The sequence below is a fragment of the Bubalus kerabau genome, chromosome 19 (genome assembly GCF_029407905.1).
Source record: "Bubalus kerabau isolate K-KA32 ecotype Philippines breed swamp buffalo chromosome 19, PCC_UOA_SB_1v2, whole genome shotgun sequence".
Taxonomy (NCBI): domain Eukaryota; kingdom Metazoa; phylum Chordata; class Mammalia; order Artiodactyla; family Bovidae; genus Bubalus; species Bubalus kerabau.
Genome location: NC_073642.1, coordinates 67,113,099 through 67,174,046, shown reverse-complemented (window position 1 = coordinate 67,174,046; position 60,948 = coordinate 67,113,099). Strand labels below are relative to the sequence as shown.

At 42.9% G+C, this 60,948-nt stretch overlaps 1 protein-coding gene, 1 long non-coding RNA gene and 1 other non-coding gene across 3 annotated transcripts; 1 reads left to right on the top strand and 2 right to left on the bottom strand.

Moving 5' to 3' along the window:
- Positions 1-22,112: 22,112 nt before the first annotated feature.
- On the bottom strand, positions 22,113-22,543 carry LOC129634064 (60S ribosomal protein L10-like). Its single transcript, XM_055556024.1, has one exon. It carries the CDS (start codon positions 22,526-22,528, stop codon positions 22,184-22,186), a length of 345 nt encoding a protein of 114 aa, XP_055411999.1. The 5' UTR covers positions 22,529-22,543; the 3' UTR covers positions 22,113-22,183.
- Positions 22,544-22,545: 2 nt separating this feature from the next.
- LOC129634588 (small nucleolar RNA SNORA70) lies at positions 22,546-22,679 on the bottom strand. Its single transcript, XR_008705771.1, has one exon. It is a non-coding gene; the product is annotated as a small nucleolar RNA SNORA70 (small nucleolar RNA).
- A 20,768-nt stretch (positions 22,680-43,447) lies between these two features.
- Positions 43,448-57,652, top strand: LOC129633793 (uncharacterized). The gene is made up of 2 exons (XR_008705294.1): positions 43,448-43,523; positions 57,161-57,652. It is a non-coding gene; the product is annotated as an uncharacterized LOC129633793 (long non-coding RNA).
- Positions 57,653-60,948: the final 3,296 nt, after the last annotated feature.

The following is a 60,948-nucleotide window of genomic DNA, read 5'->3' as shown; positions in this document are numbered from 1 at the left end:
GTGGCTTGTGGGCGTGGCAGTCACAGTTTGTGGTGGGCGTGGTCTGGCGGCTCAGTCACCGTATAAAAGGCCCCACATTTTCCCCACCTTCTGGGTCTCGTGCTGGTAGGTGGAAGGGTTTCCAGCGCTGGCCTGGGTTAGAGGCAGGCCCTAGGTGGCTGGGTCGATCCGGCTGTGGGAACTGGGGCAGTGCATCCTTTCTCTCCCACTCAGCCCTCTGCAGCAGCCTCAGGTGCTTGAGCAAGGGTAGCGGAGACTGTCAGTGGGGGCGCATGTCAGATCACAGGGTGGGGGAGACCCCACTTCAATAAAGGCAGGACCCAAGGCTGGGCTGTTGCGTGAGTGATACTGCTTGTATTTCAATCCCCAAGTCCCTTTCTCCTCCAGGACTGTGGTCTGTGGCCTCTAAGATCTGGGGTTTTGGGAGTCTAAGTGTAGATGGCAGGAGATTGACCTTCCCCAGTTAAGTCCCTTCTGTTTGGTCTCCAGCCAGGGGATCGAGCTGGAGTTTATTTTCCGGGGAGGGGAGGCTTCTGCCCCCACCAGAGTCCCCAGCGCATGCTTTTGGCTTCCTCTCCCCATTCTTGGTCCCTGTCTTTATCTACACTCACCCCTTGGAGGTCTCATCCATCTGCTGAGATCGCGTGGATTGACACCTCCCGCCCACCCCCAGCTGTTGCTCAGTGTGGCAGGGGACGTGGCAGACTTCTCAGCCCCAAACTCAGCTCTTCTCTGCTGCCCCTGCCTCCGAGATTCTCCTTTGGTTCCCTCTCTGTCAGTGAGGAGCAATGGGTGGCGACCCCCCACCCCCTTCCACATGCTCAGGCCCAAACCCCAGAGTCAACCCTGTCTCTATTCTCACGTCCCATGTGGAAGCCACCAGGAAACCCACTGGACCCTCTTTCAAGATAGATCCAGACTCTGACCACAACTCCCCGCCTGTGCAGCCATCGTCCGGGCCAGGATCCCAGCAGCAGCCCCCTCCCTGGGGTCCCAGCCTCTGCCTTCGCCCCTCCACCTCACTCTACAGTGGTGGTGGGTGTTCAGTGACCAGGTAAGGGGAGAGACAGCTTTGACCCTTCATCTTCGTGTTGAGCTGAAACTGAGGACCATCTCAGGAGACAAGAAGGGAGTTAACAAGGTCTAGAGTTGGAACCCATGGGCTCTGGATCAGGTGCATCAGGAGGCGGGTGGGGAGGGGCACAAGGCAAGAGAGGACAGGCCTCGGAAGGCAGTCATCTAGGTTCTGGGAGCAGGACATCAGCCTTGGAGAACCTGGCCTAAGTTTAGAAACAGGAGTCGGCCCTGCAGGCAAAACAGGGATGGGGACAGAAGGACGAGATCTTGCTCGCTCCAACCTTTGTTTGTCCACCCTGCAGGCAGGGGTAGAAGGAGACTTGGCGAGCAGTGGACCTCAGGGCCCTGGGAACAGAGCAGGAGGAACATCAGGGAAGCCCAGGGCTGCAGGAAGAAAGAGGGGGTGGGAGGGGGCCCGGTTTCCCCTGGGAGATTCAAGAGAAAGTCAGGAGCTGAGGACCAGCCAGGTTGTGGGGAGTTGCCAGTACATTGAGGGTCACTTTCCCAACTGTGATGAGCTTGGGGAGCTGGGAGAACACTGCCTTGGAGCAGCCTCATCCATGAAGGAATATTCTGGAAGAAGAGATGGCAACAGCTTCAGGCCCAGGGCAGAGCAGGGGCATAGCAGGCTATTGGCTCAGGGACCATGAGGTCTAGACCTTTCCTTGGATACTTTCCTGTTGTGTGTGTATATGTGTGTGGCACTGTGTGCATAGGGCAAAGGGTGTCTGTCTTGCTGATCGCTGAACCCCGGGTAGGCAAGGCAGGTGCGGGGAAGCTGGAAGAAAATGCACGGAGCCAGAGGACCTGCAGACATGCTTTGTTTGCTAACGGCTGATGCCGCAGCAAGGCAGACGTGCTTTATGCTCCCGTGACTGACACAGTCACAAGGGCTGTTCAGGTGATGCTTGCACAGGTATACAGAACGAAGGTGGCACGTGGCCAGGAGAGTGCATCATGGTGCGTGTGCACGTTGCTGTAAGTGATCTCAGCCATTACAAGGCCATGCAAAGTCATCGTTTACAGAACTGGGGCAGGGGCAAGAGCGAGAGAGCCTGACCATTGGATCTTGGCTAATTGCTATTTCTCTACAGTGTCAAATGGAAAATAAAAACAAAGAATTCTTAAATGCCCAGGACTCTAAAGGAAGAAGACTTCATTAGTTGTATGAGGTTCAGAAAATCTGACTCAGCCTTGCTTAAGTGAAAAGGAAATCAATCTGTCGGTTCACAAAAGCTGGAAGAGTCTAGACTGGCTTCAGGTGCAACATGACTGGGCTCCAGCGAGCTTGGCCAGATTCTCAGCTGGCTGTCTTCAGGCCACTTGAGTGTGTCCTGTAGCTTCAGGCTCTTACACACTGAAGCCCAGGGCCCGGTGCCTCTTCTTTTCACAAGCTGACAGAATGTTCTGGATCGTTGTCCCCGGTCATTACCATCTTGTAGTCTTGGGAGGTGGGGTGGCGTTCACCATAGGCATGGCCAAGAGGGAGGTTCCTCCAGGGAAAGTGGGGTCCAATTGCTGGGAGAATGGATACCACGGCACAAAAGCAGCAGACACCCCCATCAGAGGATTTAAGGTAAGTCTAGGCACCAGGGACCACCCCATCATGGTGAGGAGGAGTGTATGAATCCTCTTTTCCCAGAGAAGCAGCCGTATGAAGGAGGCTCCCCTGAGAATGTGTGAAGCAGAGAGAGGCCCACAGCTTTCTTCCTGAGTTTTAAGCGTCAGGTGCGAACTAAGAACAACTGGCATCTTAGTGCATGCAAGCGCAGGGGCTCCTTCCTCCTGGTTCCGTTTCCACCCAGCTGCACCCAGCTCCTCCCCTACTGTGGAGGTGGGCACAGGGGTGACTGTCTTTCCCTGGGCTGACATGGGGTGTGGGGGCCTGTCTGGACCATCCTGGCCACTCTGGGGACCTGTGTTAATCTTGAGGCTGGATTAACTCCTCCTGTGGAAGTGATGGGGCTTCCCTGGTAGCTCAGCTGGGGGTCCGCCTGGTTAGTGAAGGATAACCCAGGCCAGCCCCCACTAGCCCCACTACTCAGAGCCTGACAGATGTCTGCCAGACTGGGGTGGGGGTCTGGGGGGCTTTGAGACTTCACTTTCTTTGGGAGATGTTATGCTTTCTAACTTCTTTATGGTAACTGAGTAAGGAGAGGGGCTTCATAGGGGTTCACCTTGCATTGTTTTGGCCCTGGGACCGTCTGGGCTGGGCTGGGCTGTCCCTGGGCCCCTCCTGTGAGCTTGTCTGGCCCCAGACTGAGGATCATTCTGATGGGGGGAGGGGTAAGATTGGGAACTGGTTTTTGGTGTGAGTTAGAGGGAAGACAACAGACTCAGTCTTCTCTCTGGTTCCAGAAGAATACCAAGGAATTTGGGTAAATGTAGGGGGAGGTACAGATAAGAAGGTGGGAAGGGGTCCTTCCTCTTGGAGAGGGCCGACCACATTCTAAGCTGACTCCATGCTCTTCACATAAACACAGAAGGCAGTCAGAATACATTTAAAAAATTGAGAAAATGATTCTGGTTTGGTATGTAAGACGCATGAAGTTGCGGCTCTGTCTTAATAACAAGTAAAAAAACTGCAAAAGCAATGATTCTTCAATCTCTAAGAGCAGTGGGGTCACAGGGCAAGCCACTGACAGGTAAATACAGAGGATCACAACTTCCCAGAGCAGAAACCCATGAGCAGACACCGCTGAGGGAACCAGTGCTGGGTAGGGAAACCCAGACGGGAGTTGATGAATTGCTGGAGGCTCAATGTGGACATATCTGAGCACTAAAGATTCCAGATACCCCAGTCCTAGAAGGACCTCATGCTTTATGAGTTTTACCTCCAGGAGCTTGACCAGGTTCCCACAGTGAATACTGGGGAACAATCCCCTCACGATACTGGCAGGAGGAGAGGGAGGTGAACCATCCTGAAATATACCAGACACTGGGTTCTTCGGGGGGTCTGCCCTCAGCAGAAATGGTTAACCACAGCCTAACCTGCTGGGGTTTGATCAGAGTCTGAGTGACCTGGGGGAAGGAAAACACCCAGTTCCAGCCCACTCTAGCTATCCTGTCCCACTTAAGAGGGGAGAGAGGGGAAAACTGAGAAACACTCCTGAAGTTCACAGTCCAGAGCACAGGCTCACTGAAACCTCCTGGGCTGTAGAACTCTTCCCCTCCCTGTACCTCACTACTGCGTTATTAGAGTGCCTGAGAAAGTTTACAACTTTACAGAAATTCCTTTTACCCAGGACATTATGTCCTGCTCTCAGACACATGGGACTTCCCAGGTGGCTCAGTGGTAAAGAATCTGCCTGCCAAGCAGGAGGCGTGGGTTCAATCCCTGGGTCGAAGATCCCCTGGAGAAGGAAATGGCAACCAATTCCAGTATTCTTGCCTTGGAAGTCCCATGGACAGAGGAGCCTGGCAGGCTATAGTCCCTGGCATCACAAAAGAGTCGGACATGACTTAGCGACTAAACAACAGTAACAGTCAGACACACTAAAGGCAAAAAACAGTTGGAAGAGACAGAAGAGGCATCAGAATCTGATTTAGCTATGGCTGCTGCTGCTGCTGCTGCTAAGTCGCTTCAGTCATGTCCGACTCTGTGCGACCCCATAGACGGCAGCCCACCAGGCTCCGCCGTCCCTGGGATTCTCCAGGAAAGAACACTGGAGTGGGTTGCCATTTCCTTTTCCAATGCATGAAAGTGAAAAGTGAAGGTGAAGGTGCTCGGTCGTGTCCGACTCTTAGGGACCCCACGGACTGCAGCCCAGCAGGCTCCTCCATCCATGGATTTTCCAGGCAAGAGTACTGGAGTGGGGTGCCATTGCCTTCTCCGTTAGCTATGGCAGAGAGGAAATGATCAGATCAGGAATTTAAGACAAGCATGATTAATGTGCCAGGGCTCTCATGGATAAAGCTGACAGCATGCCAGGACAGGGGCGCAGTGCAGCAGGAAGATGGAAATGACAGAGAAAGGGGACCAAAGAGAAATGCTGTAGATCAAACACACTCTCAGACATGCAGACTGTCTTTAAAGGGTTTATTAGTAGACTAGACATGGCCGAGGAAAGAATCTCTGAACAGCAGCATGCCAGGCCCCTCTGTCCTCCTCTCTCTCCTGGAGTTTGCCCAAGTTCATGTCTATTGACTCCGTGATGCCATCCAATCATCTCATCCTCTGTCGCCTCCTTCTCCTTCTGCCTTCAATCTTTCCCATCATCAGGGTCTTTTCCAATGAGTCAGCTCTGTGCATCAAGTGACCAAAGTATTGGAGCTTCAGCTTCAGCATCAGTCCTTCCAGTGAATATTCAGGGTTGATTTCCTTTAGGATTGACTGGTTTGATTTTCTTGCAGTCCAAGGGACTTTCAAGAGTCTTTTCCAGCACCACTGTTTGAAAGCATCAGTTCTTTGGCGCTCAGCCTTCTTTATGGTCCAACTCTCACATCCATACATGACTACTGGAAAAACCATAGCTTTAACTAGATGGGCCTTTGTAGGCAAAGTGATGTCTCTGCTTTTTAATACACTGTCTAGGTTTGCAATGGCACCCCACTCCAGTACTCTTGCCTGGAAAATCCCATGGACGGAGGAGCCTGGTGGGCTGCAGTCCGTGGGGTCGCTGAGGGTTGGACACGACTGAGCGACTTCACTTTCACTTTTCACTTTCGTGCATTGGAGAAGGAAATGGCAGCCCACTCCAGTGTCCTTGCCTGGAGAATCCCAGCGACGGGGGAGCCTGGTGGGCTGCCGTCTCTGGGGTCGCACGGAGTCGGACACGACTGAAGCGACGCAGCAGCAGCAGGTCTGTCAGAGCTTTTCTTCCAAGAAGAAAGCGTCTTTTAATTTCATGGCTGCAGTCACTGTCCACAGTGGTTTTGGAGTCCAAGAAAATGAAATCTGTAACTATTTCCACTTTTTTTCCCATCTATTTGCCATGAAGTGATGGGGCTGGATGCCATGATCTTTGTTTTTTGAATGCTGAGTTTTAAGTCACCTTTTCCACTCTTTTCTTACACCTTCATCAAGAGGCTCTTTAGTTCCTCTTCACTTTCTGCCATTAGAGGGGTATCATCTGCACATCTGAGGTTGTTGATATTTCTCCTGTCAATCTTGATTTCAGCTTGTGATTCATCTAGTGTGGCATTTTCGCATGGTATACTTTGCATAGAAGTTAAATAAGCAGGGTGACAATATACAGCCTTGACGTACTCCTTCCCCAATTTGGAACCAGTCTGTTGTTCTGTGTCTGGTTCTGACTGTTGCTTCTTGACCTGCATACAGGTTTCTCAGGAGGCAGGTAAGGTGGTCTGGTATTCCCATCTCTTTAAGAATTTTCCACAGTTTGTTGTGATCTACACAGTCAAAGGCTTACCCCAATGTTCACAGCAGCATTCTTTACAGTAGCTAGATTTGAAGCTACCCAAGTACCTATCGGCAGAGAAATGGATAAAGAAGATGTTTCATATATATACATAAATGTGAATATATAATGTATGTATATATAATATTTGCACACACAATGGAATGTTACTCATCCATAAAAAGAAAGAAATGTTGCCATTTTCAGCAATGTAGATGGATCTAGGAAGTATTATATTTAGTAAAAATGTCAGACAAAGATAGGCAAATACTGTATGGTATCACTTATATGTGGAATCAAAAAAACAATACAAATGAAGTACATGCAAAACAGAAACAGACCCACAGAGACAGAAAACAAACCAGTGGGTATTCGTGGGGAGAGGGGAAATTCCAGGTATAGATTAAGAGACACAAACTATGTATAAAATAGACGAGCAACGAGGATGTATTGTATAGCATAGGGAATTATAGCCATTATTTTGTGATAACTTTTAATGGAATATAATCTGTAAAAATACTGAATCACAATGCTAGATACCTGAAACTAATATAATATTGCAAATCAACTACACTTCAAAAAAAAAAAAAAAAAAGACATTTTCAAGAGAATGAAAAGACAAGCCACAGATTTGGAGAAAACATTTACAAAATATGCATATAATATAGGATGATTATCCAAAATATACAAAGAACTCTTAAAAGTCAAAAGAAGGCAAACAATCCAATTAAAAATGGGCCAAGGATCTTAGCAGACACCTTGTCAGAGAAGATATACAGATGGCAAATAAGCTTATGAAAAGTTGCTTTATGTCATCTGTCATTAGGGAAAGGCAAATTTGACCAGCAGTGAACTACACCACTACAAATCTATTAGAATGGCCAAAACCCCAGACTCTGACAACAACCGATGCTGGTGAGGATGGAGAGCAGCAGTAACTCCCGCTCATTGCTGGTGAGAATGCAAAATGCTACCATTGCTTTGGAAGACTCTGGTAGCTTCTTACAAAACATACTCTCATCATATTATCCAGCATTTGTGATCCCTGGTATTTACCCCCAAAGAACTGAAAACTTCGGTCCACACAAAAACCTACACGCAGATATTTACAATAGCTGTATTCATAATTGCCAAAACTTGGAAGAAGCCAAGGTTTCCTGCAGGAGGTAAATGGACAAATAAATTGGGTACATCCAGACAATGGAATATCATTCAGTGCTAAAAAGAAATGAGCTATGAGGCCGTGAAAAGACGTGGAGGAAACTTACATTTATCTTACTAAGTGAAAGTGCTAAGTGAAAGAAATCAATCTGAAAAAGCTACATCCTGTATGATTCCAACTATAGGACATCCCAGAGAAGGCAAAACGATAGAGAAAGTAAAAACATCAGTGGTTGCCGCGAATCGGGATGGGGGGAGAGGGATACAGAGGCGAGCACAGAGGATCTTCAGGGCAGTGAAAATACTCTGGATCATATTATAATGGTGGGTAAATATCACATAAGTTTCCCAAACCCACAGAATGCACACTGCCAAGATGTAAATTACAGATTTGAGGTGATTTTAATGTGTTGGTGAAGGTCCATTAAGTCATGAATGTGCCACTCTGGTGGGGGACGTTGGTAACGGGGTGCTGTGTGTGTGTGGGAAGTGGGGTGCAGGAACAGGGTGCAGAGGGCAATGCTGTGCCCCTTCTGCTCAGTTTTGCTGTGAACCGAAAACTGCTGTAAAAAATAATCTGTTTTTTTAAAAAGAAGGGCAAATGTCAGGCAGTGCCACTGTGTTCATATCTCTGCTCTCCCTTTGAAGGGTCATGTCCAGCCCTGTGTGTTTCTGCCGGTCTCCACCCGCCAGTGGATGGGGGGACTCAGCGGCTGCCCCGATGGCCTGCCTGCACCCCAGAAGTGCCCCAGAGTGTCCCAGCCAGTCCCTCAGCTCCGCATGGATGACCATCTGCAGATTTCAGGCCAGTGGTGCTCCCCAGCTCAGCTGTCCCGCAGGTCCTGCTGGACACCAGCCACCCAGGGACCAAGGGCTCTGCGTCCTGTTTGTCCACTATTCCCAAGGGCACCTCCCAGGAAGGCCAAGGGTGACTGAAGGAGCAGGACCCAGGCATTACGGGGTCCCCCAGCCAGACACCTCCAAATGCTACCCAGTACATCCCCAATATCTCCAGTACATTGTCTGGCAAGAAGGGAGGAAAAAAAACAACCCTTGAAAACCACATCTTTCCATTTTACAGGGTAGGAAGCTGAGGCTAGGAGAGGAGTCACACCACAGTCAAGAGGCCTGGGGTCCTGCCTCCCCACAGTGTGGGTGGGGGTGGGGGGTTGGAGGTGGGGCGGGGGAGGGCTCCTGCTCTGGTTACCCGGGCCCAGGGGGATGTGGACTCAGGTCTCCCCGGGTCTGGGGTGGCCAGGTGGCCGGTGTCCTTGTGCAGCAGAAGCCTTGACTTCCGCTGGGAACTGCTGACCAGCACAGCTGTCCGCATCTGGGCAGCGGAAGGAAGCCGTCACGGCCCTCGGTGCCCTGTCCCCGGGCCTTAGCGCCGCTGCTTGCAGAGCCCTGGGCGCCCTCCCCGGCCGCATCTGAAGCAGGTAGATCACCGAGCAGGTGGATCCGGCCATGGGGAGGTTCCTTCCAGGGTTGTGCGTGTTTAAAACTCAAACCGATTGTTAGAGCTACCTCCTTGGCACCAGCCAGAGGACCCAGTTTGGAGAGGCTTAGTCTCCTGTGTCCAGAAGTCAGCCAGCGGAGGCCATAAAGCCCTAGGGACTTTAAGCGTGTCCGGGTCCCGCTTGCTAAGCTCAGCATCCTTTGGCTCCTGTGCTCCCTGTTTGCACGTTGGCCCCTGTTCCTCTGCCCTCACGATCTTTGCCAAGGGTGGCTCTTACCCCATATGCCCTTCCCTCCAGGCAGGGGCGTGCTGTGTGTGAGTGTGCAACAGCTGACTCTGGGTAACAGGCCTAGATCGTAGTGTTGGCCATTTTCCCCACCGTGGCCAATGCCAGTTTCTCCTTTCTTTCTTTTAAAAAAACACTTACGTATTTGGCTGTGCTGGGTCTTACTTGCTACATGCAGGGTTTCCACCTTCCTTGTGGCAGGCAGGATCTTTACTTGCAGCAGGTGGAACCTAGTTCCCTGACCCGGGAGGGAACGCCGGCTCCCTGCTTGGGGAGCCTGGAGATTTAGCCACTGGACCCCCAGGGAAGTCACCGACCATGGCCAATTTCAAACCACTGACTTGAAGTCACTGCACTGGGGTGTGGAAGAGATCTCTCTCTCTCTTTAGTTGCTGAGTCATGTCTGACTCTTTTCGACCCCATAGACTGTAGGCCGCCAGGCTTCTCTGTCCATAGGATTTTCCAGGCAAGAATACTGGAGTGGGTTGCCATTTCTTCCTCCAGAGGAAGAGATATACAGTAGTAAACTGTTATATGGTGTCTTCACTCTACAAATAAACGGTTGGAAGAGCAAAGACGATAGTGAAGTTTAGTAAAATAATAACTAGGTGATGTCTTGAATATTTATTACCTTTGTTTATCCTTATTTATTTAGTTGTGTCGGGGCTTAGTAGTGGCACGCAGGATCTTCCTTGCTCATGAGGGCTTCTCTCTAGTTGCTGCAAGGGGGCCGAGTTGCCCTGTGCCATGTGGGATCTCCATGTGGGGTCTTATTTCCCTGACCAGGGATCAAACCCCCATCACCAGGACCGGAAGGTGGACTCTTAACCACTGGACCACCAGGGAAGTCCCATTACCTTTGTTTTCAATAGAATTTAATTGCAAGAATATATGATTTATTTTTTAATCAATGTATGAGAAGGAAATGGCAACCCACTCCAGTGTTCTTGCCTAGAGAATCCCAGGGATGGGAGAGCCTGGTGGGCTGCCGTCTATGGGGTCGCACAGAGTCGGACACGACTGAAGCAACTTAGCAGCAGCAGCATGTATAACAACTGGTTTAGAAATTCCTGAAAATGCAATAGTCAGCTCTTGTCAAGAGCTGGGACAAGCACCCCACTGCTGCAGGGAAAACCCCAAACTTCATACATGAGAAATCAAACAGGGCAAATGGGAGACAGTATAGTGGGTGCAGAGTGCAGACCCTGAAAACAAGGCCTGGGTTTGATCCCACCTCTGTGGGTTGCTGTGTGACCTTAGGTAGGTTATTCGAGCTCTCTGGGTCTTGGATGTGTCGGCTGTCAACGGCAGTAACACTACATAGGGCGACTGTGAAGCCTGGGTTAACGAAGAAACGCACGTGCATAGTGTCCTGCATGTTCTGAATGATCAGGAAGTGTCAGCCTTTCTTGTTTTCTCTTTTATGTGTGAGTTTTTGGTTGCTTAGCTGTGTCCAGCACTTACCATGAACTGTAGCCCGCCAGGCTACCCTGTCCATGGGATTCTCCAGGCAAGAATATTGGAGTGGGTTGCCATTCGCTTCGAAAAGGGATCTTCCCAACCCAGGGATCGATCCTGGGTCTCCTGCATTGCAGGCAGTTCTTTACACTTGAGTGCGGCTGTTTTAAATTGGTAGCGGTAGTTTTCTGTGACTAAAAGCAAAGATGATCATTGTCCGCCATCTGGTGGTCAGAGTCTATCATTACACCCTAGATTATGCCCAGGTGGGTCATTTTTCACTCACGGCCTATGGACCACCCTCAGCTGCTCGTCAACGACCCTCCCTCACCCATTTCGACCCCTTGGCCCTTTGCAGGAGTAGCGGCAGCCTCCTCAAGAAAGGGGATTCGATGGGACAGGCCCAGTCCTGGACTCTGCAGAACTAGCTTGCATCCCTGAGTAAGGTCCTTGCTGCTGGGCTAGGAGTGCAGGTGCCTAAGGGGCCTTAGAGACAGGGCCCCCACTCCTCTGCGTGTGTGCGCGTGCGCGCGTGTGTGCGTGTGTGTGTGTGAAATCCAGTCCTCGTGTCTCCAGGATGGCCCTCATTCTGGACTTTTCTAAACCCAGGTCTTTGTATCCCTGTGGTCCTGCTGTGTCCTGGGCAACAGCCCTACTGTGGGCCAGGCGTCACGCTGGGTCCTGGGGACACACCCAGGGCGTAGGTTCTGGCAGGGAGATAGACGGTGCCTGCAGGGTGGGGCTGCCGGAGCCCGGATCCGCGTGTCCCTCAGGCTGGTGACGTCCTGAGTCTCCGTGCTGCGCTGGGCCTTGCATGGGGGCTGGAGCGCCAGGCAGAGGCGCCAGAGCCCTCCGTGGGGGCCCCAGCAGTGGGTGCAGGGTCCCACTCCCTCCCAGCAGCCTTTCCTCTCCCACCAGGCTGGTGACAAGACCTGGACCTTTGTGCCACGTTCACTGCGGCTCATGGCAACAGCCACATTTCCCGGCTTTTATCCGAGTGTCTTGCATCACAGGTGCTTCCTCCAGTCTCACGACGGACTTGGGGCCTCAGACCTACCGACCTCAGACCTACCGACAGACAGGCAGACCTACCGACAGACAGCACTGTCGAGGCAGTCTGAGCACCGGTTGGAGAAGAATTTCCAGACACAGAGAATTTCAGAAAGGAGTGAGTTTATTAAGAACAAATAGCCAAGATAATGAGGACACTGCAAACGCAGTGGGCTGGCCTCCTGACAGGCTGTGGAGAGCCCACGGGACGCTGTAGGAACAGTGATCCAGCTCAGGGGGAGCCGGCGTCTTTCATGGGTTAGCAAGCAATTTTCAAAGCCTCAAAACAAAGAAAATTCCTGCTGGAAGAGTGGCATTAGGTGATTGGGGAGGGTGCTAAAGGGCGAGTACTGGGCTGGGCATTTTTGCCTAATTTGGGGTCAGGAACTTGGCTGGTAAGGATCAAGGGGCTTTTGGCAATGGTTACAAATGTTTACAAATGTGGAAGATTCTTAAAGAGATAGGAATATCAGACCACGTGACCTGCCTCCTGAGAAATCTGTATGTAGGTCAAGAAGCAACAGTTAGAACCAGACATGGAACAACAGACTGGACCCAAATTGGGAAAGGAGTACCTCAAGGCTGTATATTGTCACCTTGCTTATTTAACGTATATGCAGAGTACACATCTGAAATGCCAGGCTGGATGAAGCACAAGCTGGAATCAAGGTTGCCAGGAGAAATATCAATAACCTCAGATACGCAGATGACACCACCCTTATAGCAGAAAGCAAAGAAGAACTAAAGAGCCTCTTGATGCAAGTGAAAGAGGAGAGTGAAAAAGATGGCTTAAAGCTCAACATTCAGAAAACTAAGATCATGGCATCCTGTCCCATCACTTCATGGGAAGTAGATGGGGAAACAATGGAAACAGTGAGACACTTTATTTTGGGGGGCTCCAAAATAGCTAAAAATGGTAACTGCAGCCATGAAATTAATTAATTAATTTTTTCCCTTGGAAGAAAAGCTATGACCAAACTAGACAGCATATTAAGAAGCAGAGACATTACTTTGCCAACAAAGGTCCGTTGAGTCAAGGCTATGATTTTTCTGTAGTCATGTTTGGATGTGAGAGTTGGATTATAAAGAAAGCTGAGCACTGAAGGATTGATGCTTTTGAACTGTGGTATTGGAGAAGACACTTGAGAGTCCCTTGGACTGCAAGGAGACCCAACCAGTCAATCCTAAAGGAAATCAGTCCTGAATATTTATTGGAAGGACTGATGCTGAAGCGCCAATACTTTGGCCACCTGATGCGGAGAGCTGACTCATTTGAAAAAAGCCTGATGCTGGGAAAGATTGAAGGCAGGAGGAGAAGGGGACGACAGAGGATGAGATGGTTGGATGGCATCACCAACTCAATGGACATGAGTTTGAGCAAGCTCTAGGAGTTGGTGATGGACAGGGAAGCCTGGCGTGCTGCAGAGTCAGACATGACTAAGTGACTGACCTGAACAAAGGCGCTCAGTTAGTTCTGGAGATGACCTCCTTTCTGGGCTCCGTGTCCGTGGTCTTGGTAGGGGCTCCACAGGCACTGTCCCCTCGGTTCTATGGAGAGGGGGTTGGACAGAGAGGTCAGGTGCACCCAGGTCGTGTGCCTCCACTAGGCTCCACCACCCCCTGTGCTAGGGCCCCCTGAACTTGAACTGATTCATGATCTTGGAAGAATCCACACCTGAGTCTTGAGAGGGAAGTTTATGCGGAGAAGGAGGGGAGAATCCGTGCTGTCATGAAGTTCACTGAGGATGGAGATGATGTTTCTGCCCTGACTGTATCCGCCATCTGTAGTTTTCTTGTAGTGTCCTTGTCTGGCTTTGGTATCAGGGTAATGCTGGCTTCATACAATGAATTTGGTGGGGTTACTACTGCTTCAGCTTTTTAAGGAAGAGTTTAAGAAGGATTGCTGTTAGTTCTTTAAACATTTGTTAGAATTCAGCCATTCTGGTCCTGGGCTTTTCTGTATTGGGAGGTTTTTGATCACTGACTAATCTTATTTGTTATTGGTCTGCTAGATTTTTTTATTTCTTTGTGATTCAGTCTTGGTGGGTTACATGTTTTTAGGAATCTCTCTGTTTCTTTTAGGTTATCCACTTTGTTGATGCATCATTGTTCATGGTAACTGCCCGTGATCCTTCTCATTTCTGTAGAATCAGTTGTAACGTCTCCTCTTTCATTTCTGATTTTATTTGAGTCTTCTCTCTTTCTTCTTGGGCTTCTCTGGTGGCTCAGCTGATAAAGAATCTGCCTGCAATGCAAGAGACCCTGGTTTGACTCCTGGGTCAGGAAGATACCCTGGAGAAGGGATTGGCTACCCACTCCAGTATTCTGGGGCTTCCCTGGTGGCTCAGCGGGTAAAGAATCTGCCTGCAATGTGGGACACCTGGGCTCCATCTCTGGGTTGGGAAGATCCCTTGGAGAAGGGGAAGGCTGCGCACTCCAGTATTCTGGCCTGGAGAATTCCATGGACGGTATAGTCCATGGGGTCATAAAGAGTCAGACACGACTGAGCAACTTTTATTTTTTCTTTTGTCTTAGTCTAACGAAGAAGGTTGAGTGCCGAAGAATTGATGCTTTTGAACTGTGGTGTTGGAGAAGACTCTTGAGAGTCCCTTGGACTGCAAGGAGATCCAACCAGTCCATTCTGAAGGAGATCAGCCCTGGGATTTCTTTGGAAGGAATGATGCTAAAGCTGAAACTCCAGTACTCTGGCCACCTCATGTGAAGAGTTGACTCATTGGAAAAGACTCTGATGCTGGGGAGGCATTGGGGGCAGCAGGAGAAGTGGATGACAGAGGATGAGATGGCTGGATGGTATCACCGACTCAATGGACGTGAGTCTGAGTGAACTCCGGGAGTTGGTGATGGACAGGGAGGCCTGGCGTGCTGTGACTCATGGGGTCGCAAAGAGTCGAACACGACTGAGCGACTGAACTGAACTGAACTGAACTGAACGAAGGGTTTGTCATTTATCTTTAAAAACAACTCTTAGTCTCATTGATTTTCTTGTCTGTTGGTTTTCTAGTCTCTGTTTTATTTCTGCCCTAATCTTTATTATTACCTTCCCTCTGCTAACTTGGGCTTAGTTTGTTCTTTTTCTGGTGTCTTAAGTCATAAAGTTAGGTTGTTTATTTGAGATCTTTATTCTTTTCGAATGTAGACATTTATCACCATGAACTTCCCTCTTAGGACTGCTTTTGCTGCATTTCGTAAGTTTCAGTAGGTCATGTTTTCATTTATCTCAAGATATTTTTGAATTTCCTAGGCAACCACTGATCTGCTTTCTGTCACATTAGATGCATTTAGTTCCATATCAAGCGTCCTTAGACTGTGCACACACTCTCGTCTGCCTTCTTCTATTCTGTGTTCTGATTTTGAGATTCATCTGTGTTATGTTCCCTTTGTTCCTGTATTTATTGCTGGGTAGTATTCCACTCTGTGATGTGATGGTTCATTTTATGGGTTCATTTAACTGGCTCTGGGGTGCCCAGATTACACATCAATTCTGCATGTGTCTGTTAGTATTTGAGCTGATGGACTCAGGAAAGGTCAGCCTCCCCGACATGGGTGAGTGTCATCCAAGCCACTGAGGGCCTAAATGCAGCAGAGGTGAAGGAAGGAGGAAGTCACCCCCTTTCCTGCCTCACTGATGAGCTGGGACATCTCACCTCACCTCCTGCCCTGGAACTGGGATCTATACCATCGGCTCCCCTGGCACTCAGGCCTTCAAACTCAGAGTGGATTATTCTAGCTTTCCAGCCTCCACCGTACATACAGCAGACTGGGGGCCTTCACCTCTGTCTCTGCTCCGCGCAGCCTGGGTCTGGAGGCCCTGGATGCTCCCTGAACGGTTGCTGAGTGACCGAATGAGCACAGACCACAGAGCAAGGGGACGGGTGAGCTTGCCACACGGTTCTGTTTGGGGACTGGACAAAACATCCCGAAGCCATGGAGAAACGGAGTGTCCAGACGTCCTTCATAAGCCTCATAACCGAGCGTTTGCCCGTTGCACTGCATGTCTGCTGTCTTTGCTCTTTTTATACACACGTGTTTCCCACTGACCTTTGAAAGTAATTTGTGGACACTGAACTTCATCCCTGTAAATTTCCCTCTCACTGTGGATGGCCTAAAAAACACAATCAGGCCTCAAATAAGTAAGCTTCCCTTGGAGGAGGGCACCGCAGCCCACTCCAGTGTTCTTGCCTGGACAATCCCATGGACAGAGTCTGGTGGGCTACAGTCCATGGGGTCGCAAAGAGTCAGACATATCTGAGTGGCTAAGCACAGCACAACAAGCTTCTGCGTTAACCAGACACAGATGAGCAAGAGAAAGCCAAAGCAAGCAGAAAGAAGGAAATCATAAACGAAAATGTAGGAACTGATTATATGAAAAACAAAAGAAATAAAGAAACCAATTGAAAAAAAAAGCTTTACTATTTTACTTTTAACATTTGGATCTGCAATCTATCTGGACTTGATTGCTGGGCATACATGGAGTTGTGGGGGTAAAGATAATTTTTTTCCTTAATAAATATCTAGTTAACCCAGCACCATTTATTGATGAGAATCACCTTTCATTGGTAAGTGTTACCTTGCTGCTGTCCTTCTGTATCACCTTCTTGTGACTCTGCTTCTAGACTCTTCTTAGCTGGTATATTTTTCTTTGTACCAACATCATGCTGCTGCTGCTGCTGCTACTAAGTCGCTTCAGTTGTGTCCGACTCTGCGCGACCCCATAGATGGCAGCCCACAGGCTCTTCTGTACCTGGGATTCTCCAGGCAAGAATACTGGAGGGGTTGCCATTTCCTTCTCCAATGCATGCATGCATGCTAAATTGCTTCAGTCGTGTTTGACTCTGTGCGACCCCATGGACAGCAGCCCACCAGGCTCCTCTGTCCATGGTATTTTCCAGGCAAGAGTACTGGAGTGGGTTGCCATTTCCTTCTCCAACCAACATCATAGTATCTTTAAAAAAAAAAATTTTTTTTTAAAGACCAACATCATAGTATCTTTTAAAAAATTTTATTGTGTTTTTTTGTCCCAGTGCCTAAATTACCTTTCTCCTTCATGCCTTCTTCTTCCTTCTTCAACATCACTTTGGTTATTCTTGACGCTTTGTGTTTTCATATATGTTTTGAGAACGAGCTTATCATTTCCCACCAATAAGGGTTTCTCCTGGGATTTTGATGTGATTGTAATAAACCTTTAGATTGTTTTGCTGAGAACTGACATTAAAAAAACTGAAACTTCCAAATGATTAGCGTGTTGATCTTTAATGATTAACGATTGTATTTTTCAATTTATAGAGGTCCGTAATTTCTCTTGACGATGCTTTGTGGCCTTCAGTGTAGAGGTCTTGCATGCCTTTCAGTATTGTTTGTTCTTAGATGTTTTGTTTTCAAAAAATTTAAAAATGATATCATTTCTAACTTTTCACGTTCTGTTTGTTGCTGGAATATAGAAATACAGTTGACTTTTGCATATTGACTTAGTATCCAGCAACAACATTAAATTCTCTTAATACTTAAATTCAGTTGTCTGTAGGTTCGTTTGGCTTTTCTTTTTTTCTTTTTTTTCTTTTTGGCCACGCTGCATGGCCTGTGGGATCTTACCTTGTCAATCAGGGATTGGACCTAGGCCATGGCAGTGAAAGTGCGGGGTCCTAACCACTGGACCACCAGGGAACTCCCTCGTTTGGGTTTTCTAATCAGTTCAGTCACTCAGTCGTGTCTGACTCTTTGCGACCCCATGGACTGCAGCACACCAGGCCTCCCTGTCCATCACCAACTCCAGGAGTTCACTCAAACTCATGTCCATTGTGTTGGTGATGCCATCCAACCACCTCATCGTCTGTCATCCCCTTCTCCTCCTGCCTTCAATCTTTCCCAGCACCAGGCTCTTTGCAAATGAGTCAGTTCTTTACATCAGGTGGCCAAAGTACTGGAGCTTCAGCTTCAACATCAGTCCTTCCAATGAACATTCAGGACTGATTTCCTTTAGGATGGACTGGTTTGATCTCCTTGCAGTCCAAGGGACTCTCAAGAGTCTTCCCCAACACTACAGTTCAAAAGCATAATTCTTCAGTGCTCAGCTTTCTTTATAGTCCAACTCTCACATCCGTACATGACTACTGGAAAAATCATACCCTTGACTAGACGGACCTTTGTTGGCAAAGTAATGTCTCTGCTTTTTAATATGCTGTCTATGTTGGTCATAGCTTTTCTTCCAAGCAGTGAGTGTCTTTTAATTTCATGGCTGCAGTCACCATCTGCAGTGATTTTGGAGCCCCCAAAAATAAAGTCTGTCACTGTTTCCCCATCTATGGGTTTTCTAATACAGCTTTATCTTTTTCTTTTCAATCTGGATGGCTTTCATCTTTTCCTTGAGTTGCTGAGTGAGTAGGACCTTCAGTACAATTTGAATAGAAGTGGTGGAAGTGTCCTTATCTTGTCCTTGATTTAGGGGGCAAACTTTCAATATGTTACCAATTTGTGTGATGGTTTTTATAGATTTCTTTATCAAATTAAGGAAGTTTCATTCCATTCTTAGTTTGCTGAGAATTTTTATCATTAGTTTTGTTAGACAGTTTTTCTGTGTCTATTGAGGTGGTCATAGAATTCTCCCTCTCTCTCTCTTTGGCTATTAATGTGATATAGTGCGGTCCTCCAGATAAAGAGAAAGAATAGGTTGTATATATAGAAAGAGATTTATTATAAGGTACTGACTCTCATGATTATGGAGTTTCACAACCTGCCATCTGCAATCTGGGCACCAGGAGAAATGATGTTTACCTAGTTCTAGTCTAACCCTGCAGGCTTGAGGACCAGGAAAGCCAGTGATACATTTCAGTCTGAAAGTTGGGAGCCTTAAGACCCAAGAAGAGCTCATATTTCACTCGGAATCTGAAGGCTGGAAAAGACCAAAGTCATAGCTCAAACAGGTGGGAGGAGTTCTTTCTTACACAGACTTTTTGTTCTATTTGAGTCTTTGATGGCATGAGGGCTCCCCTGATAGGTCAGTTGGTAAAGAACCCGCCTGCAATGCAGGAGACCCTGCTTCGATCCCTGGGTTGGGAAGATCCCCTGGAGAAGGGGAAGGCTACCCACTCCAGTATTCTGGCCTGGAGAGTTCCATGGACTGTATAGTCCGTGGGGTCACAAAGAGTTGGGCATGACTGAGTGACTTTCACATTGCCTTTCCCCCACATTAGGGAGGGCAATCTGCTTTACTCAGCCTATAGATTCAAATGTTTTTCTCGCCCAGAAACACCCTCACTGACAAACCAGCAGCAGTGTCTCATCTAATATCTAGGCACCTTGCAGTCCAGTCAAATTGATGTGGGAAATTAACCATCATAAGCGGTAAATTACCCTGGCTTTGTTTTTCAATGTTGAAACACTTTTGTATTCTTGGAATAAACACTGATTGGTTGTTATAGATTATCTTTTACAGGTTGCTATATTTTACCCCTTTAAAATATATTGCTGTGTTTGATTTGTTAAAATCTTGCTTAAAATTTTTACATCTCTGTTCATGAAAATAATTGATCTATATATATTAAAATTCCTGTAATATCTTTATCAGAATTACCCTGGCCTCATAAAGAGATGGGAAGTGTTTCCTTCTTTTCTATTCCTTGGAATAAATTGGATAATATTAGGGTCAGGCTTTCTTTAAACAGTTAGAAGGATTCACAAATGAAAGCACATGGTTATGGATTTTCTTTGTTAGAGGACAGATTTCTTTTTTGGACTGATTTTTTATATTCTTTTTCTGTCAGTTTTATTCAGTTCAGTTCAGTCGCTCAATCGTGTCCGACTCTTTGTGACCCCATGAATCACAGCATGCCAGGCCTCCCTGTCCATCACCAACTCCCGGAGTTCACCCAGACTCACGTCCATTGAGTCAGTGATGCCATCCAGCCATCTCATCCTCTGTCCCCCCTTCTCCTCCTGCCCCCAATCCCTCCCAGCATCAGAGTCTTTTCCAATGAGTCAACTCTTCGCATGAGGTGGCCACAGTACTGGACTTTAAGCTTTAGCATCATTCCTTCCAAAGAAATCCCAGGGCTGATCTCCTTCAGAATGGACTGGTTGGATCTCCTTGCAGTCCAAGGGACTCTCAAGAGTCTTCTCCAACACCACAGTTCAAAAGCATCAATTCTTTGGCGCTCAGCCTTCTTCACGGTCCAACTCTCACATCCAAACATGACCACAGGAAAAACCATAGCTTTGACTAGATGAACCTTTGTTGGCAAAGTAATGTCTCTGCTTTTGAATATGCTATTTAGGTTGGTCATAACTTTCCTTCCAAGGAGTAAGCGTCTTTTAATTTCATGGCTGCAGTAACCATCTGCAGTGATTTTGGAGCCCCCAGAATAAAGTCTGACACTGTTTCCACTGTTTCCCCATCTATTTGACATGAAGTGATGGGACCGGATGCCATGATCTTCGTTTTCTGAATGTTGAGCTTTAAGCCAACTTTTTCACTCTCCACTTTCACTTTCATCAAGAGGCTGTTGAGTTCCTCTTCACTTTCTGCCATAAGGGTGGTGTCATCTGCATATCTGAGGTTATTGATAATTCTCCCGGCAATCTTGATTCCAGCTTGTGTTCCTTCCAGTCCAGCGTTTCTCATGATGTACTCTGCATAGAAGTTAAATAAGCAGGGTGACAATATACAGCCTTGACGTACTTCTTTTCCTATCTGGAACCAGTCTGTTGTTCCATGTCCAGTTCTAACTGTTGCTTCCTGACCTGCATACAAATTTCTCAAGAGGCAGATCAGGTGGTCTGGTATTCCCATCTCTTTCAGAATTGTCCACAGTTTATTGTGATCCACACAGTCAAAGGCTTTGGCATAGTCAATAAAGCAGAAATAGATGTTTTTCTGGAACTCTCTTGCTTTTTCCATGACCCATGCTTCAGTATTTAAAAAGCTATCAAAATCATATATAATTAATAGACCAAATTTTAAAATCTATATGATTATTTCTGTAGAAGCAATAAAAATAAATGTAATTTCAGTACTGCTTCATAGATAAAAAAATAAAATCTCCTAGCAGATGAAAGACAGATAAAATGTGTCACTTCTGTTCATTTTTTTTTTTAATCCATCCAATACCCATTCCTAAACACTTTTTTCTTACCTACTTCTTACTATCAAGGAGAAAAAGCCAACCATTCACTCTTCTAGTCTCTCTTGTGTAGGAATGGTCATATGACCTATTTCTGGACAGTGAAGTGAAAAGAGAATTCTGATGGAAGGATTCTAGGAATGACTTTCCTCCCTGATAAAAAAGATATGCATTATTTCTTTTATTGACCATGGTTGTAAGTGACTTGTTTGAAGAATTTGTATATTGAATCTCAATTGTCAAAATGTATTGGTACATTATGGTATTCCTTTTGTTTTTGACATTTGTAGGGGCTGTAGATGTCCTCTTTTGACTACTGATATTAAAAATCTGACTTTCCCCCTCTTTTTAAAAATTACTCTTGCTAGGGTTTAAAATTTTTTCATTTTTTCCCCCAAAGAATGAGCTTCAATTTTATTAATTATATGGATTTTTAAAAAAATTCAAGTGTGGTTGATCTACAATGTTGTACTGATTTCTGCTGTTCAGTGCAGTGATCCAGTTGTGCATTTATATACATTCTTTTAGCATTCTTTCCCATTATGGTGTATCAAAGGGTATTGAGATAGTTCTCCGTGCTATGTAGGAAGACCTTGTGGCTTATCCATTCTATATGTCATAGTTTGCATCTGCTAACCCCAACCTCCCACTCCCTGAATTTTCTATTCTAATGATTTCTGCTTGTCGTTTCCACTTTCTTTCAGTTTGCTTTTCCGTCACCAGCTTCTTGAGTGTAAAATGTGCACAACTGCTTGTGAGTCAATTTGTTGTTGTTTGGTTGCCGAGTCATGTCTGATTCTTTGCCGCCCCGTGGACTGCAGCATGCCGGGCTTCCTCGTCCCCCAGAATCTGCTCAGATTCATGTCCATTGAGTCGGTGATGCCATCCAACCATCTCATCCTCTGTCATCCCCTTCTCCTTTTGCCTTCAATCTTTCCCAGCACCAGGGTCTTTTCCAATGAGTTGGCTCTTTGCATCAGGTGGCCACACTGTTGGAGCTTCAGCTTCAGCATCAGTCCTTCCATTGAATATTCAGGGTTGATTTCTTTTAGGGTTGACTGACGTGATCTTTGTGCAGTCCAAGGGTCTGCATTTTACTTCACTGATTCCTAAGATGTTGATATTCACTCTTTTTTTTTTTTTTTTGACAGGAAATAGCATTTATTGGTGAGCATGATTAAGGAGGGGACAGCACTGATGCTCATGAGTGCAGGGCCCGCCATGTGTCCAGGGGACCACAATTAGGGATGTATTTGACCCCACAGCCGTCTGGGATGAGTCGCTTTTCTGCCACCATGTTCTCAAATTCATCCACGTTGAACTTGGTAAATCCCCACTTCTTAGAGATGTGGATCTTCTGGCGGCCAGGGAACTTGAACTTGGCCCGGCGGAGGGCTTCAATCACATGTTCCTTGTTCTGCAGCTTGGTGCGGATGGACATTATGACCTGGCCAATGTGGACCCTGGCCACTGTGCCCTGGGGCTTTCCAAAGGCACCGCGCATACCTGTCTGGAGTCTAGATTGGGAAAACAGCAGGCCAGTCATGAATGCCCACTAGAAAGAGTTGTCTCCAAGGTCCCTTAGGGCAACCTGTACAGGCAACAGGTTACATACACTACCAAGGAGGCTGCTGTTTGCAGCCATTGCACACTGGGCCCCCATGGGGAAAGAGCACAGTCGGCTTAATTGGCTGCGATGATGTTCACTCTTACCATCTCCTGCTTGACCTTGATTTATGGGCCTAACATTCCAGGTTCCTATTCAATATTGTTCTTTACAGCATCGAAGTTTACTTTCACCACCAGGCTCATCCACAACTGTGCCTCGCTTCTGCTTTGGTTAGCCAATTAAAAATTATAAATCTATTTGTAAATATTGCTTTAATTGAATTTCCAAATTTGGAGATTTACTATCTTTACTATAATTTAGTTTAAATACATTTTCTAATTTCTATTTTGACATCTTCTTTGACTCAAGGATTATTTTTAAATGTATTATTTAACTTACAGTTGGAGATTTTAAAATTCTCTTTATATAATTTATTTCTAATTTAAATCCATTGTGGTTGGAGGACATACTTTGAATGATTTCAGTCCTTAGAAATTTGTCAGGTTATTTTTCTTCTTTAGTCTGTAATAGGGTGGATTACATTGATTCTAAAGCAGTGAACCAGCTTTATACTTCTGGACAAAATTGACTTCGTTGTGATTTTTTTTTAATGTGTGTTGCTGGAATCTATTTGTTAATATTTCACTATGGATTTTTGTATCTATATTCATGAGGGCTATCAGTTTATAGTTTTCCTTTCTTGTACCATCTTTGCCTACTTTTTCTTTTTTATATTGGCTTCCCTCATAAAATTAGTGTGGAAATGCTTCTTTCTTTTCTCATTTGTGGAAGAGATTGTGTAGAACTGCTGCTATTTCTTCCATAAATGTTTAGTAGAACTCACCAGTGAAACCATGGGACCTGATATTTTCTTTGCTGGAAATTTTAAACTGCAAATTCAACTCGTTTAATATATATAAGATTGTCCCAGTTATCCATTCCTTATTGAGTGCATTTTGGTAGATTGCATCATCTCAAGGAATAGGCCTATTTTATCTAAATTGTCAAGTTCATTTTCAGAGAGTTGTTTGTATACTCCTTTATTATTCTTATCATGTCTGTGGACAGTGTAGCAATTTCCCCTCTTTCATTTCCGATATTGGTAATTTGAATCTTTTACATTGTTTATCTTTGTTAGTCTGGCTAGTGGAATATCAACTTGACTGATCTTTTCAAAGAATCAGCTTCTGGTTTCATTGATTTTTTTCCCCTCCCCACCCCCATTTTCAACTTCATTGGTTTCTGCTCTTTTATTTATTATTTCCTTCCTTATGTTTATTTAGACTTCTTTTTTTTTTTTGCTTTTCTTTTTTTGATTCTTAAGGCAGAGATTTACATGACTGATTTGAGTTGTTTTTTTAATAAAAAATGTAATGCTGTATAACTCCTTTTAAGCACAGCATTAACTATATCCCACTCATTTTGATATGTTGCTTTTCATTTGTACTTAGTTTGACTAGCCCTTTTTACATTTTAAACTTTTAAAAAATTTGTGCATTTTCTATTTCAAGTTGTTTTCATCATAGATTTGTCCTATTCATTAACCTGTTCAAAGAACCAAATTGTCTTTTCCCCTCTTTTTGTTCAATCTCTAATGTTGATTATTTTCCCTTATTTTATTTAGGTTTATTTCTGTAGTTTCTTTTCATCTTCTTAAAGTGTCCATTAATTAGCTCATTAATGGACAGTCTTTCTTTGTTATTAACATATACATTTAAGCCTTTAAATGTCTAAATACTGCTTTTTTTGGGGGGGGGGTTGCACAAGTCTCAATATGTTATAAAGGTCTCGATAGCATTTTATTGCAGTTCAGTGTTAAAAAATATTTCCTTATTTGGCTTCGTTGGGTCTTAGCTGCGGCACATGGAATCTTCGCTGTGTCACATGGGATTTCTCGTTTCAGTTCAGGGACTCTCTGGATGCAGCTCGTGGGCTTACTGGTTCCATGGCATGTGGGATCTCAGTTCCCTGACCAGGGGTCGAACCACCGCCTACTGCCACTCTGTCCTCAGGGCTCTCTTGTCCCTCCTGGTTGCCTGGTGCTCAGGCTGTGGGTCGTAGCTACTTCCTCCCCCGTCTTTGATGAGATCAGCTGTATCTCGAAGAGTTTGTTTCACAAAGTGATGCCAGAAGCAGAAATGTGCTCTCAGCTTTCATGCCCACCGCCTCCACAGCAAGACTGAGTAACAGTGGTGGTGCAGGCTGTTCCTCTGCTCTTCCTGATACTTACAGGAGCAGCTTGAGAGTTGTGCTGTTTAATAAGAATTTTGCTGTTGCTGTTGTTCAGTCGCTCAGTCATGTCCGACTCTGTGATCTCATAGACTGCAGCACACCAGGCTTCCCTATCCTTCACCATCTCCTAGAGTTTGATCAAACTCATGTCCATTGAGTCAGTGATGCCATCCAACCATCTCATCCTCTGTCGTCCCCTTCTCCTCCTGCCCTCTATCTTTCCCAGTATCAGGGTCTTTTCCAATGAGTTGGCTCTTTGCATCAGGTGGCCAAAGTAGTGGAGCTTCAGCTTCAGCATCAATCCTTCCAATGAATCTTGAGGGTTGATTTCCTTTAGGATTGACTTTGAGTAAATAATCTATCAAGCTTAGGAAGTTTCCTTTGGCTCAAAATTTAGCTTTTAATCCTCTAATTTGTTGTTTTAATTCATTCCATCCATTGTTTCCTTAATATTGACACATTCTTGCTTTCTTGGAATAAAAACTACTTGATCATAAGGTATTAGTTTAATATATATTTGATTTAATGTTGTAATGTTTTACTTATTTTTCCATCTGTCTTAAGAAATGAAAATTATTCACTTCTCCTTTTAGAATAACTTAAGAAAGCTTTTGCACCAAGGCTATGTTAGCTTCATGAACTGAATTGAGGAAATTTCTTTTTCCAAGACATGGAATCCTTTGAGTAACACAGACTTGATCCTTATTTCAATGTTAGTGAACATTAATTTGGGAAGCCACCTGGGTACCATCACTTAGATATTGTGAACATTAAAATTAATTTGGATCTTGCTCGTGGTGATCTTGAAACCCAGGTAATTTGGGACAACTCCTCTTTCGATGACAGCAAGAGAAGCTAGATAAAAACATTCTACTTGAAGGGATTGGAGACATAATGAGACAGTTAAGAATTCCTGGGCTAGAGTTTGGCAGGCTTGATAAACTGAGGAGGTTAAGACTTGCACTTTGCACTGATTCTCTTACTGGGAGAAGTCGCCGATTCAGTATGGGAGTTACTGAAAGACCAAAAGTTACTGTCTTTGAAAGTAATATGTTTGGGCTGTTTTTGATATTTTCTCTCTTTCTTTAGTTTTCTGCAGATTACCACGCTGTGTGGTCTCTTTTTACTTTTCCCACTTGGGTTTTAAAAATTTTAAATCTCTTCTTGATCCTTTTCATCTATTTGGGTAAATTCTAGGGTGCTGTTTCTTCATGATTATTCTGCCCTCTAAATACATCCTGTTGAATTATTGTTTTGCCTCTTCCCGTATATTGTGCTGTTGTATCACGCTTAGTCACTCAGTCGTGTCCAACTCCTTGCAGCCCCGTGGACTGTAGCCCACCAGGCTCTTCTGTCCATGGGATTCTCCAGGGGAGAATACTGGAGTGGGGTGCCATCTCCTACTCCAGGTGACCTTCCTGACCCAGGGATTGAACCCATGTCTCCTCCATCTGCATTGGCAGGCAGCTTCTTTACCACTAGCGTCACCTGGGAAGCCATATATTTATACGTGTGCACTATGCAGTCCATGGAAGTTGCAAAGAGCAGGACGTGACTGAGCGACTTCACGTTCACTTTCACTATGCAGTCCATGGAAGTTGCAAAGAGCAGGACGTGACTGAGCGACTTCACGTTCACTTTCACTATGCAGTCCATGGAAGTTGCAAAGAGCTGGACATGACTGAGCGACTTTACTTTCACATAGTCCCACTTGTTTCTGTTTTTGCTTTTCTTTTGGTATTATATCCAAAAAATTGTTGCCATGATCAGTGTCAAAGAGTTTTTAACCTGTGTTTGTGCCTAGGAGTTTTATGATTTCAAATCTTGTGTTTAAGTCTTTAATCCATTCTGAATCAATTTTTGTGAGTTGTGAAAGATAAGTATCCAATTTGGCTTTTCCATGTGTGATTATCCAACTTTCCCAGCACCACATTGAAGGTATCATCCTTTCCCCATTGTGTAGTTTGGCTTTCTTGTTAAACATTAGTTAACTGTGTATGCAAGGGTTTATTTCTGGGCTCTTAATTCTCCTCTGTAGGTCTTTGTGTCTATTTTTATGCCAGACATATACAGTTTTGATTACTGTAGCTTTGTAATATAGTTTGAAATCAGTAGGTGTGATGCCTTCAACTTTGTTTTTCCTTCTCAGGATTGCTTTGCCTATTTGGGATCTTTTTTTGACTCCATACAAATTTTAGGATTTTTTTTCCTATTTCTGTGAAAAATGCCACTGGAATTTTGGTAGGGACTGAATTGAATCTATAGGTGGCTTTAGGTAGTATGGACATTTTAACTAATACTAATTCTTCCTTTTCCTTGTGGTGTGTACTTGGCTCCTGTGTCATGAATTAACTGATCCCATGTATGTGACTTTATTTCTGGGTTCTCTGCTCTGTTCCTTTGGTCTGTGTGCCTGTTATGTTACACGTTATTTTAATGCACATTTCTCACTTTTTTTTTTACAAATGACTTATTGTTTATTTTATATTTATTTTAGATTATAGAAATGATGTGAGACAAAAAGCAAGTTTGAGTGATTTTCTTATTCAAGTTTGAAATGGTTCATAAAGCAGTGGAGACAACTTGCAACATCAACAATACATTTGGCCCAGGAACTGCTGATGAGCGTACGGTGCAGTGGTGGTCCGAGAAGTTTTGCGAAGGAGACGAGAGCCTTGAGGATGAGGAGTGCAGTGACCGGCTGTCGGAAGTTGACGACCGACTGAGAGGATCACTGAAGCTGATGCTCTTACAACTACACGAGAAGTTGACTTAACGAAAAGTTGCCAAAGAACTCAACCCCGGCATTTGAAGCAAACTGGAAAGGTGAAAAATCTCGATAAGTGGGTGCCTTACGACCTGACAGCAAATCACAAAAATTGTCATTTTGCAGTGTCATCTTATCTTATTCTATGCAACAACAATGAACCACTTCTCAATAGGATGGTGACGTGATGAAAAGCGGCTTCTACACAACTGGTGATGGCCAGCTCAGTGGTTGGCCCGAGAAGGTGCTCCAAAGCACTTCCCAAGGCCAAATTTGCACCAAGAAAAGGTCATGGTCACCGTTTGGTGGTCTGCTGCCTGTCTGATCCACCATAGCTTTCTGAACCCAGTGAAACCACTACATCTGAGCAGTATGCTCAGCAGGTCAATGAGGGGCACCGAAAACTGCAGCGGCTGCAGCCTGTACTGGTCAACAGAGCGGGCTCAGGTCTTCTCACGACAACGCCCAACCACACGTTGCACAACCAGCGCTTCAAAAGCTGAATGAATCGAGCTACGGCATTTTCCTCATCCGCCACATTCACCTGACCTCTCACAAACTGATGACCACTTCTTCATGCATCTCAACAACAGTTTGCAGGGAAAATTCTTCCACAGCCAGTAGGATGCAGAAAACGCATTCCAAGAGTTGGTCAAATCCCAAAGCAAGGATTTTTATGCTACAGGAATAAACAAACTTATTTCTCATTGGCAAAAATGTGTTCATTGTAATGGCTCCTATTTTTTATTAATAAAGATGTATTTGAGCCTAGGAATGGCAACCCACTCCAGTATTCTTGCCTAGAGAATTCCATGGACAGGGGAGCCTGGCAAGCTACACTGCATGGGGTCGCAAAGAGTCCGACACGACTGAGCGGCTAATACATACACACATAAGGATTTAAAATTCAGGGCCCCATATCATAGAGAGAAGATGGCGGAGGAATAGGACGGGGAGACCACTTTTTCCCCCACAAATTCATCAAAAGAACATTTAAACACTGAGTAAAATCCACAGAACAACTTCTGAATGCCAGCAGAGGACATCAGGCACCCAGAAAAGTAGCCCATTGTCTTCAAAAGGAGGTAGGAAAAATATAAAAGACAAAAAAAGAGACAAAAGAGGTAGGGACAGAGCTCCATCCCGGGAAGGGAGTCTTAAAAAGAGAGAAGTTTCCAAACACCAGGAAACACTCTCAGTGCCGAGTCTGTGCTGAACCTTGGAAGCACAGAGGGCAACATAATAGGGAGGAAAAATAAGTAAAAAATTAAAACCCACAGATTATGAGCCCAACGGTAACTCCCCCAGCGGAGAAGCAGTGCAGACGCCTGCATCCTCCACTAGCAAGTGGGGGCTGGGCAGGGAGGTGCGGGCTGCATTGCTTAGAGTAAGGATTGGGCCTGAATGCCCCTGAGGGTAATCAGACCGAACTAATTTGGGCTAGCAAACCAGACTGTGGGATAGCTACCATGTGAAAAGCCCTAAGACACCGCTAGGCCTGAGCACAGAACAAAGGGTGGAACAGAACTAGCCAGCTGCAGACCACCCCCCTCCAGTGACAGGCAGCTAGAGCTGGAAGGGGGCAATTGCAGCCCCAGAGAGACATTATCTACCAAACTGCAAGCAGGCTTCTTTGCTTACTAAGACTTCTTGGGGTTCTGGACAGCCATCTGCCTGAGAAGGTGTGCCGGTTGTACACCCAGAAAACTGAGCAGCAGGGACGGGAGAGGCGATAAGTCGCAGTGACCACGCTTGCCAAACACCTCATCACCCGAGCTGCTCGGAGCTGGGAGGGCACAAAACGCGGGCCCAACAGAGTCCGCGTCTCTGAGGACTACCTGAGTGCCTGAACCTGAGCAGCTTAGACCTGGGAGGTGCATGCATCCCAGGGCCGGCCTCGGACAGTTCCCAGCAGAGCAACCTAGAGCCTGAGCTGTGTGGGCAGGGAGGGTGCACGCGCCATGAGCAGGGGCAGGCCCAGTGTGGCTGAGACACTACAAGCACATGCCAGTGTTATTTGTTTGCAGCGTCCCTCCCTCCCCACAGCGACTGAACAAGTGAGCCTAAAAGAGTGTCCACCACCGCTCCCTTGTGTCAGGGCGGAAATCAGACACTGAAGAGACCAGCAAACAGAAGCTAATACCGGGGAACTGCCTTGGAAGTGATAGGTGCAATAGATTAAAACCCTGTAGTTAGCACTGACTACATAGGAAGGGGCCTATAGATCTTGAGAAATATAAGCCAGACCAAGAAACTATCTGAAAATGAACTGACCCCACACTACCCACAACAACACCAGAGAAAGTCCTAGATATATTTTTACTATTTTTACCATCATTCTTTTCTTTTTTTTTCTTTTTCTTTTCTTTTTTTTAACTTAAAAAAAAAATTTAAGTCCTCTATTACTCCTTTAATTTTCATTTTTATAACCTACTATTACTTTTCAAAAAAAGACTATTTTTTACAGCAAACTTCATATATATATATTTAATAACTTTTGTGACTTTTTTTTCTTCTTCTTTTCTTTAATATTGTATTTTTGAAAATCCAACCTCTACTCTAGAATTTTAATCTTTGCTTTTTGGTATTTGTTATCAATTTTGTACCTTTAAGAACCCAATCTTCAGTACCTATTTTTACTTGGGAGCGAGATTACTGGCTTGACTGCTCTCTCTCCCTTTGGACTCTCCTTTCTCTCCAGTAGGTCGCCTGTGTCTCCTCCCTCCCCCTTCTCTTCTCTACCCAACTCTCTGAATCTCTGTGTATTCCAGATGGTGGAGGACACTTATGGAACTGATTACTGGCTGGATCTGTGTCTCTCCTTTTCATTCCCCCCTTTTATCCTCCTGGCCACCTCTGTCTCCTTCCTCCCTCTTCTCTGTATAACTCCATGAACATCTCTGAGCGGTCCAGACTGTGGAGCGCACATAAGGAAGTGATTACTGGCTAGCTTGCTCTCTCCTCTTTTGATTCCACCCCATCTCATTCGGGTCACCTCTAACTCCTTCCTCCCTCTTCTCTTCTCCATGTAACTCTGTGAACCTCTCTGGGTGTCCCTCACTGTGGAGAAACTTTTCATCTTTAACCTAGATGTTTTATCAACAGTACTGTATAGAAGGAGAAGTCTTGAGACTACTGTAAAAATAAGACTGAAAACCAGAAGCAAGAGGCTTAAGTCCAAATCCTGAGAACATCATAGAACACCTGACTCCAGGGAACATTAAGCAATAGGAGCTCATCAAATGCCTCCATACTTACACTGAAACCAAGCACCACCCAAGGGCCAACAAGTTCCAGAGCAAGACATACCACACAAGACATACCATACAAATTCTCCAGCAACACAGGAACATAGCCCTGAGCTTCAATATACAGGCTACCCAAAGTTACTCCAAATCCATTGACATCTCATAACTCGTTACTAGACACTTCATTGCACTCCAGAGAGAAGAAATCCAGCTCCACCCACCAGAACACCGACACAAGCTTCCCTAACCAAGAAACCTTGACAAGCCACTGATACAACCCCACCCACAGCGAGGAAACGCCATAATAAAGAGAACTCCACAAACTGCCAGAATACAGAAAGACCACCCAAAACTCAGCAATATAAACAAGATGAAGAGATAGAGGAATACCCAGCAGGTAAAGGAACAGGATAAATGCCCACCAAACCAAACAAAAGAGGAAGAGATAGTGAATCTACCTGATAAAGAATTCCGAATAATGATAGTGAAAATGATCCAAAATCTTGAAATAAAAATGGAATCACAGATAAATAGCCTGGAGGCAAGGATTGAGAAAATGCAAGAAAGGTTTAACAAGGACCTAGAAGAAATAAAAAAGAGTCAATATATAATGAATAATGCAATAAATGAGATCAAAAACACTCTGGAGGCAACAAATAGTAGAATAATGGAGGCAGAAGATAGGATTAGTGAAATAGAAGATAGGATGGTAGAAATAAATGAATCAGAGAGGAAAAAAGAAAAACGAATTAAAAGAAATGAGGACAATCTCAGAGACCTCCAGGACAATATTAAATGCCACAACATTCGAATCATAGGAGTCCCAGAAGAAGAAGACAAAAAGAAAGACCATGAAAAAATACTTGAGGAGATAATAGTTGAAAACTTCCCTAAAATGGGGAAGGAAATAATCACCCAAGTCCAAGAAACCCAGAGAGTCCCAAACAGGATAAACCCAAGGCGAAACAACCCAAGACACATATTAATCAAATTAATAAAGATCAAACACAAAGAACAAATATTAAAAGCAGCAAGGGAAAAACAACAAATAAGTCACAAGGGGATTCCCATAAGGATAACAGCTGATCTTTCAATACAAACTCTTCAGGCCAGGCGGGAATGGCAGGACATACTTAAAGTGATGAAAGAAAATAACCTACAGCCCAGATTACTGTACCCAGCAAGGATCTCATTCAAATATGAAGGAGAAATCAAAAGCTTTATAGACAAGCAAAAGCTGAGAGAATTCAGCACCACCAAACCAGCTCTCCAACAAATTCTAAAGGATATTCTCTAGACAGGAGACACAAAAACGGTGTATAAACTCAAACCCAAAACAATAAAATAAATGGCAGCGGGATCATACTTATCAATAATTACCTTAAACGTAAATGGGTTGAATGCCCCAACCAAAAGACAAAGACTGGCTGAATGGATACAAAAACAAGACCCCTATATATGTTGTCTACAAGAGACCCACCTCAAAACAGGGGACACATACAGACTGAAAGTGAAGGGCTGGAAAAAGATGTTCCATGCAAATAGAGATCAAAAGAAAGCAGGAGTAGCAATACTCATATCAGATAAAATAGACTTTAAAACAAAGGCTGTAAAAAGAGACAAAGAAGGACACTACAGAATGATCAAAGGATCAATCCAAGAAGAAGATATAACAATTATAAATATATATGCACCCAACATAGGAGCTCCACAATATGTAAGACAAATGCTAACAAGTATGAAAGGGGAAATTAACAATAACACAATAATAGTGGGAGACTTTAATACCCCACTCACACCTATGTATAGATCAATTAAACAGAAAGTTAACAAAGAAACACAAACTTTAAATGATACAATAAACCAGTTAGACCTAATTGATATCTATAGGAATTTCACCCCAAAACAATGAATTTCACCTTTTTCTCAAGCACACATGGAACCTTCTCCAGGATAGATCACATCCTGGGCCATAAATCTAGCCTTGGTAAATTCAAAAAAAATTGAAATCATTTCAAGCATCTTTTCTGACCACAATGCAGTAAGATTAGATCTCAATTACAGGAGAAAAAATATTAAAAATTCCAACATATGGAGGCTGAACAACATGCTGCTGAATCACAGAATAAATCAAAAAAGAAATCAAAATATGCATAGAAATGAATGAAAATGAAAACACAACAACCCGAAACCTATGGGACACTGTAAAAGCAGTGCTAAGGGGAAAGTTCATAGCAATACAGGCATACCTCAAGAAATAAGAAAAAAGTCAAATAAATAACCTAACTCTACACCTAAAGCAACTAGAAAAGGAAGAAATGAAGAACCCTAGGGTTAGTAGAAGGAAAGAAATCTTAAAAATTAGGGCAGAAATAAATGCAAAAGAAACAAAGGAGACCACAGCAAAAATCCACAAAGCCAAAGCCAGACTCATCAAGAAACAAAGGGAGAAAAATCAGATCAATAAAATTAGAAATGAAAATGGGGAGATCACAACAGACAACACACAAATACAAAGGATCATAAGAGACTACTAAGCTAAGTCACTTCAGTCGTGTCCAACTCTGTGCAACCCCATAGACGGCAGCCCACCAGGCTCTGCCATCCCTGGGATTCTATCAGCAATTATATGCCAATAAAATGGACAACGTGGAAGAAATGGACAAATTCTTAGAAAAGTACAACTTTCCAAAACTGAACCAGGAAGAAATAGAAAATCTTAACAGACCCATCACAAGCACGGAAATTGAAACTGTAATCAGAAATCTTCCAGCAAATAAAAGCCCAGGTCCAGACGGCTTCACAGCTGAATTCTACCAAAAATTTAGAGAAGAGCTGACACCTATCCTACTCAAACTCTTCCAAAAAATTGCAGAGGAAGGTAAACTTCCAAACTCATTCTATGAGGCCACCATCACGCTAATACCAAAACCTGACAAAGATGCCACAAAAAAAGAAAACTACAGGATAATATCACTGATGAACATAGATGCAAAAATCCTTAACAAAATTCTAGCAATCAGAATCCAACAACACATTAAAAAGATCATACACCATGACCAAGTGGGCTTTATCCCAGGAATGCAAGGATTCTTCAATATCCACAAATCAATCAATGTAATATGCCAAATTGAAAAATAAAAGCCATATGATTATCTCAGTAGATGCAGAGAAAGCCTTTGATAAAATTCAACATCCATTTATGATAAAAATTCTCCAGAAAGTAGGAATAGAAGGAACATACCTCAACATAATAAAAGCTATATATGACAAACCCACAGCAAACATTATCTTCAATGGTGAAAGATTGAAAGCATTTCCCCTAAAGTCAGGAACAAGACAAGGGTGCCCACTCTCACCACTACTATTCAACATAGTTTTGGAAGTTTTGGCCACAGCAATCAGAGCAGAAAAAGAAATAAAAGGAATCCAAATTGGAAAAGAAGAAGTAAAACTCTCACTGTTTGCAGATGACATGATCCTCTACATAGAAAACCCTAAAGACTCCACCAGAAAATTACTAGAGCTGATCAATGAATATAGTAAAGTTGCAGGATATAAAATCAACACCCAGAAATCCCTTGCATTCCTATACACTAATAATGAGAAAATAGAAAGAGAAATTAAGGAAACAATTCCATTCACCATTGCAATGAAAAGAATAAAATACTTAGGAATATATCTACCTAAAGAAACTAAAGACCTATATGTAGAAAACTATCTAACACTGATGAAAGAAATTGAAGAGGACACTAGTAGATGGAGAAATATACCATGTACATGGATCGGAAGAATCAATATAGTGAAAATGAGTATACCATCCAAAGCAATCTATAGATTCAATGCAATCCCTATCAAGCTACCAACGGTATTTTTCACAGAGCTAGAACAAATAATTTCACAATTTGTATGGAAATACAAAAAACCTCGAATAGCCAAAGCAATCTTGAGAAAGAAGAATGGAACTGGAGGAATCAACCTGCCTGACTTCAGGCTCTACTACAAAGCCACAGTCATCAAGACAGTATGGTACTGGCACAAAGGCAGAAATATAGATCAATGGAACAAAATAGAAAGCCCAGAGATAACCCCATGCTCCTATGGACACCTTATCTTTGACAAAGGAGGCAATATACAATGGAGAAAAGAGAATCTCTTTAACAAGTGGTGCTGGGAAAACTGGTCAACCACTTGTAAAACAATGAAACTAGAACACTTTCTAACACCATACACAAAAATAAACTCAAAATGGATTAAAGATCTAAACATAAGGCCAGAAACTATAAAACTCTTAGAGGAGAACATAGGCAAAACACTCTCCGACATACATCACAGCAGGATCCTCTATGACCCACCTCCCAGAATATTGGAAATAAAAGCAAAAATAAACAAATGGGATCTACTTAAAATTAAAAGCTTCTGCACAACAAAAGAAACTATAAGCAAGGTGAAAAGACAGCCTTCAGAATGAGAGAAAATAATAGCAAATGAAGCAGCTGACAAACAACTAATCTCAAAAATATACAAGCAACTCCTGCAGCTCAATTCCAGAAAAATAAATGACCCAATCAAAAAATGGGCCAAAAAACTAAATAGACATTTCTCCAAAGAAGACATACAGATGGCTAACAAGCACATGAAAAGATGCTCAACATCACTCATTATCAGAGAAATGCAAATCAAAACCACTATGAGGTACCATTTCATGCCAGTCAGAATGGCTGCAATCCAAAACTCTACAAGCAATAAATGCTGGAGAGGGTGTGGAGAAAAGGGAACCCTCTTACACTGTTGGTGGGAATGCAAACTAGTACAGCTACTATGGAGAACAATGTGGAGATTCCTTAAAAAACTGGAAATAGAATGGCCTTATGACCCAGCAATCCCACTGCTGGACATACACACTGAGGAAACCAGAATTGAAAGAGACACGTGTACCCCAATGTTCATCACAGCACTGTTTATAATAGCCAGGACATGGAAGCAACCTAGATGTCCATCAGCAGATGAATGGATAAGAAAGCTGTGGTACATATACACAATGGAGTATTACTCAGCCATTAAAAAGAATACATTTGAATCAGTTCTAATGAGGTGGATGAAACTGGAGGCTCTTATACAGAGTGAAGTAAGCCAGAAAGAAAAACACCAATACAGTATACTAACGCATATATATGGAATTTAGAAAGATGGTAACGACAACCCTGTATGCGAGACAGCAAAAGAGACACAGATGTATAGAACAGTATTTTGGACTCTGTGGGAGCGGGGTGGGGATGATGTGGGAGAATGGCATTCAAACATGTATAATATCATATAAGAAATGAATCGCCAGTCCAGGTTCGATGCAGGATACAGGAAGCTTGGGGCTGGTGCACTGGGGTGACCCAGAGGGATGGTATGGGGAGGGAGGTGGGAGGGGGGTTCAGCATAAGGAACACGTGTACACCCGTGGCGGATGCATGTTGATGTATGGCAAAACCAATACACTACTGTAAAGTAAAAATAAAAAAAATAATAATAAAAAAATTAAAAATAAATAAATATCATAGAGAGCAAAAAAATATATAATAATAATAAAATAAAATTCAAGGCCCCAAACCACAATCACCTTTGCTAGTAGTTACCATATGTGGGTGCATGCGTGGGTGCCTGTGTGGGTGTGTGCATGAGTGCTCACTCATGTAGGACTTTTTGCGGCCCCATGGACTGTAGCCTGCGAGGCTCCTCTGTCCATGGAATTTTCCAGGCAAGAATACTGGAGCCAGTTGCCATTTGGGAGGAAGTCTTCCTCTCTGTATTTGTTTTACCTCTTCTGGGCACCAGGGGGAGCCAGAACTCTTTGGTCGCTTAAATCCAGTTCTAGGGGAAAAGGTGAATTTTGCTTTCTCATCCCCAAAAGGCTGAATGCTTCTGGGTTACCCTTACACCAAACCATTGTTCCCACCCAAAGCAAGGGGGTAGGTCCGAGAGCCCTATTTCTGGTGGGTCCTGGACTCCCACCCCTTTCCCTTAAGCTAATTTTTAACAGAAAATCTGGGACTAACACAATATTGTAAATCAACTGTGTGTGTACGTTAGTGGCTCAGTCATGTCAGACTCTTTGCAGACTCTAGCCTGCCAGGCTCCTCTGTCCGTGGAGTTCTCCAGGCAAGAATACTGGAGTGGTTGACATTCCCTTCTCTGGGGGATCTTCCTGACCCAGGGATTGAACCCCAGTCAACTGCATTGCAGCTGTGCAGATTCTTTACCATCTGAGCAACCAGGGATTACAAAAAAAAAGAAGACTAAAGATAAAATAAAGATATATTCAGGGAGACAAAAACCGAGATAGTCTGGCATGGAATTCACAGTAAAGAAAATACTGAAAGCTATTTTTCAGGAGAAGGAAGCACTCAGAAGGAAGGTTAGAGGAACAGGAAGCTGGAAAGAGCAGCCAAACAGTGGCTATACGAGTAAGTGTCCATCAGCATTAACCGTATCGTCAGCAGTAACATCTTGTTGGCTTAAAAATATGCAAAGAATGAAAATACATGGCAACACTGGCCTGGAATTTGTGAGACGGTAGACAGGGTTAACTGCTCGTAGATTTTTGCCTTGTTCATAAAAACAGCATTTAATATGAGACTTCGATAAGTTCAGGAAGCATGTTCTAATCTCTAGGGTAACTACTGAAAGAATATAAAAGACTGCATAATATCTAAGTTCATAGAGTAAAAAAAATGGAATAATAAAAAATGATCCATCCAAAAGTAGTTAGTACAAGAGAGAAAGAGGAATATAGATCAAGTGTAAAGAACTTACTAAACCGAGGTATGTCAGTAATTACTATTTATAGTATATTCAAATCCCAATATATTAATATTTGCATTATATATGAATGGAGACTTCTATTTCTAACCAATAATAAGGAGCAGATATACTCTATCACCTGAATCAACCAAAGAAAGGACAAAATAGATCAAACAATGGTTTTTCAAGACACAGAGAATCAGGCAGAAAGGAGTGACAAGAAATAAATGAGCTAAGCTCTCTTGTTGCCCCAGCTTGCTGCCTTGATAATTTTGGAGGTGAAGTGTGGTGGACTCCTGAGTTGAGATGGAGCCAAGGGTCAGAGGAGGACAGGGAAGCTAGTGTTTGCAGGACAGAAGACCCAGGAGGAGAGGGCTGCAGAGACAGACCCCCTGAGATCTGCCTAGGGTCCCCCTTGAGTATTAAGGCTCAGTAGCAATCAGTACGGGAAGCCTGGTCGGCTGCCGTCTATGGGGTCGCAGAGTCGGACATGACTGAAGCGACACAGCAGCGGCAGCAGCAGCAGTGATCAGTAGATGCAAAAGAAGCCACCTGAGTTAGGAAAAGAGCCGCTGAAAGCTACAGTCCTCAGTGATTGTACATGGCTGGGGACGGAGGCTGTTAAAACTAGCCATGCTGGAAACCTTGAGATTCATGGGGCACTGGATAGAGTTCACAGCGGGGTTTTGCCTCAGGAGTGGGAAATATTTAATCCTAGACCAAGCACTGCTCTGGTCTACCTAACAGACTTTTAAAATGAAGACCCAGAGACTTCTCTGGCGGTCCAGTGTCTAAGACTCAGTGTTCCCAACACAAGGGACCTGGGTTCAATCCCTGGTCAGGGAACTGGATCCTGCATGCCGCAACTAAGAGTCTTCAAGACGGCCTCCTGGTACTGACAGTCTGTTACGGTCCAGCCAACAGAGAGGTTTAAAACTAAAGTTAGAGCTCATTTAAACTGCCAAATGCTTGATAATGAATATCATCATTATGTTGACATCTAAAACCAAGATTTTTCAATCTACTGTGGTAAGAACTGCACCAATGCTTTCTTCACTGAGCTTCATCACGTGGTAAAAATGTTGAAAATTAAAACAAATAATTTTCAAAAAAAAAAAAAAACCAGTTTGCCTGCTGCCACTGAAAATCCTAAAGAGAGACCACCCTGAGTGCTGCAAGTAAGGCCTGGTGCAGCTACATCAATAAATAGAGAAAATAAATATATTAAAGAAGGCATCCTCTCTCCAGGGTCTCCCTTTCTAGACTAGAGTTGACGAACTTAAAAAAAGAAAAAAGTAAAGACCCAAAAGGATAACAATATTTCTGAGGACCTTAACAGGATCCCAGAACAAACACAGGAACATAAAAATATCAATACCCAACTAGGTAAAATTCACCATGTTTGTCTTTGAAGCAAAAACTATCAAGCAGGCAAAAAGGTAGAGAAATAAATCAGCTGAAACCAACCCAGAACTGAGACAGATGTTAGAATTAACGAAGATATTAAAGCAGTTATTGTAACTGTAATCCATATATTCAAAAGTTAGGTACGGACATAGAATATATAAAATGGCTCAAGTCAGACTTCTGTAGCTGGAATAATCTGTGAGATGAAAAATACACGGAATGGTATCCACAGCAGTTTGGACATTGCAGAAAAAATGATCAGGGCAGAGAGAAAAGAGAATTTACAAATGGAAAGAGCTTTTGTGAGATTTAGGGCAATTTCAAGTGGCTTAATATATGGTTAACTGGAACCCTGGAAAGAGAGGAGGGGGAGATACAAAAATATCTAAAGAAATAATTACTAAAATTGTTTCCAAATTTGATGAAAACTATAACCTGACAGCCCCCTGCGAAGCTCGACAAACTTCCAGCACAAGAAACTGAAGTAAGACTATCTTGAACCGCATCATAATTAAATTGCTCAAAATGAATGGTAAAGAGAAAATCAGCCAGAGAAAAGACATTTTACGTACAGAGGAACAAAGCTAAGAAACGAGCAGATTTCTCATCAGAAGCAATCAAAGCAAGAAGATAGTGCAGGAGCAACATCTTTAGATATGAAAAAATAAAACCCTTAGGATTCTATATCTAGGGAAAATATCTTTTCAAAAATGAGGATGAAATAAAGACCTTTTCAGAAATACAAAAGCTGAAAAAAAATTCATGAGCAGCACATTTGTATTACAGAAAATGTTAAAGGAAATGTCAGAGGTAAAATGGTATCAGGTAGAAATGCAAACCTACCAAAGGGATGAATAGTATCTGAAATGGGAACTACATTGGTAATGTGTAAGATTTTAAAAACTATTTAAATTAAAAAATAATAACCATGTATTGTTGGTTTCATGCATTTATAAAAGGAAAATGTATGACCACAATAGCACAAAGGTCATGAACAAAGAAATGGAAATATGCTATTGTTAAGTTTCTTATTTTATACATGAATGAATATCATTACTGGTAGATTGCGGTAAGTTAAAGATGTATCTACAACATTTAAAGCAACCGCAAAATACTAAGGAGACCGATAAGTCAAAAAAGGAGATAAAATGGAATTATGAAAATTCTCAAGAATCCAAAAGAAGGCAGCAGAAGAGGATAAGAAGAATAGAGAGCGGACGGAACAAAGAGAACCCAGAGAACAGATAGGGTTAAATCTAATCAAAACTCTAATCATATGAAATGTTAGTGACCCAAACACCCAAGTAAAAGTAAGAGACGTCAGACTGGATAAAAAGCAGGAACCAACTATATCTTCAGTCCATAAGAAATCCATTTTACATACAGAGACACAAAGAGATTAAAATTAAAAGAATGGAATGCAATATTTATGCTAACACTAATCAAAAAAGCTGAAGTCATTAAATTAATTGAAGACAAAGTGGATTTCCATGTATCCAAAATGTGTGTGTGCTCAGTCATGTCCAACTGTTTGCAACTATAGCCCACCAGGCTCTTCTGTCCGTGGGACTGTCCAGGCAAGAGTACTGGAGTGGGTGGCCATTTCCTCCTCCAGAGCATCTTCCTGACTCAGGAATCGAACTTGCATCTGCTGTGTCCTGCATCGCAGGTGGATTCTTTACCGTCAAGCCACGGGAGGAGCCCCAAAGTGGATTTTAGGGTGAAGAATATTGCCAAAGATAAGGAAAGTCATTTTGTAGTGAGGAAAGTTTCAATTCATCAACAGAACATTATCCTAAGCAATTATGCAGCTAATAACAGAGATCTGAAATGCATGAAGCAAGATCTGGTAGAACTGCAAAAGGAAATAGAGTGAAACTCAGATTTCAGCACCTCTTCCTCAACAATTTGTGAAAGCAACTAGACAGAAAATCAGTATGGATGTGGAAAGCTTGAACAGGACTAGCCATTAACTTGACCTAAGTAACAGTTGTTGAACTCTCTACCCAGCAACAGTAGAATACACGTGCTTGTCACGCATACTGAATGTTTACCGAGATTGACCCCATTGTGAGCCATGAAACAAATCTCAATACATTTGAAAAGGATTCAAATCATCAAGGGGCTTTCCTGGCGGTCCAGAGTTGAGAATCCACCTGCCAGTGCAGGAGACACAGTCTCCATCCCTGGTCTGGGAAGATCCCACATGCTGCGGAGCAACCAAGCCTGTGTACCACAGCTACCGAGCCCGAGCCCTAGAGCCGGCCAGCCAGTCACTGAACCCCAGAACTACTGAAGGCTGGGCACCTAGAGGCTATGCTCTGTGACAAGAGAAGCCACTGCAAAAAGAAGCCCCACACTGCAAGAAAGACTAGCCACCACTTGCCGCAGCTAGAGAGAGCCCACGCGCAGCATCGAAGACCCAGCAAAGCCCAGAATAAATATATCAATCTTTTATTTTTTTAAAAAGGATTCAAGTCATCAAATATGCTCTTTGATAAGAATGGAACTTAATTAGAAATCAGTAACAGAAAAATCTCTGAAAAATCCCTGTATAATTAGAAGCGAAATGGCTTATAAATAATCTGTCGATAAAGAAGAAATCAAAACAGAAATTAGAAAGTATTGGGAACCGAATGCTTGTGAAAACAGATTAGATCTGTGCGATGCTATCAAAGCAGTGCTTTGGGGGAATCTGATCATTGTAGACATATAAATTAAGATTGAAGAGAGGTCTCACATCAATAATTTTAGCTTCTATCTTTAATCAGAAAGATAAGAGCATGTAAACAGACACGGAGGCTTCCCCGGTGGCGCAAGTGGTAAAGAATCTGCCTGCCAATGCAGGAGAGACAGGAGACGTGAGTTCGATCCATGGGTTGGGAAGATTCCCTGGAGTAGGAAATGGCAACTCACTCCAGTAGTTTTGCCTGGAGAATTCCATGGGCAGGGGGAGCCTGGGGGGCTACAGTCTGTGGGGTCACAGAGTCAGATGCAACTGAGCACAGCACTACATACAAATATACATTGATGAAAACTTTTATAACCCTTCTAAACTAGGGATCAAGACAAGAACTGGACAAAAACAGAATTAAAGTTGATCTTGATTCTGAAGTTAGCACATACAGACTGTGTCATCAATGTGCTCAAGGAAACAAACAAACAAAAAATTGAGAAGACTGTGACAAGGTGGAGAGTTTCAAGACAGAACTGGAATTCATAAAAAAGAATCAAATAGGAATTCTAGAACTGAAAAATACAGTATCTGAAATAAAAGAACTCACTACAAGGATTTAACAAAGGACTAGATGAAGGAAAAGATTAATGTATTAGAAAACAGATCAATAGAACACAGTGAAATGGAAACAGGGGGAAAAAACAAAAGAAAGGAAAATACAGAAAGAGGATTAGAGGCATGTAAGGGAGAATGAAAGCTGTAAATTTAATTGAAGTCCCAGAAGGGAGAACAGGAAAGAAATAATATTTGAAGTGATAGTGCTTAAGAAGTTTTCCAAAATTGATGAAGAATTCACAGATTTCAGGAGCTCTGAAAATCTAAAAGAAGAAAAAAAAATTATACCTAGACAGATCACAGCAAAACTTCCAATGCCCTCGTCCAGTGGATCTTCCCAATCCAGGAATCAAACCCACAACTCTCCTGTCTCCTGCATTGACAGACAGGTTCTTTACCACTAGCGCCACCTGGGAAGCCCAGGTATAAAATTAAAAATATTAAAAGTTGCTAGAGAACAAAAGACAGATTACCTTCAAAGGGCAACAGTAAAACTCAAGTATAAAATTCATAAAAATGGTGGAAACCAGAGACAATAGAAAGGCATCTTGAAATTGCTGAAGGGCAATGCATGCTCACTCACAGTTCTGTATATATAAGAATTGTTTGGGTATTCTGGGGCCCTTGAGTTTCCTAGGAAATTTAGGGTCAGCTCAGCTTTTATGGAGAAGCCAGTTGAGATTCTGATACAGATTTCATTGACTCTGTAGATCAGTTTTGGAATATTGCCATCTTAATAGTAGTAAGCCTTCAGATCCGTGAACAGTTATTTAGATTGTCTTTGATGTCTTCCATCTATTTTTTTAAAACATCGTTTTCAGAGTATAAATCTCGCACTTTTGGGGTCAAGTTTATTCTAAGTATTTCATTATTTTTGATGCTGCTGTAAGTGGAATTGTTTTCTTAGTTTCATTTTTGGATTGTTCATTGCAAGAAATACAACTGGCTGAGCTTGCTAGTTAAAACACATTTTAGTGCATCTTTAAGCTGTTCTGTATACAAGATCATGTCATCTGTAAACAGAGACAGTTGTACTTCTTCCCTTCCGATCTGGATCCCTTTAATTTGTTTTTCGTGCCTAATTGTCCTGGCTGGAATGTCCAGGACAAGGTTGAAGAGAAGTGATGAGAGTGGCCATCCTTGTCTCATTCCTGAGCCAGTCTTTCACCGTCCAGAGTGATAGTATCGGTCAGGGTGGGTTTTTCATACTTGACATTTATCAGATTGAGGATGTTCTTTTCTGTTCCTGGTTTATATCATGTTTTTAATCATGAAAGGGTGTTGATTTTTGTTGAATGCTTGTATTCTGTCTATTGAGATGATCACGTGGTCTTAAAAATTCTATTGATATGGTTTTGTTGTATTGATTCCTGTATGTTAAATCAACCTGTATTCCTGGCATAAACTTAATTTGATTATGGCATATAATCCTTTTTATATATTGATGGATTGAATATTTTACATGTATATGCATAAGAGATACTGATCTGTAGTTTTCTCGTGATGTCTTTTGATTTCAGTACATTATGGGGTAATACTAGCCTCATAGAATGAGTCAGAAGTGGTCTCTCTTCTTCCCTTTTTTGGAAGAGTTTGTAAAGATTGATACTAATTTTTCCTTTAATATTTGGTAGAATTCACCAGTGAAGAAATCTAAACCTGGCTTTGTCTTTGTTGATTTTTTTGGTTACTAAGGCAATGGCACCCCACTCCAGTACTCTTGCCTGGAAAATCCCATGGACAGAGGAGCCTGGTAGGCTGCGGTCCATGGGGTTGCAAAGAGTCGGACACGACTGAGCGACTTCACTTTCACTTTTCACTTTCATGCATTGGAGAAGGAAATGGCAACCCACTCCAGTGTTCTTGCCTGGAGAATCCCAGGGACGGGGCAGCCTGGTAGGCTACCGTCTATGGGGTCATACAGGGTCGGACATGACTGAAGTGACTTAGCATAGCAATGCAACTTCTTAACTTGTTAGAGGTAGAGTCAGATCTAAAAATTTTTTCTGTAGCAATCTTTTAAGAAAAATTTCCATTTAACCTAACTTGTCTAATTTAATGGCATACAATTGTTCATAGTATTCCTTTATAACCCTTTTTATTTCTGTAGTGCCTGCAGTCATGTCTTCTCTTTTATTTCTGACTTTTGAGTAATTTGAGTCTTCTCTCTCTTTTTGGTCACTGTGGCTAAAGGTCTGTCAACTGGGTTGATCTTTTCAAAGGAGCAACATTTGTTGATTTGCTCTGTTTTTCTCTTCTTTATTTCATTAATTGCTCCTGTAATCTTTGTCCTTTCTCTTTCTCTGCGTGTCCTGGGTTGAGTTTGCTTTTCTTTTCCAGTGTGTCAGGGTAGAGGGTTATTTGACATCCTTCTTCTTTTTAAACACAGATTTGTAGCTATAAATTTCACCCCATGTCAGTGGCATCCCATGCATTTGGGTACATGGTGTCTTCATTTTGATCCCAGAGTGTTTTTGAATTTCTCCTGTAATTTCTCCTGTGACTTACTGATTATTTAGGAGTGTGCTGTTTAATTTCCACATGTGGGTGCGTTCCCCAAATTCCTTTCTTCGGTTGGCTTAATGTCACTCCACTGCAGTCAAAGGCCCTATTTTGTATGATTTCATTTTTTTTTGAGATTTACTGAGGTTTGTTTCATGACCTAATACATGTCTGTCTCCTCTGGAGAATGGCCCACGTGTGCTTGAGAAGACTGTGTATGTCGCTGCTCCTTGGTGGAGTGTTGCCAGTGTCCAGTCCATGTGGCTGGCCTGCCACGTTGTCTAGATCTTTCATCTACTTATTGGTACACATGCTTGGCAGACTGCTTGGGAGCTGGAGCTACATATACAACACTTGGGTGTCCTTCCACCCACTATGCGCCTGCAGCTCCCATCTAGGGCCAACTGTCTGCACTTTCCAGAATGACCCCGAGTGAAAGTAGCAGTAGTGAGTGTTCAGGTCTTGTTTCCAACCCTCAGCTCCGTTCAGTCGCTCAGTCGTGTCCGACTCTGCGGCCCCATGGACTGCAGCACACCAGGCTCCCCTGTCCATCACCAACTCCTGGAGCTTACTCGAACTCACGTCCATCGAGCCGGTGATGCCATCCAACCAACTCATCCTCTGTCGTCCCCTTCTCCTCCTGCCTTCAGTCTTTCCCAGCATCAAGGTCTTTTCCAATGTCAGTTCTTCGCATCAGATTTCTAACCATAGGGGGAACATATTTAGTATTTTACCAGTAAGAGTGATGTTAGCTATAGTTTTATTAATTTTTTTAGACACACTATCAGGTTGAGGATAGGAGTTTCTTTGGTTTTTCTAGTTTATTGAGAGTTTTTTTTTATTATAAAGAGGGATTTGATTTTATCAAATTCTTTTGTGTTTCTATTGAAATGATTATTTGGTTCTCTACTTTTTCTGTTAATGCAATGAATTATGCTACATTGCTTAGTTTTCGAATGTTAAACCAACTTTGCAATTTGGGAGATACCTCAATTGGTCTTGATGTATTATTCTTTAAAAAAAAAATCCTTTTTTTTTTGAGTTGCTATTATTTCTTTTAGGATTTTTAATGTATATTCATGGGAGGCATTGACCTGTAATTTTTTATTTTGAATGTCCCTCTCAGATTGCTAAAAAAGTTATCCTGCCTCAGAAATAAACCAGGAAATGCTCCTTCTTTCTCTACTAAAAAGTTTGTGCAATTTTGGTGTTTTTAATCCTTAAACATTTTGGAGAATTCTGGAGTGGACTCTTGACTGGAGTGTTCTCTGTGGGAAGGTTTGTTTTTTTAATTATGGATACAATTTATTTAATAGGTACAAACTGTGCATTTCTTCTTGGATCATTTTTCATGTTGTTTTTCAAATTATGTAATTACATTCATTTAATTTAAAATTTCAAGTATATTTGCATACAGTTGTTTCCAATGTTTTATTATTATCTATTTAATGTGGACACCTACATTGGTGTCCCTCTTTTCATTTTTTAAATTCATTATTTGTGTCTTCTTTCTTTCTGAAACTCAGGTTTGCTAAGGGCGAAGCGACTTAGCAGCAGCAGCGGCGGCGGCAGTTAAGTTTTCAATGTTTACAAGGGAGCAATTTTTAGCTTTGCTTTTTTTTCTTCTATGTGTCTGTTTTATATTTTTTGCTCTCAACTTTTACTTTTGGAATTTAATTATTTATTTTTTACTTTCTTGATTTAATTTGATACTATTTTTGGGAGGATTAGATCATTGATTTTCAACCTGTTTTCTTTTCTAATATATACATTGAAAGCCTCTAAGCCCTGGTTTAGCTGAATTTCAAAGGTTTTGTACTTGCACTATTATTATTGTTCAGTTCAAACTATTTTCTATTTTTCGTAGTGATTTATTCTTTGATCCACAGGTTATTTAGAAATGCATTGTTTAATTTCCAAACATTTGGTGGTTTTTAGTTATATTATTGTCATTTTTATCTAGTTTAATTTTACTCTGATCAGGTAGCATACTTTGTATAACATTATTTTATTTATTTATTTATTTTGTATAACATTATTTTAATCACTTGAAATTTATTTAGATTTGATTTGTGGCCCAAAATGTGGAACATTTGATAAATATTCCATGTGCCTTTAACAAGAACATGTACTTGGAAGTTTCTGGAAGTGGTGGTGTGTTAATGGCAATTAGGTTATTCATCATGTTGTTCTCCTATACACTTATTTTTTTCTCTACTTGTTCTGTCAGTTTCTGTGAGAGGAGTGGTAAAATCTTCACCTAAGTTTGCAGATGCTCATTTATCTTTTTATTCCTGCCAACTTTTGCTCTGTATATTTTGAAGCTGTATTATTAGGTCCATACACATTTAGGATTTTTTTAGGTTTTCCTGTTGAATGGACACTTTCATCATTACGGATTATCCCTCTTCATTTCTAGGAATACTTCCGGCCTTAAAATTTCCGTTGCTGTGTTTAGTGATGGTCCTTCTGGCTTTCTTCTGGTTAGTGACGACTCGGTGCAGCGCCTCTCATCCTCTCACTTTCAACCTTTCCCTGTCCCTCAGTTATCCTTATATGCAGAGTGGGCATTTGGTAAACAGCACGCAGACAGGTCTTGGTGTTCAGCCAGCCTCCCGTTTTTGTCTTTTAATTGGAGTGTTTATTCCATAACATTCAATGAAATGAACTGGTGTCGCTGGGTTTACGTCTATCAACCTACTATGGTTTCTACACGTTCCGTCTGTTTCTTATTCCTTACTTGATTTTTCTTATTTTATGAATAATCTAGTGTTTGTACATTTGATCTATTTAGATCTTAATGTCATGATTTAAAAAAAAATTTGAATATCATTTTAGTGGTTTCCATAGACTGGAGATTTCAGTATGAATTCCTGACTTATTGCCGTCTGTCTTAAGCTGGTACGTTTATCACCTCCCAAGCAGTGCGAGAAGCTTACAAAAGTCTAGCTCTGTTTACCCTCTCCGCCCTTTATTTTAATGTTCCCACATTTTTTTTACTTCTATTTTATAACCTCACAGCACATTATTATTTTTGTTTTAAACAGTCAACGTGCATTCACAAAAAATAATGTAAATGTATTTTTAACCACTTATTTACCTTTTTATATGTTCCTCACTCTTTCCTGTAATTCTGTGTTTCCATCTGGGGCTGTTTCTCTTTGTCTTAAAGGAAAAGATCTTGTTTCCTAGTTCTTGTATTGCTGGGCAGCTAGTGACAGAACCTCTTAACTTGTGTTTCTTTAAAAATGGAAAACGTCTTTGTTGTTCAGTTGCTGAGTCATGTTTAACTCTTTGCGAGTCCATGGACTGCAGCACGCCAGGCTTCCCTGTCCTTCACTATCTCCTGGAGCTTGCTCAAACTCATGTCCATTGAGTCGATGATGCCATCCAGTCATCTCATCCTCTGTCGTCCCCTTCTCCTCCTGCCTTCAATCTTTCCCAGCATCAGGGTCTTTTCCAATGAGTCGGCTCTTTGCATCAGGTGGCCAAAGTATTGAAACTTCAGCTTCAGCATCAGTCCTTCCAATGAATATTCAGGGTTGGTTTCCTCCAGGATTGACTGGTTCGAGCTCCTTGCTGTCCAAGGGACTCTTCAGCAAGAGTTCTTTGTCCAAGCGTCTTCTTTAGCACCACGATTTGAAAACATCAGTTTACCTTCATCTTTTTCTTTAAAAAATTTTAAATTATTGAAATAATTATAGATTTACTGGATGCTGCAAAGACAGCATACAGAGAGCCTATGTACTCTTCATCCAGTTTCCCCAGTTACATCTTATATAATTTTAGTGCAAGATCAGGACACTGACATTGGTACAAAGTGTACGGATAGTTCCGTGCCGTTTTCTGACACCTGCAGATTCATGTAACCACCCCTGCAGTCAAGATACAGAACTGCTCCATCATCACAAAGACCTGTTGGAACCAGCATCCTGCCAGCTTGAGAGAAACATAAAAAGCTTCCTCCCTTTGAGTCTCTTTACCTCCATCATTTTTAACAGAATTGTCTTAAATATTTCTTCTACGTACATAGAAATCCATATCAGGCAATGTTATACTTTTTGGTTCTACTATCAGACATGGTTTAGAGGTCTCAAGCGAGAAGGAGACTCTGTTGTGGTTACTCACTTTTTGCTCTTTATGCTGTTTACCTTCCTGATGTTCCAAGATTCCTTCTTTTATTCCCTTTCTGTTTCAAGAACTTGCTTTGATTAGTCTTTTGGGTAGATCAAGCTCTAGTAGAGTTGACCTGTTTTAATTTCCCTCTTACTCCTGGTATACAGCCTGTACTCCCTGGATGTGGTCCTGACTCCTTTACCTCTAAGATGTAGTCTTTCTGCCGTCTCATCTGAAAGCCCAGGGGGTCTTCCCAAGCCCCTCAGTCTTGCTGGGGGTGAATTCCCACTTCTGTCTCCACTGTTCTTCACGGCTGGTGTTTCTCTGCTTAGCTCCTGAGTCTCCGGGATGGGTTTGCTCTGATTTCTTAGAGTCTCACCCTAAGCAGTCACAGTGGGACAGTGACTTGAGGGGAATCGGGACAGAGGATTTTATGTTTACTTCTTCGTGGTCTTCTCCACCTCAGAATCTTGTCCCTCGTCTTATGTGACTTGGCATCAGTCACATGTGCCTCTGACCTCTGTGTTCTCAACTCACAAGTCTTCTGCTTTGTGTCTGGACTTGGTTTCCCAGCGTCGGGATGTAGAAATGCCCCTATGGAAACAGTGCGGAGTTTTTGTGGCATTCACATCATGGACTTCTCTCTCTCCTCTTACTGGGCATAACTTTCCAAATTCTGTCTGCCTCGGTGGTTCAGTGCCTTTGCATGATTGTTTCATATTTTATCCACCTTTTTCAGTTGTTATCAGCGAGGAGATTAGCTCAGCAAGGCCTTCTATTATCCCTTCTCTGTTAAAATTCCTTTCTAAAATTCAATGCATTATACTCTCTGATGATAAAATCTCCCCAAATTTGTCTGATGGGAGCCTCTTCTATCTGTTTCTTGTGGAATCCTGACAAGCTGCCATCAGTTTCGATTGCTTCCTTCTTTTCTGGCACAAAAAATTTTGACTTTTCTTGCCCCAGGATTGTTACCAACTTCTAGGCCAGCTCAACGGAGAGAGCTGAAAAGCAAATATTTCAAAATGAGTTCATGTTAATACTTCTCATTTCACCCCAACATCCTTCCCTCTTCCAATTTTGTACCCCCTTTCTCCTACGAGGAATCCTAGTTTTCAGGGACATCCCTATGCTTACTTTCTGCTCAGTCCTACAATACACAGAAAACAGTTTAAGAATTGCAACCTCAAATCCACTACTGATAACAAACTTTTCAGAAAAGTTCAGAATCTCTTTTAGTTCTTCTTATGTTCACCCAGACAGAGCAATGTGTTCAAAAAGCACTTGAATGATTCCTTTTTTCCCTCTATGTGGTTATGTTATCAAATGGATGATAGTTATATGTATTTGTTTCCGTTTGTACTTGATTTCAGGGTATTTCTCAAATCGTGTTGATTTAATTAATTTTATGAATGTATAAAATTCTTGCAGAGTCAGACGCAACAGCGACTGAACTGAACTGATGAATGTATAATATATGAACATGGTTCAAAAGACAAAGTAGTTAAAAAGGTGTATTCAGAGTAGTCCCATTCCACCTCACTTTCCCTTACTATGAGCAAATCTGAGCATTAAAAAAAAAAAAATATATATATATATATATGATTTCTACTTTTATAGCTAACCAATTTCACTGGTTTCTGTTTTTTTCTTCCTATTTCTTTTGCAGATCTCCATAATTTTCTCTATTTCTTTGGGGGAAATTAGGCTGTTTAAACTTCCTGTCTTTGCTGAGATAAATTTTGGTAAATTGTACATTCCTAGAAAAGTATCCATTTCATCAGTTCACCTAAGTTTTCACATTTATTTTCATAGAGTTGTGCAAAATTGTCGATTATGGTTTTTTGGACACTCCTATTTTGCAATATGTATTACCTTCTTACTGTTTCTTTTATCCATGGCCACACCGCACAGCACGCAGGACCTTATAGTTCCGCTACCAGGGATCAAACTTGTGCCCCCCTGTGGTGGAAGCACACTTAACCACTGGACCGCCAGGGAAGTCCCAATCCATATTTTTCTTGATAACTAAACACTTCTCTCTTTTGTAATTGTTTTCAAAAGATCAGATTTTTGATTTATTAGGTAGCCCCATGGCTACTATTTTTCATCTCATGAATTTCTTTTTAAAAATTGAGGTGTAAGTCACATGGTGTACAGTGAACTATTTAAAAATGTACAATTTAGTAAGATTTGGTGTTCACAATGTTGTGTAATCACCTCTCTCTCTAGTTTCAAAAAAATTTTCACCACCCCTTAAGAGTACCCTGCACCCATTAAGTAATTATTTCTCACTCTCCCCTGCTCCTACGGTAGTCAGCTTTTTGTCTCTATGCATTTGCTTATTTCGGATATAAAAGGAGTCAGATACCATGTGACCTTTAGTTTCTGCCTTCTTTCACTAGCATAATGTTTTTTGAGGTTCATCCAAGTGGTGGCATGCATCAGTACTTTCTTTGTTCCTTTTTATAGCTAAATAATATTTCACTGTATGGATAATCCATATTTAGTTTATCTATTCACCAGCTGATGGGCATTTGGTTCTTTTATTTTACCTTTTGGCTGTTATAATAATGTTGCTGTGAACATTCATGACCCAGTTTCTATGTGGACATATGTTTTCATTTCTCTTGGGTAGAGTTCTAGGACTGGAATTGCTCAAATGGTAACTTTGGGTTTAACATTTTTGAGAAGTTACCAGAGTATTTTACTAAAGTGGCTGCATCATTTCCATCCCCACTACCTCATTCATCTCTGCTTTTTTAGCGCCATTATTTTTTTTTTTATTGTGCATTCTTTAGATTTCCTTTGTTGTTCATCTTCTAGTTTTGGGTTGGGAATGTAGCTCACTTATATTCATTATTTCATTTTTATTGATTCAAGTATTTGCTTTTTTAAAATTGAAGTATTGTTGATTTGCAATGTTGTATTAATTACTGCCATGCAATAAAGTGATTCAGTTATACACATGCATACATTCTTTTTTTATATTCTTTTCCATTATGGCTTATCCCACGAGTTTGGATATAGTTTCTATGCAGGAGGCCCTTGCTGTTTATCCATTCTAAATGGAATAGCTTGCATCTACTAACCCCAAACTCCCAGTCCCTCCCTCTCCCTCCCGTCTCCCTTGGCAACCACAGGTCTGTTCTCTGTGCTGCTGTTCAGTTGCTCAGTCGTGTCCGAATCTTTGCGACCGCACGGACTGCAGCACAACCAGCTTCCCTGTCCTTCACTAGCTCCCAGTGTTCCCTGTCCTTCACTAGCTCCTAGTGTTCCCTGTCCTTCACTAGCTCCCAGTGTTCACTCAGATTCATGTCCATTGTGTCGGGGATGCCACGTAACCCTCTCATCCTCTGCCGCCCGCTTCTCCTTTTGCCTTCAGTCTCTTCTGTAGATAGATTCATTTGTGCCACATTTTAGATTCCACATAAGTGATACCATATGGTATTTGTCGTTCTCTTTCTGACTGACTTCACTTAGTATGATCACCTCTAGTGGCATCCATGTGGCTACAAATGGCAGGGTTTCATTCTTTTTTATGACTGAGTAGTGCTCCACTGTGTTTACGTATCACGTCATCTTTATCTGTTCGTCTGTTGCTGGACCTTTAGGTTGTTCCCATGTTTTGGCTATTGTGAACAGTCCTGCTATAATGGACGTGAGTCTGAGTGAACTCCGGGAGTTGGTGATGGACAGGGAGGCCTGGCGTGCTGCGATTCATGGGGTCGCAAAGAGTCAGACACGACTGAGCGACTGAACTGAACTGAACTGAAACATAGAGGTACGTGTGTCCTTTTGAACTATGGTTTCGTCTGGATATAGGCCCAGGAGCAGATTGTAGGACCGTGTGGTAATTCTATGCTAAGTTTTCTGAGGACCCTCCATACTATTTTCCCCAGTGGCTGCACCAGCTTACTCCCCCGCAGACTGTGCAGGGGGCTCCTTTTCTCCACGCCCTCTCTTGCATTTGTTCTCTGTGCATCTTTTAATGATGGCCGTTCTGACTGGTGTGAGGTGACACCTCTTTGTAGTTTTGCTTTTTCTCTAATAATCAGTGATGTTGAGCATCTTTTCATATGCCTACTGGCCATCTGTGTGTCTTCTTTGGAGAAATGTTTATTAAGGCCTGCCCAGTTTTCTACTCGGTTGTTTTTTGTTGCTGTTGAGTTGTCTGAGCTACTTGTATATTTTGGAGATTAAGCCTTGTCAATTGCATCATTTACAAATATTTTCCCCATTCCATAGACTGTCTTTTTTTTTTTTTTAATCGTTTCTTTGCTGTGCAAAAACTTTAAGTTTGATTAGATCCCTTTTGTTTATTTCTGTTTTATTTCTGTTACCTTGGAAGATTGACCGAAAAAAATATTGTTATGATTTATGCCAGAGAATATTTTGCCTATGCTCTCTTCTAGGAGTTTTAAGATGTCATGACATATTTAAGTCTTTAAGTGATTTTGAGTTTATTTTTGTGCTTAGTGTGAGGATGTGTTCTAACATCGATTTACATGCAGCTGTCCAACTTTTCCAGGTGTCTCTAGTCATAAAGAACTCACTCGCCAATGCAGGAGACATAAGATGTGGGTTTGATCCCTGAGTTGGGAAGATCCCCTGGAGGAGGGCATGGCAACCCACTCCAGTATGCTTGCCTGGAGAATCCCATGGACAGAGGAGCCTGGTGGGATACAGTCCATAGCATTGCAAAAGAGTTGGACATGACTGAAGCAACTCAGCATGCACACACATGTCCAACTTTCCCAGCCCCATTTGGTGAAGAGACTTTTCCCATTTTACATTCTTGCCTTTTGGCCAAAGATTAATTGACCATAGGTGGTGGTGTTCAGTCGCTCAGTTGTGTCTGACTCTCTGTGACTCCATGGACTGTAGCATGCCAGGCTTCCCTGTCCTTCACCATCTCCTGGAGCTTGCTCAAATTCATGTCCATGGAGGTAATGATGCCATCCAACCATCTCATCTCTGTTGTCCCCTTCTTGTCCTGCCTTCGATCTTTCCCAGCATCAGGGTCTTTTCCAATGAGTCAGCTCTTCGCATCAGGTGGCCAAAGGATTGGGCTTCTGCTGCAGCATCAGTCCTTCCAGTGAATATTCAGGGTTGGTTTCCTCCAGGATTGACCGGTTTGATCTCCTTGCAGTCCAAGGGACTCTCAAGCGTCTTCTCCAGCACCACAGTTCGAAGACATCAATTCTTTGGCACTCAGCCTTTTTTATTGTCCAGCTCTCACATCTGTACATGAGTACTGGAAAAACCATAGCTTTGACTATAAGGACCTTTGTAGGCAAAGTGATGTCTCTGCTTTTTAATACATGGTCTAGGTCTGTCATTGCTTTTCTTCCAAGGAGCAAGCGTCTTTTAATTTCATGGCTGCAGTCATTGTCCACAGGTGTGTGGGTTTATTTCTGGGCTCTTCGCTCTGTTCCAATGACATGCATGTCTGTTTCTGTACCGATATCACATTGTTTTGATTGCTATAGGTCTGTAGTATTGCCTGAAGTCTGAGGTGGAGGGGTATGCCTCCTGCTTTCTGGTCCACCCCCTCCACCCATCCCTGGATTGCTTTGGCCATTCCAGTCCTTTTATGGTTCCATATAAAATTTTGGATTATTTGTTCTAGTTCTGAAAAAATGCCATAGCTAATTTGATAGGGATATCACATCGTCTGTAGATTATTTGATATAAGTATTTGAAGTCATGAATTTTCTCTGTCTTTAACGCACCCGAAAGACGAGATGTCATTATTTTTAAAGCAATCCTGCAATTTTAGTTTGTATTTTGCCTTTCACCTGAGTGTTGTCTGAGAGGAATTTTGAATTTCCACGCAGAAAAAAAAATTTTGAACGTGTTTTTAATTTCCACCTTATATAATGCCTTATATTCAATGAAGTTCAGTGGTGTGGGTTCTACATTATGAAAAGTGTTGTGTGTGTGCGTTTTGGTGATCCTTCCTTGTATGTTGGAGAAGAAGGTATATTCTCTTTTACTGTGATGTACGTTCATACAAAGCCATAAGGGCTCCCTTATCTTACTGACAACACTGCGGTTTGCTTGCAGCGTCCCTGGCTCTCTTGCTGCTGCTGCAGATGCTGTTTGCCGGACCGAGGGCACTGTGTTTAGTTCCCTGAGTGCTGTGGCTCTGCCCGTTTTCCCTCCCCTCTCCTGTAGCCTTCTCTCTAGGAAGGTGGTTGCTGTGTTATTTGTTGCATAGGCATTCCTATTAAATCCCCTCAGGCCTAATAACATACCCCCTTTGTCACATTTAATGCTTTTTGGCCTGAATTCTACCTTGTCTAACATCAGAATCGAACCCCTGCTTGTTTATTGTTTCCATTCGCTGGTCCTGGGATTTCCAGTCTTTCTAAATCACCCAGCCTGCGGGCTGATTGGAAATCTTTTCTTTTAGGAGGTGACTTAAGCCTATTCGCACTCACTGCTAAGACGGGCTGGTCTCCGCTTTGCCCTATTACTGTGGGTGATATTTAAGTATATGTGGTATTACATTTATTCTATGTCTCTCAATGTGTTTTGTTTTCTTTGTTCCTATTTTTTAAGGTGCACTTTCCTTTATTCGTATGTTTTTTTTTCTTTTTGTAATCAGCTTTATTGAGATCTATTTCACATACTGAACATTTTATCCATTTAAACTGTGCAGTTCAATGGTTCTTGGTGTATTACATTATTCATTTTTAAAACTTATGGTAAATATTTACACTACACAATTTATCATTTTAACCATTTAAAAGTGTATAATTCAGTGGCATGAAGTACACTTATAATATTGTGCAACCATAGCCTCTATTTCCAAACCTTTTCATTACTCCAAACAGAAAGCAATAACCATTAAATAACACCCCCCACCACGTCCCTCCAGCCCCTGCTGGCCTCTAGTGGACGTTCTCTCTGTGACTGACTAATCTCAGTACCTCTTATACGGGGAATCACACAGAACGCGTCCTTTTATCTCTGCCTCATTTCACTCTACATAATGTCTTTCAGGGTTTAGCCTCATCACAGCATATTTTTGTTTTTGCATTTCATTTGCAAGTTAGGGAAGTCTATGCTTTGGTTTGATTGGCTATTTTTATTCTAGTATCATTTCCAATGTCTAATTAGCTGGGGTCATTACTGAACTGGCATTTCTGTAGGTCAGCAATGGTCAGATATTGGTCATTTCAAGCGGTGCAAACTGGTATTGTTTGCTTTGTCAGTGTTAAGTGACATTCGGTGTCTCCCATCTATTATTTATGTGGCAATCAGTGCGTTTATTCTGTGTCCCCCTTCCTCTCTCCCTTCTCTTCCCACTTTTAGTTGCATTTTTTTTTTCTACTTTGTCAGAACATGTGTATTTTGTTTCCTCTCTGATCTCTGTCTTTGTATTAGTCTCAGATCTGTAGTTAAACGTATCTAATGCTTGCCACTGGGCTTCCCAGGTGGCTGCTGCTACTGCTGCTGCTAAGTCACTTCAGTCGTGTCCGACTCTGTGTGATCCCGTAGACGGCAGCCCAACAGGCTCCGCCGTCCCTGGGATTCTCCAGGCAAGATCCCCACTTGCCATGCAGGAGACATGAGACTCGGGTTGGATCCCTGGGCTGGGAAGATCCCCTGGAGGAGGGCATGGCAACCCACTCCAGTATTCTTGCCTGGAGAACCTCATGGACAGAGGAACCTGGTGGGCTACAGTCCATGGGGTTGCAAAAGAGTTGGACACTGCTGAAATAACTTAGCACAAAGCTCAAACACAACGCTCGTCACCAGCCTTCTAGTAGATTCTCCCAGAAGGGCTTGAGAGCATGATATTCCCTGGGTTCTTGCCGATTTGAATCTGCTTTTCACAGCCTGGATGGTTGAAGGACGGCTCAGCCTGATAATCCCTGTAATTTCCCATTAAGTTCATTCAGGTGTCCATGCTGTCACGTTAAGTACACCATTTTTTTGAAGCCAAGTGGGATCCGCTAAGTGAGTCATTTACACTTTTCCACCCCCCATTTCCTCTCTCAGCTCTTCAACTCTTGACAAATCTCATTCTTTGGACAGCCGCTCCAGTGTGCAACCGTCAAGCCTGTATTCTGATGCCATTTCTTCCCGCCACGTAACTTTGAAACAGACAGTCCTGTCACAGCTGCGATTGTATTAGAGTCCCCCATTTGATTGTGTCTTTTAATGTGGAAGTCACATCTGCATACAAACTTTTGATACAGGAGGCTGTGAAGAATGCTGTGCACGACTTGAATCCCAGGGTTTTCCAGAACACACTCTTGATGCGGAGCTGTGGTACCTTTCATCGGTCCAGCACATGTGTACGGGACACAGCGGGCCTCTGGAATGCACTTTCCATCTCCAAGTATTAATTTGCCAGTTGCAATGCTTCATTCCCAGTAATTTGTTTGGGGACTATTTTCAAGAGCCAACCGTGTCTCCCAGACTGTTTCCTTCAGGGATTCCAATTAACACCATTAACTGAGTCCAATTAGTGATGCATTAATATACAGATTCATCAATCAGCAATGAAAACTTTTTTTGGACTTAATAAACCCTTGGATCAGAGTTGTCTTTGTCATCTGACATGTCGTCAATCCGTTTACTAATAACATTATCTGAAAATGTCACCTTTTCCATTTCCCGTGCTTCATTAGTCTCGGACACAGTGTTGACAATTTCCAATCAGGCTGTTAAAATGAGCGATTCTGCAATTATGTGAGTCATTTCGGCTTTAGCTCTTAATTGCTCGACCTTGTAACCGGCTCCTTGGGCTCCATCGGATACCGGGGCAATCGATCCCGGCAGAGAACTTTGTTCCTTAATTTGCGCTTGCGGATGCTGATAAAAGGTCAGTGCTTTTTTCGTGCCCAACACGCCTGGTGCGCGGTGAGGTGCTGGCGAGGTCTGCTTGGCTCGCTTCCTCGCTGGATAATTCTTGCGGCCAAATAAGACATTTAGGCCGACAGGGGGATAATTGTCAGGCCACACGAATCCCAATGTGCAACAATTCTCATTATGTTGCCTAATTAACGACTTAGACTTTTGGGGGGAATAACTACTTGTCTTGTGACTGTGATAACTTTCCAGCTTTAATTAAAAACTTGTCAATTATGGAGGGAATATAAATACCTGCAAAAGTACAACCATGTAGATATGAAATGCTTAAGGAGACCCAAGGCCTTTGCAGCTTCTAAAGATCAATTTTTCATGGGTTTTAAGAAAAACGGTTTTCGTTTTCTGCATCATTAAATGTTTAAAAAAATAAAAATTAAAATAATCATAAGCTAGGGATAAACAAAATAGAATGCAGTAAAATGTTGATTTGTTTAACAAATTTAATTCAAGGATTAAATTTCTGAGAAATTCACAAAATATGACTATTACCTATGTACCTACTTTATGTATAATAAAAGACATTTGAAAAGCTAGATTTCCTGGTGTTATAATGGCTCACAGTCCTTTCCAATGAATTTATTTGCTTAAAGTATGTTAAATTATTATTTTTTAAACATGTAAGCATTGTTTCTTAATATCTAAAACCAAGTAACAATTCATTATGAAACTTCACTAAGGATTAGACTTTGGCTCATTGTAAATAATCAATTTAAAAAAGTAAATGAAAAACAAAGTGGTGATCGGGAAAATTGGAGAAGCCAGTCATGCTTCACTCGATGAATCCCAAGATTCATCACCATCAGGATAAATAAAAAAAATCCTACAGACCTCCAATGACAGAATTAAAAATTGTGAAAAATAAAAGCGAATCCAAAAGAACAATAAATATTTCCATACATTTGCAAAAAAAAGATTTCACTGATACACAGGGATGACTAAAGTCACAATCTGGCCCATTCATTAATGGGACGGCCAGGGTCCTGCCAATGGGTGTAGCCATTAGGGTGCTCTTTGGAGGAGGGGCTATACATACAATCTTAGGAGCCAGAGTGATAATGACTGCATTAGGAAGTTAGGCTAGGTTGAATCTAGCCTAGATTGTCCCCCTGAGAAGAGGAGTTGCTGAAAGAAAGGAACCATCTTGGTTCCTGTGGCAACTGCCATTTTGGTTCCAGTTGGCAGACAAAATCAGCGCTGAGGTGGACAGATGGGATCGCAGAGCAGAGAGAGGGATTGAACCTGGGTCTTTGAGGACAGCACTGAGCTGCTGAGTCAACCCACCCTGAAACCCGCTGGACCTCTCTGGATTGTTATTGGAAATAATTCGAGTTCTCTTCACTGAAGCTTGAATCGGGGTATTTCTGTTCCTTGTAGCCAAAGACATCTGGATTGAGGTGAACAAGCTGAATGTTTGTCCAATAGATAAATGGGAAATTGAATGAGAAGAAGATGATTAAGGGATTATAGTAGGAGCTATGATGTATGGTGGCTCAGATGGTAAAGGATCGGCCTGCAAGGCAGGAGACCCAGGTTCGACTCCTCTGTTGGGAAGATCCCCTCAGGAAGGGCGTGGCAACCCACTCCAGTATTCTTGCCTGGAGAATCCCATGGACAGAGGAGCCTGGTGGGCTACAGTCCATGGGGTCGAAGAGAGTTGGGCACGACTGAGCAACCAAACACTATGCATGGAGAGAGAGGGAGCTGGAGCCTCCCTTCCCCAGGGTGGTGGCTGGTGTGGGCCCTGGTGGGTGGTGGAGCCCAGCCAGGCTGGCACTTCACAGCAGGGATGTCAGAATGTGCCTCAATTTTCAGAGTTTATGGCTGGTGAGAGAACCAAACAGTTCTGCAAAGTTTTATTATGATTTAGAAAAGAGTGGGAGTGTTTTGGTGTGGGGGCGGAAGGGAATGAGTGATCACTCTTCTCTGAGACAGGTTTCATCTTCCGAACATTCGATCAGAACATGAATGATCGGCGAGTATTAAAAGCTCACCTTTAAAGGTCAGCGCACAGACAGGCGGGCTGCGTGGGCCCGCCGTCCGCCTTGGGTAGCCGCGGCAGAATTCATTAATTTGTCACAGCTGTCTCAGCCTGTCAGATGTCCTTCTGCAGGACACAGGTTATCCTCATTGACTCCCCAACTGGCCGAGCCAAAATGTGAAGCCACACAAGCCCCGAGAAGGTGGAGTTTGGTGGAAGAGATGGTCAGTGCTTAATCCAATACCATTCACTGTATTCTAGAACTTGACTGAGAATATCAATAGCTAGCACACACTGAGTGCTTACGCAAAGCCAGCACCGTGCCAAACCCCCGAAACGTAATTTTAGAATCCCTAATTTTTAGAATTTTTGAACTCTGGGAGGCCTAGGGGCTGATTCCCATCTAAAGCAAAGAAGGCTTGAGACTTCTCCGGTGGTGCAATAGATAAGAACCTATCTGCCAACGCAGGGGACATCAGTTTGATCCCTGGTCCAGGAAGACACCACGCGTGGCAAAGCAACTAAGCTCCTAGGTCACAACTACTGAGCCCACACGCTGCAACTACTGAAGCCCTTGTGCCTGGAGCCTGTGCTCTGCAACAAGAGAAGGCACTGCAACGAGAAGCTGGCGCATCGCAGGGAAGGGCAGCCCCCTGCTCTTGGCAACCAGAGAAAGCCTGTGCAAAGCAACAGGTAGCCAGCACAGCCAAAGTAAAATAAACAATAGTAATAAAAGAAGGGCTTGGACGGTTAGGGGATGTCCCCACACATGACAGAGCTGGACGTTACCTGCAGACAGTATGGGCCTAGGGTTCATAATCTTAATTGCTACACTCAACATTGCTTTCTGCACCCCCCGCCCCGAAGCAGACATCATGCTAGCCCCTGGGCAACCAGGAGAGAAGAAGTTGGTGTGTGTATGTGTGTGACACATACATACCTTCACAGCAACAACAGGCATTTCTGTTGGAGTCAAAAAAACATGACTTTTCAATCACTTTTGTTGGCTGTGTGTTAAATACCAACTGAATACTGGAGCTCTCTGGGGAGGCAACCAGCCAGCTTTAACTCTCCCAGGTGAGAGGGTGTCATGTGGGGGCCCAGCCTACACCTCCCCTTGCTTGCAGGTGTTTC

Bases quoted from the DNA above. Each gene is read 5' to 3' on its own strand.
- LOC129634064 (XM_055556024.1), bottom strand. From the start codon at position 22,528: ATGACTGGCCTGCTGTTTTCCCAATCTAGACTCCAGACAGGTATGCGC.